At 44.3% G+C, this 72,089-nt stretch overlaps 1 protein-coding gene across 1 annotated transcript; it reads left to right on the top strand.

Annotated features, from left to right (window-relative positions):
* The first annotated feature begins 17,343 nt into the window (after positions 1-17,343).
* LOC126419395 (glycine-rich protein 1-like) lies at positions 17,344-71,017 on the top strand. Its single transcript, XM_050086584.1, has 4 exons — positions 17,344-17,390; positions 25,223-25,332; positions 25,480-26,178; positions 70,884-71,017. The coding sequence occupies exons 1-4, from the start codon at positions 17,344-17,346 to the stop codon at positions 71,015-71,017; spliced, it is 990 nt and encodes a 329-aa protein (XP_049942541.1).
* The last annotated feature ends 1,072 nt before the right edge of the window (positions 71,018-72,089 follow it).

Raw genomic sequence — 72,089 nt, 5'->3', positions numbered from 1 at the left:
CCGCTCAGTCGTCAGATCCACCACAAGCCGTCACCTGTCCTGCTTCACAGAGCAGGAAGGCCTCCGACAACCGAGTTATGTGGTGAGATGTGGACGTCCAAGAATTTATCAACCAGCGTTCTTTAAGAACTTTCCACAGTCGCTCACGACAATTGCACGCACTCAGCCGAGCACCTTCGCTATTACCGAAATGCTAGTCCCAGGCGCCGGATAATAACAATGATTCTCCATTCGTCTCTGGTTCGCTGATATCCTTTCCTTACCGCGTCACGTACCCAGAGTGTCACCAGGCGGCATCCAGTCTCGCTGTGAGCAGTGGTCGTCGGCATATACAGGGTGTTACAAAAAGGTACGGCCAAACTTTCAGGAAACATTCCTCACACACAAAGAAAGAAAATATGTTATGTGGACATGTGTCCGGAAACGCTTACTTTCCATGTTAGAGCTCATTTTATTACTTCTCTTCAAATCACACACCAACAGAACGTACCAGCGTGACTTCAAACACTTTGTTACAGGAAATGTTCAAAATGTCCTCCGTTAGCGAGGATGCATGCATCCACCATCCGTCGCATGGAATCCCTGATGCGCTGATGCAGCCCTGGAGAGTGGCGTATTGTATCACAGCTGTCCACAATACGAGCACGAAGAGTCTCTACATTTGGTACCGGGGTTGCGTCGACAAGAGCTTTCAAATGCCCCCATAAATGAAAGTCAAGAGGGCTAAGGTCAGGAGAGCGTGGAGGCCTTGGAATAGGTCAGCCTCTACCAATCCATCGGTCACCGAATCTGTTGTTGAGAAGCGTACGAACACTTCGACTGAAATGAGCAGGAGCTCCATCGTGCATGAACCACATGTTGTGTCGTACTTGTAAAGGCACATGTTCTAGCAGCACAGGTAGAGTATCCCGTATGAAACCATGATAACGTGCTCCATTGAGCGTAGGTGGAAGAACATGGAGCCCAATCAAGACATCACCAACAATGCCTGCCCAAACGTTCACAGAAACTCTGTGTTGATGACGTGATAGCACAATTGCGTGCGGATTCTCGTCAGCCCTTTTTTTGGTCGTCAGTCTACTGACTGGTTTGATGCGGCCCGCCACGAATTCCTTTCCTGTGCTAACCTCTTCATCTCAGAGTAGCACTTGCAACCTACGTCCTCAATTATTTGCTTGATGTATTCCAGTCTCTGTCTTCCTCTACCCTCTACAGCTCCCTCTAGTACCATGGAAGTCATTCCCTCATGTCTTAACAGATGTCCTATCATCCTGTCCCTTCTCCTTATCAGTGTTTTCCACATGTTCCTTTCCTCTCCGATTCTGCGTAGAACCTCCTCATTCCTTACCTTATCAGTCCACCTAATTTTCAACATTCGTCTATAGCACCACATCTCAAATGCTTCGATTCTCTTCTGTTCCGGTTTTCCCACAGTCCATGTTTCACTACCGTACAATGCTGCACTCCAGACGTACATCCTCAGAAATTTCTTCCTCAAATTAAGTCCGGTATTTGATATTCCGTTCAGCAGATCATTTAATTCTTCTTCACTTTCACTCACGATAGCAATGTCATCAGCGAATCGTAACATTGATATCCTTTCACCTTGTATTTTAATTCCACTCCTGAACCTTTCTTTTATTTCCATCATTGCTTCCTCGATGTACGGACTGAAGAGTAGGGGCGAAAGGCTACAGCCTTGTCTTACACTCTTCTTAATACGAGCACTTCGTTCTTGATCGTCCACTCTTATTATTCACTCTTGGTTGTTGTACATATTGTATATGACCTGTCTCTCCCTATAGCGTACCCCTACTTTTTTCAGAATCTCGAACAGCTTGCAGCATTTTATATTGTCGAACGCTTTTTCCAGGTCGACAAATCCTATGAAAGTGTCTTGATTTTCCTTTAGCCTTGCTTCCATTATTAGCCGTTACGTCAGAATTGCCTCTCTCGTCCCTTTACTTTTCCTAAAGCCAAACTGATCGTCACCTAGCGCATTCTCAATTTTCTTTTCCATTCTTCTGTGTATTATTCTTGTAAGCAGCTTCGATGCATGAGCTGTTAAGCTGATTGTGCGATAATTCTCGCATTTGTCAGCTCTTGCCGTCTTCGGAATTGTGTGGATGATGCTTTTCCGAAAGTCAGATGGTATATCGCCAGACTCATATATTCTACACACCAACGTGAATAGTCGTTTTGTTGCCACTTCCCCCAATGATTTTAGAAATTCTGATGGAATGTTATCTATCCCTTGTGCCTTATTTGACCGTCAGTCCTCCAAAGCTCTTTTAAATTGCTATTCTAATACTGGATCCCCTATCTCTTCTAAATCGACTCCTGTTTCTTCTTCTATCACATCAGACAAATCTTCACCCTCATAGTGGCTTTCAATGTATTCTATCCACCTATCTGCTTTCTCCTCTGCATTTAACAGTGGAATTCCCGTTGCACCCTTAATGTTACCACCGTTGCTTTTAATGTCACCAAAGGTTGTTTTGACTTTCCTGTATGCTGAGTCTGTCCTTCCGACAATCATACCTTTTTCGATGTCTTCACATTTTTCCTGCAGCCATTTCGTCTTAGCTTCCCTGCACTTCCTATTTATTTCATTCCTCAGCGACTTGTATTTCTGTATTCCTGATTTTCCCGGAACATGTTTGTACTTCCTCCTTTCATCAATCAACTGAAGTATTTCTTCTGTTACCCATGGTTTCTTCGCAGCTACCTTCTTTGTACCTATGTTTTCCTTCCCAACTTCTGTGATGCCCTTTTTAGAGATGTCCATTCCTCTTCAACTGTACTGCCTACTGCGCTATTCCTTATTGCTGTATCTACAGCGTTAGAGAACTTCAAACGTATCTCGTCATTCTTCCGTATCCCACTTCTTTGCGTATTGCTTCTTCCTGACTAATGTCTTGAACTTCAGCCTACTCTTCATCACTACTATATTGTGATCTGATTCTATATCTGCTCCCGGGTACGCCTTACAATCCAGTATCTGATTTCGGAATCTCTGTCTGGCCATGATGTAATCTATTTGAAATCTTCCCGTATCTCCCGGTCTTTTCCAAGTATACCTCCTCCTCTTGTGATTCTTGAACAGGATATTCGCTATTACTAGCTGAAACTTGTTACAGAACTCAATTAGTCTTTCACCTCTTTCATTCCTTGTCCCAAGCCCATATTCTCCTGTAACCTTTTCTTCTACTCCTTCCCCTACAACTGCGTTCCAGTCGCCCATGACTATTAGATTTTCGTCCCCCTTTACATACTGCATTACCCTTTCAATATCCTCATACACTTTCTCTATGTGTTCATCTTCAGCTTGCGACGTCGGCATGTATGCCTGAATTATAGTTGTCGGTGTTGGTCTGCTGTCGATTCTGATTAGAACAACCCGGTCACTGAACTGTTCACAGTAACACACCCTCTGCCCTACCCTCCTATTCATAACGAATCCTACACCTGTGGGTGTATCATTTTCTGCTGCTGTTGATATTACCCGATACTCATCTGACCAGAAATCCTTGTCTTCCTTCCACTTCACTTCACTGACCCCTACTATATCTAGATTGAGCCTTTGCATTCCCCTTTTCAGATTTTCTAGTTTCCCTACCACGTTCAAGCTTCTGACATTCCACGTCCCGACTCGTCAGCCTACAAATGTTGATTGTGAAAATTTACAATTTGATCACGTTGGAATGAAGCCTCATCCGTAAAGAGAACATTTGCACTGAAATGCGGATTGACACATTGTTGGATGAACCATTCGCATAAGTGTACCCGTGGAGGCCAATCAGCTGCTGATAGTGCCTACACACGCTGTACACGGTACTGAAACAACTGGTTCTCCCGTAGCACTCTCCATACAGTGACGTGGTCAACGTTACCTTGTACAGCAGCAACTTCTCTGACGCTGACATTAGGGTTATCGTCAACTGCACGAAGAATTGCCTCGTCCATTGCACGTGTCCTCCTCGTTGTAGGTCTTCCCCAGTCGCAAGTCATAGGCTGGAATGTTCCGTGCTCCCTAAGACGCCGATCAATTGCTTCGAACGTCTTCCTGTCGGGACACCTTCGTTCTAGAAATCTGCCTCGATACAAACGTACCGCGCCACGGCTATTGCCCCATGCTAATCCATACATCAAATCGGCATCTGCCAACTCCGCATTTGTAAACATTGCACTGACCGCAAAACCACGTTCGTGATGAACACTAACCTGTTGTGCTACGTACTGATGTGCTTGATGCTAGTACTGTAGAGCAATGAGTCGCATGTCAACACACGCACCGAAGTCAACGTTACCTTCCTTCAATTGGGCCAACTGGCGGTGAATCGAGGAAGTACACTACATACTGACGAAACTAAAATGAGCTCTAACATGGAAATTAAGCATTTCCGGACACATGTCCACATAACATATTTTCTTTATTTGTGTGTGAGGAATGTTTCCTGAAAGTTTGGCCGTACCTTTTTGTAACACCCTGTATAGCCAGAAAGGAGCTACTGCGTCCTAAACTGAGCCAGCCAGTTTGCTCAAAATACATTGAAGAGAAAACTGAATTTGAGACACGATATCCTTCTGAAAACCGAGCACCTAGAAATGTGTCATGTCCTCTCAGTCACTGGACTCTGTTACGAGATGTGTGATGTTCACACTTCCTTCGGGTTGGATTAAGATTTCCTGTGGTTTTCTTAATTCGCTGAATAGGAAATTACGCGAAGAGTGTTGAGTTTTCTCTTTTTTATGTAGCCTAAGTTCGTCGTAAAAAAATTTGTCGTCATAAAATGGGAAACTAATCCTAATTTTTCCAGAGCAGTTGTGAAACCTGTCACGAATGGGGAAAGGAGATCCGTTATGGGCGGAGGTATTACGGAAAGCAGAAGTGGTCCTAGACCACAGTCTTCCGCTGGTTTTTCTCACAACGGAAACCAACTGGTCAATCCGTGAACGCTGTCGTAACACGCCAGCATCCACGTGGGGCAGTACAGCAATGCAGCTGCGGCGCAAGGCCAAGGCCCGAGACTCCCTGTGGAGGATGCCCGCGGTTTCCTCCGGAGACAACAGAAGTGCCTCTCTGGCAGAGTTCATGCAGTTCCTCACCTAACTAAGCTAATGTACCGTACCCTTCTCCATGACGATGCATTCTGTTAGCTTAAGATACCTGTCATTTAAAGACGATCGCCGACCGGAGTGGCCGAGCGGCTCTAGGCGGTACAGTCTGGAACTGCGCGACCGCTACGGTCGCAGGTTCGAATCTTGCCTCGGGCATGGATGTGTGTGATGTCCTTAGGTTAGTTAGGTTTAAGTAGTTCTAAGTTCTAGGGGACTGATGACCTCAGATGTTAAGTCCCATAGCGCTCAGAGCCATTTGAACCATTTTTAAAGACGATCTTTGCCACCTTTGAAATTTTCGATTATTCTCTTTTTTAAAATAGCAATAGCCTCAGTGATAAGCATGAAACCTGTATTAGCATCGCTTTGTGGTATACTGAGTCATTCGATGCGATGATAATCACAAATACAGTATCACGAAGTGTTTTCTTTTTAGTGTGTTCGAACTTGTCTGTCCTGCAATAAAATGCTCTTCCACTTCGGTGTCATGTCCCCGAATACGATCCTCTCGAACGTCATCGGTTACTCCACAGTTTCAAAGAAGGATAGCACTTGTAAAGACCTGATGAGCAGTATGTCCAATGTTCATATGGTTTAACGTTATTTACACGAACGACCCTTCACTATCGTTTCTAACGTTGAAGACATTTATGAAGTGGTATTCCAGCAGTGGCTTCGGTCTATTTGTGCATATAAACGTCATTAAATAATGAAATAATATAGGAGTACATGTTTGACTCCACTACCAGCTGCTGTATAAACTTTCATGAGATATGCTACCGCTTTCGATCTGTGTGGACCATTATGGCACTGAAAAAAAGTCGGTTTAGCATCTAGATTTCTTTTATATTAAACATAGTTGCCCTAATACTGAATAAAATAGACAGCCTTCAGTATTTACATTATATGTCACCAATTACTATACAGACTGATGTTTGCCCATTTAAGTCAATATTCAGGCAATATTATTTAACATATGAGAAGGTAAGACTCTAGAAAGACATTTTGTAGGAAGATGGACCACATAGATCGAAACTAATAGAACATTTCAATGAAGTTTATACAGCAGCTGATGATGTATGTAAACATGTCTTCCATTACACATGTTATTGTTCTGAAGCACCACCTTACAAAAATATTTACTGGAAGAATATAATAGAGAAAGTACAGAAGAAGGCATAAAATCAATCACAAACACAACAAACTATTACGTAGCCAACATATCGCAAATTTATGTATAATAAACAAATGGATTGGTCTTCATGTTTTGGATGGATGAAAGCAATGATTGGATAAATAGCAAAAGAAATAAACAGAAGGGTCATAAGGGTCTAACTACAGAGGGCTTTTAAAACCAAGTTCCTAAATGTTTGAAAAGTGAAGTGTATCATCTTTCACTTAAGGCAATCAACACGAACTTTTAATTTTAAAAAAGGATTACAGAAGTTATGGTTGGTAAGCGACGAATGCAGAGATACACGTTGAAAATTTATACGAGCAACAGAAGACAATGAAATGGATCAGGCAACAAATCAGAATGGAAGACACAACTGGGAGCGTAATAGAAATGAAATACGGATGGGTTGGACATGTGGCCAGGACAAACGATGGTAGACGGACCGATGAAGCTGAAGTCGGCTACACAACATTGCAAAACATGCAGCAGCGGAAAAAAGTCAATAGCTGAAGGCATGATGCACGGAAAATTGTGGAAAAGGCTTTCACTTAACAGTGGTTGCTGTACATAATGGGTCACAGCTCATGCACCCACTTACTCTGGTTCATTCAAGTGCGTCCGTTAATATGATAAATATTTTCACTCCTAGGGCCTGCTCGTTTGAGGAATACTAAAATTTGTTATCCACGTTACACTCGATTAAGTCAAAGTGAGTCCTATGCTTGTTGTTGTTGTTGTGGGCTTCAGTCCTGAGACTGGTTTGATGCAGCTCTCAATGCTACTCAACCTTGTGCAAGCTTCTTCATCTCCCAGTACTTACTGCAACCTACATCCTTCTGAATCTGCTTAGTGTATTCATCTCTTGGTCTCCCTCTACGATTTTTACCCTCCACGCTGCCCTCCAATGCTAAATTTGTGATCCCTTGATGCCTCAGAACATGTCCTACCAACCGGTCCCTTCTTCTAGTCAAGTTGTGCCATAAATTCCTCTTCTCCCCAATTATATTCAGTACCTCCTCATTAACTATGTCATCTACCCATCTAATCTTCAGCATTCTTCTGTAGCACCACATTTCGAAAGCTTCAATTCTCGTCTTGTCCAAACTATTTATCGTCCATGTTTCACTTCCATACATGGCTACACTCCATACAAATACTTTCAGAAACGACTTCCTGACGCTTAAATCTATACTCGATGTTAACAAATTTCTCTTCTTCAGAAACGCTTTCTTTGCCATTGGCAGTCTACATTTTATATCCTCTCTACTTCGACCATCATCAGTTATTTTGCTCCCCAAGTAGCAAAACTCCTTTACTACTTTAGGTGTCTCATTTCCTAATCTAATTCCCTCAGCATAATTCGACTACATTCCATTATCCTCGTATTGCTTTTGTTGATGTTCATCTTATATCCTCTCTTCAAGACACTGTCGATTCCGTTCAACTGCTCTTCCAAGTCCTTTGCTGTCTCTGACAGAGTTACAATGTCATCGGTGAACCTCAAAGTTTTTACTTCTTCTCCATGAATTTTAATACCTACAGAAGAATGCTGAAGATTAGATGGGTAGATCACATAACTAATGAAGAGGTATTGAATAGAACTGGAGAGAAGAGGAGTTTGTGGCACAACTTGACAAGAAGAAGGGATCGGGTGGTAGGACATGTTCTGATGCATCAAGGGATCCCCAATTTAGTATTGGAGGGCAGCGTGGGGGGTAAAAATCGTAGATGGAGACCAAGAGATGAATACACTAATCAGATTCAGAAGGATGTAGGCTTCAGTACGTACTGGGAGATGAAGCAGCTTGCACGGGATAGAGTAACATGGAGAGTTGGAACAAACCAGTCTCAGGACTGAAGACCACAACAAAATTACTGACGCAGGGATAACGTCATAGAACATAAGAAAAAATTATCAGGATATGCACACCAATAGACGAGCGGCACACAGTTGTTCCTCTGTTTATGCTGAGATGTCTCCATGAAGGATCACGCACCCCTGGTAAAACTCTTTCACAAGAACGGTGGCTGTGCACCAGTAGCTTGCAAAGGGTATGAAGAAAGACAATGGTCCGATGTCTGCCAGGGGTCTGGAGAAAATGATTACAAAATTCGAAAGGACACGTTCCCTCGAAGTGAAATGTGGCAGAGGGTGAAAAGTAGCTGATCCGACGTCTGTCCAGAATGTGGCCACAGCGTTGCAGGAGGGGTCGATCGGTGGACTGGCAGACATGCAGCCCACGGGGAATTGCCCGAGCTTAGGAATGGTTCAAATGGCTCTGAGCACTATGGGACTCAACATCTTAGGTCATAAGTCCCCTAGAACTTAGAACTACTTAAACCTAACTAACCTAAGGACATCACACACACCCATTCCCGAGGCAGGATTCGAACCTGCGACCGTAGCAGTCCTGCGGTTCCGGACTGCAGCGCCAGAGCCGCTAGACCACCGCGGCCGGCTGCCCGAGCTTAGGACTTGCCTTGGAACACGGCGCATAAAAACCTGTGAAACATCCTGCATTGCTATCCATACAAAATCGCCCATGTTCTGGAGTTGCTTCCTACTGGCCTGCCAGCAAGACACACGCTGTTTTTGGAATTTCTTGCACAAATGGGAGTAGACAATGAGTAACCATGGAACACTCTGTGGACAGACGAAGCCCAATTCCAACGACATGTCGATACACAGAATAGCAGAATTTGGGTCACGGAAATTCCTCTTGCATATCAACTGGTACTGCTTCATTCTGAAAGGTGACTGTGTACCGCAGGCTGACGTCAACGTTTATCGTAGGGCCGCATTTTTTTCGGGGAAATGAGTCCTGCAGGTACTGTTATCTGTACCATCACTCGTAAACGCTGTGAGAATCTGCTGCGCACCAACGTCATTCCAATCCTTCAACAACGTGGAAGTGTGGGTAGGGTCATTTTTATGCTGGATGGCGCCTCCACACATTTCTAGTGAAACGGCTGCTGCAGAGATATTTCGGAAACGCTAGAATTGTAAGTATCTTAGAGAAGTATCTTATAAAATAGAAGGTATCTTATAATATATAAAGTATCTTAGAAAATAGATTAAGGAAAAACAAACCTACGTTTCTAGCATTTGTAGACTTAGAGAAAGCCTTTGACAATGTTGACTGGAATACTCTCTTCTGAAGGTGGCAGGGGTAAAATACAGGGAGCGAAGGGCTATTTACAATTTGCACAGAAACCAGGTGGCAGTTATAAGAGTCGAGGGACATGAAAGGGTAGCTGTGGTTGGGAAGGGAGTGAGGCAGGGTTGTAGCCTCTCCCCGATGTTATTCAATCTGTATGTTGAGCAAGCAGTAAAGGAAACAAAAGAAAAATTCGGAGTAGGTATTAAAATCCTTGGAGAAGAAATAAAAACTTTGAGGTTCACCGATAACATTGTAATTCTGTCAGAGAGGGCAAAGGATCAGGAAGAGCAGTTGAACGGAATGGACAGTGTCTTCAAAAGAGAATATAAGATGAATATCAACAAAAGCATAACGAGGATAATGGAATGTACTCGAATTAAGTCAGGTGATGCTGAGGGAATTAGATTAGGAAATGAGACACTTAAAGTAGTAAAGGAGTTTTGCTATTTGGGGAGCAAAATAACTGATGATGGTCGAAGTAGAGAGGATATAAAATGTAGACTGGCAATGGCAAGGAAAGCGTTTCTGAAGAAGAGAAATTTGTTAACATCGAGTATAGATTTAAGTGTCAGGAAGGCTTTTCTGAAAGTATTTGTATGGAGTGTAGTCATGTACGGAAGTGAAACATGGACGATAAATAGTTTAGACAAGAAGAGAATAGAAGCTTTCGAAATGTGGTGTTACAGAAGAATGCTGTAGATAGGTAGATCACATAACTAATGAGGAGGTATTGAATAGGGTTGGGGAGAAGAGGAGTTTGTGGCACAGCTTGACTAGAAGAAGGGATCGGTTGGTAGGACATGTTCTGAGGCATCAAGGGATCACCAGTTTAGTACTGGAGGGCAGCGTGGAGGGTAAAAATCGTAGAGGGAGACCAATAGATGAATACACTAAGCAGATTCAGAAGGATGTAAGTTGCAGTAAGTACTGGGAGATGAAGAAGCTTGCACAGGATTGAGTAGCATGGAGAGCTGCATCAAACTAGTCTCAGGACTGAAGACCACAACAACAACAACAACAGAACTGTAAGCTTCATTTCCCTACTGCTAGGTCATCCAGATCATCTGATCTTAATGTGTGTGACTTCTGGCTGTGAGGTCATATGAAAGACGTTGTGTTCACTGCCTCAATTACGAAAGCAGCTGAATTGGTGGCATGCAGGGTGCAACGCATTCTGAACGGGACCCCCAAGACACTCTAATCTGTTGTAAACATGCTCTTTTCTCAATTTGTGGCAGAAAACGGTGGACAGCATATTGAAACACGTCTTGCGCTATTCTCAAGGCAACTAGAAACTGATGTCATTTTGCTTTTTATGAGGTTCTTAGTCCCACGACAGTGAAAAACCCATCCCATGTGGTACGAACTTGCCTTGCTAGATGGGCTGACCTAACTAACAGTGCCTCAATTATTGATTGCCGAACTTGTGTAGTCATTCACATTGAACAGTACGGATGGTGTAAAGTGCAACGGAAACCACAGCGATTCATCTGCCATTAGTAGCCGACCCCATTTATGATGCTACGCTTACAGCGCCATCCATTTGTAAAATTTTCGTTTTCTTTCATGACGTTTCACCATTTGTCAATAATATGTTCTTCATATTTGACGTCATTCCGAGCAGAGGTTCTCCTCCTACAGCTTTTTGAGACTGGAACTTTAATTTTTGAAACCCTGTACATTCAAGATCAGGATGTAATTTGACCCAAGTCTCATGCCGCAGTAGGGCACTTGAGAGTGGTACATTCAATGTCAGTATACGAGGGTTGGAACTTAAATAGTGACAACTATTTATTCATAAACGATACAAAAGAGTTGCATGTTTGCACCTGTTTTGTCCTTCAAAGTGGTCACCAGTGCTATGTAGAACCCGTTTCCAGCGATGTGGAAGGCGTACTATACCGTTAACAGAGCCTGTTCTGTTGATGGTGCGAATGGGGCGGTCTACTGCCTGTCGAATCTCTGGAACAGTTCTGAAGTGATTCCTTCATCTTCGGAATCAAATCAAAGTCACAAGGTCTTAAGTCCGGGGAGTATGGTGGATGTTACAGTACTTCCCAGTCCCATCGACCGAACAGAGCAGCCACAGCTTGCGCTGTATGTGCCCGCCCATTGTCTTGCAAAACGATGGGTGTTTTGCGCAGAAAATGTCGCCGCTTATTTCCCAAAGCCTGTCGCAGGTGATGCTCCAAAAACGAACATTAATACTGTGCATTGAAGGTCTGCCGTATTGCTGTTTCGAAAACATACTGACACCGTTATGTTAGACCGCTCTCTCACAAGTGACTGTTTTTCCCTCGATTGTGCGCACGCTGGTGACGTGGGACGGGCGAGTCCGTTTGTTCGGAGGTTAGGTAGGTGTATCATCAACGTGTGCTATCAGCGACATTAGTAGATTCCATTGCATAGTATCTCCACAACAATATTGCCACTATTTAAGTTCCAACCTAAGTATAACCTGACACTTCAACAATGCATCTTGGGTAATTGTGAGACTAAAAAATGTAAATCACTTGTCCACTGTGATGGTTATATCCTAGATTATGATCCGAGACCAGGTCACCCAGCCATTCCTCTCTCCCTCCCCGAATCCCTTTCTCTCTCTAGACCAATAGAAAGGCTTGCAAAAGCCGGTAAATCCCCCACCCCCACCCCTTTAATTATTAGGGCAACTGCATGAGCCTAATCATTTGTGCTCTATGGGCTTTAGTGAGATAATTAACAGAATCATCATGCTTAAAAAGGCAGTACATAATAGAAAAATGTTGATGCAATACACTTTGACATTACAATGTGTGAGTGTAGCGTGGCTGAATTACTATGGACTAATAATATCATGACATATTCTGCAAAATGGCAGTAAATATTAACATAGTATATGTCGGAAGACAGCTTGACATTACAGTGTGTGACTCGAAGAAGCTGAATTACAATAAATAAATGGCACCATGACATTTTCTGCAGTCATACCAAAGTGTGACTGCATCTTTGCATTATCATTTACAATTGGTTACAATGTTGTCGATTTCTAATACTTTTCAATGCGAGACTAAACATATACAAATAATATTTAAACAAATGCATTGATATCCTATGTTAAATAACTAGTACAACATGATATTTGAAGAAATATATTAATATCCCACACTAAACAAATAGCACGCCACAGCAGATACGTACCAAGTATACATTTCCCTACATTATAAGGGTGAGACATCACTGAAGACTGCCTCTAGTACACCCGTAATTAACGACGGGAGTGTTCGATTGTGTACATTCACAACATATCACTAAACGTACAATGTAAGCAATTACCGCCACCGGTGTTTAAAAAAATGACATTTTAGTGTGTTAAAACACTAACGTCACTATAACACTGCTCATAGCAGACTGGTAAATAACAATGGGAAATCCGAGAATGGAAGTGCCTGCGATCATCTTAATCTGTGCCATGGTAGTCATCAGGAGATCAAAACCAGTTGCATAATGACTTACACGCGACATCTGTATGATGCGAATAGTGGCAACTGCCTCTGAATATGGAAAAGTCTGGCGTCATTCACATGTGTACTACAAGAAATCAGGTAAATTTCGGTTGCACGATAAATCACACAAATCTGAGGACTGTGAGTTCAGGTAAATATTTAGGAATTCCAGTTACAAAAAGCATAAATTGGAACGATCACATAGATAATATTGTGGGGAAGGCAAATCAAAGATTGGGTTTTACTGCAGAGCAGAGCAGGTCTACTAAAGAGGCTGCCTACACTACACTTGTCCGTTCTCTGCTACAGTGCTGCTGTGCGGTATGGGATCCATACCAGATAAAATTGGCGGGGGACATCGAAAAAGCCCAAAGAAAGGCAGTTTGATTTTTACTATCGCCAAACAGGGGAGACAGTGTCATGGACGTGATAAGAAAGTTGGCTGTCAACCATTACAGCAAAGGCTTTTTTTTCATTGTGGAGAGATCTTTTTACGAAATTTCAGTCACCAACTTTCTCCTCAGAATGGGAAAATATTTTATCACCAACCTACACAGGGATAAATGGACATCATAACAAAATAAAAGAAATCAGAGCTCGTACGGTGACATCCAAGCTTTCATTTTTGTCACGCATGGAATGGTAGAGAAACACTACAGTACGAAGGTAGGTGGAAGAACTCTCTGCCAGGCACTTAAGTGGGATTTGCAGAGTTGTCGTATAGACCTAGACGTAGATGTAGATATATTTGTAAGACACACCGCTAAATTTTGCGTTGTAAATAATAACTATCACCATAACCACCCACAATGCGTGGAAATAGGATAGGCAATCACTTCATCTAAAACAAACTAAAAAATGTGAGGTGAAGACCCACACGTAAACTTCTCATGTAAGTCTCCAGACCACTCGGAGCTCATTCTGTCAAACGCTGCCAACTATCTCAGCACTGCTAGAAAGCCGGGAAGTGCCACCAAGGACGTCGGCAACAGCCCACGCAGGTATTTATTTGCAACCGACAGGACCAAACACGCCTTAACCGCCAGCAACTGCCGGAAACATCCCAAGCATAAATGAGATACAGAGAGAGAAGTGGGAAGGGAGAGGGGGAATAGTTGCTCTCTTTGTGCACCTGAGACTGCCAACTGTCCAGATTACTCCCGCCTCCAGCCGAGATAACGCCTACAGGTCGTATCCTGTGACCAGCGATGGGTGAAACAGCCAGCGAACACAGAAGGCAGCAAGTCTTAAAAAACGATCCTCAATACTTTTACACTGAAGCGCCAAAGAAACTGGTATAGGCATGCGTATTCAAATACAGAGATATGTAAACAGGCAGAACACGGCGCTGCGGTCAGCAACGCCTGTTAAGACACCAAGTGTCTGGCGCAGTTGTTTGGTCGGTTACTGCTGACACAATGGCAGGTTATCAAAATTTAAATCAGTTTGAACGTGGTGTTACAGTCGCCGCACGAGCGATGGGACACAGCATCTCCGAGGTAGCGATTTCCCGTACGACCTTTTCACGGGTGTACCATGACTATCAGGAATCCGGTAAAACACCAAATCTCCGACATCGCTGTGGCCGGAAAAAGATCCTGCAAGAATGGGACCAGCGACGACTGAAGAGAATCGTTCAACGTGACGGAAGTGCAATCCCTCATCAAATTGCTACAGATTTCAGTGCTGGGCCATCACCAAGTGTCAGCGTGCCAACCAATCAACGAAACATCATCGATCGGAACCGAAGGTCCACTCGTGTACAACTGGTGACACAAAGCTATACGCCTCGCCTAGGACCGTCAACACCGACATTCGACTGTTGATGACTGGAAACACGTTGCCTCATCGAACAAATCTCGTTTCAAATTGTATCGAGTGGGTGGGCGAGTACGGGTACGGAGACTACCTAATGTATCCATGGACCGTGCCTGTCAGTAGTGTTCTTGGCGCTTCAGTCTGGAACCGCGCGACCGCTACGGTCGCAGGTTCGAATCCTGCCTCGGGCATGAATGTGTGTGATGTCCTGCGGTTAGTTAGGTTTAAGTAGTTCTAAGTTCTAGGGGACTGATGACCACAGCAGTTAAGTCCCACAGTGCTCAGAGCCATTTGAACCATTTGTCAGTAGTGTACTGTTCAAGCTGGTGGAGGCTCGGTAATGGTGTGCGCCGTGTGCAGTTGAAATGACATGGGACCCCTCATACGTCTAGATACGACTCTGACAGGTGACAAGCACGTAAGCATCCTGTCTGATCACCTGCATCCATTCATGTCCATTGTGCATTCCAACGGACTTGGGCAATTCCAGAAGGACAATGCGATACCCCATACGTCCAGAACCGCTACAGAGTGGTTCCAGGAAAATTCTTCTGAGCGTAAACACTTCCACTTCCCACCAGATTCCCCAGTCATGAACCTTTTTGAGCATATCTGCGATGGCTTGTAACGTTCTGTTCAGAAGAGATCTCCCCCCATCGTGCTCTTACGGACTTCTGAACAGCGCAGCAGGATTCATGCTGTAAATTTCCTCCAGCACTACTTGAGACATTAGTCGAGTCCATGCCACGTCGTATTGCGACACTTCTGCGTGCTCGCGGGGACTCTGCACGATATTAGGCATGTGTAACCGTTTCTTCAGAATACTTCCAGTAATGAGTCGTTATGAAAAATCATCACATTACATGTGGATAATCATTCATCGGCGTACTATGGCCTCTTTATTTTCCTAAAACTCATTGGTCTGTTCTTATGAATTCCACATGCTATAAATTCTCCTCCTTGTTGAAGACGAATATACAAACCATGCATGTATTCTTGTCTTCAGTGCTCGAAACGTTTTGGCGTTATTGTATTCATTAATATCTTGGTGTTTACTTTTTTGACACTCTGGTTGACTTAAACTTTATTTATTTCCACAGACCTGCAATTTGTATCATCCTACTGTTAGGTGTATGGGTGTGGTAGTCATACGGCAGTGCTGGCGATATGGATGGGCAGTTTTTTATTTTGTGATGACGTGATATTGTCGGCTTTAAATCATTTACAGACATATATGCCGCCGAGCGTATGTTTGAGCTGACGAATTCGCCCATACCGTCTTCCAATTTAAGTCTTTGTGATTAATCTGGCATGGAGTTTCATCTGAATGTTTCTAGCTACTGTCCTGTTGCATATCTTGCATTTGGATTCTTCTTCAATACAAACGTTGCAGCTTATAAGTCCAGAGATACAGTTGCTTGCATCTATCTGCAACATATATTTTTTGTGCTGTGATACTTCGTGTAGTCGTTAGTAAATCCGATCGACGTACAGGTAGATTCAGTGTATTCTTTAGATTTTTTTCACGGCAATGGCTGAAAGTGTCTAACAGTCTGTTAAACGTAGATATCCTTCTATAGATGGTTTCGTCAGTTAATCCCTGGCTACTTGGAACAACGGATCTTTCCAAACGAACCAACCTACGCATTTTTTATTTGTGCCACATATTTGCTGTCAGTGATATGACTAGTGAAACATACTGCACTTTGGACAGGGCCAGCGTGTTGATGGGTTCAGTCCTCTGAATGATACTGAATTTCCTTCTGCTATTCGCTATCGGAGCACCTTTTACTTTATCTCCCATTTCTTTAGAATTGACGTCAATCAGGTGATATATATTTCTTTCTCAGTTTCACACATAACACTTCCATTTCAACATATTCGGCAAAGGAATGAAGTGTGTGACGTGCACCTTCACTGAGCCACAATAGCTGTGCTTCATTATTGTTCATAGTACTGTGTTTCATTATTGATCATAGTAGCCGGCCGTCCCTCTTTCCCACTGCTACTTGCTGGTCAGCGTCCCTTAATAAATAAATATATCCGAGATTTTCATAACACTTGGGGTTCTGTAAATGATGATAACATCATCAGCCAAGGCTGAGGGTATGGACAAAGATTTTGAAAATATGACGAACAGCATCATCGATAACGCGCAGTTCGTCTAAAACAATGTTGGATTGGGAATTCTTAAGCCGGCCGAAGTGGCCGTGCGGTTAAAGGCGCTGCAGTCTGGAACCGCAAGACCGCTACGGTCGCAGGTTCGAATCCTGCCTCGGGCATGGATGTTTGTGATGTCCTTAGGTTAGTTAGGTTTAACTAGTTCTAAGTTCTAGGGGACTAATGACCTCAGCAGTTGAGTCCCATAGTGCTCAGAGCCATTTTTTTTTTTTTTTTTTTTTTTGGGGACTGCTTTCACAAGATATTTGATATTGGTTTGGCAGCAGTAAATCTGTTGTTGCTTGCGTGAATCTGGAATGCTATAACATGCTCCTCAGGTACTGATGGCTGAGTTTATCGAAAGTTTTTCTCTAAATCCATGTCCAGCAGTCCTAATATTTGTGTCTGATGCTGCCATGAGATGGATGATGTATCTCTTAAGGAACTAATTCCATATATGATGCTTTTGTAGGTGGCTACAAGTCTGTGCCGATTTGAGGATGTCTGGAAAGGCTTTTTTTAATGTTGCCGATATGACATGGGCATGATCGCACGAGCGCCGCATGCGGCCACAAACGTGTAGTAAGCTCGTATGATAGTACGTCACCAGAGGTGACACAACTGTAAGATTTCCACGCAGGACATAAAACAGTTAGTATCGAAAATTGACACGGGCAAAACTGTACAAGGGAAAAGGGGCAAGCGGAAGCGACAAATAATACGTTGCTTGTGTGGAAAAATTTTCCTGAACCGGTCCTGGACATTGGATAGAACTTCCGGTCTCTGTGCATATCAACGTTGTCAGTTATTATTTGTAGTTCCTTTGCTTTGGGAACGAGTACGACTATTCCGGACCTTTTTCAGGGTATAAGTGTCCGCGCTGTAATTTCCCCCTCTCTATCTCCTTGAACTCTTTATTGATGATTAGTCAGAAAGTCTTATGAAATTCATTGGAAGTATCGTCTGCTCTGGGGTTCCTGTGTTTTCACACGATTGCTTTTATGTCTTCTATTTCTTCAGTAATACTTCCTCGTCATTAATTTACATACAGTCTTGTAACACCAGTGCTGTTTTTGTGTCATCAGATGGTTGTGCAGCACCAAAATGACAAGCAAAATACATGTACAGAATCAAATATTCAAAGTATTATATATAATCTTAAAATTATGTATTTGATCCAGGCTCTGTATCATCATACGATAAGTAAATAAATAAGCACCAAAATTTTGCTTTTGAATCTTTTATTTCTTTTAACTGCTTGCTTAGTCTTCCACATTTTACACTTTTGCTTGCTGTTCGTGAGTTAGTAGTTCTAGCTCTTGTATCATTTAGCCTCAAGATAACATTTTTTATTTAGTTTCTAGGTAAGAGTTTTCACGAGATCTTTCCCACCAATCAACCGCATAGTGAAAGAAACGCTTCCAGTTGACCCATGACTGGTAACGATCATCAAACTCTAACTTGCCTGGGTGTCACATAAGCTGACAGGAATAACGTCGTAATTTTGTGTGTAAATTCCATTTACGGTACAGATTCTAACAAGTTTTGATGCTGCTAGTGCCGAAACAAACGTGTACTAAGCTCGTATGCTAGTACGTCACTGACCCACATCTTTCATGTTCAGTCCTCCTATCACGTTTTGTAGTGGACCACAGAAGAGTGCTGCGCCTTTTGAATCTGTCGCCCTTCAAACACAGTTTAAGTATTATCTGTCCCGATATAGAATTTTTGATGGGTGATGTATCACTTTAATAAGGTCTTGGATTGAGGAAGAAAACGTTTACCAAGGTGAAATATTCCGCTTATATGTAATATATATATATTATCAATGTTAACAATATCTTTCTAGTTTATGTGTAGCCATACAGTTAAAACTATAGATAGACAGAGAATAGCTTATGACCTTTTCTCAGTCTTGATCGTCTGGAAGATGCGCTTCTACATCAGTCAACTTCCATGTGCCCTTATTGCCATACCGGCAGACAAATTGTGGAACCAAATCATTAATAGGGAATGGTTTACATCTGCTAAACAGCTGTTTCCTTTCGGTATTATTCATCTCAGTACAGAACTCCTATGTGACTTTAACAAGGTCCTGGATTAGGAGAAATATGTTTTCCCTCATTTACTATAGCATGTATGTATAAGATCTACCTTTATCTCCGTCAGAGTGTGTGTTAAAAATATTGTCTACATTACATCTGTCAGCTCCTTCAAGTAGCATTATGTATGACTGTCAGTCCTCCATTATGGGTAGATTATTGCTGCCTGATATTACATCCCATCAATGCCGAATTTTCCATCTAAAAGCTGCAGCCTTCTATATCGTGTACACCCCCTACAGATTTTGAAATGCAATTTGCTTTTGAAGAAAAGTCAGTACTCCGCGAAAGCAACGTAATCGGATGTGAAACACAGTTTTCCACCAAGAGATAATCTAAAATACGGCTGTCAGTCCCCATGTTTAGTAAAGTATTGCCGTGTAATACTACCTACCACCATTAACAAAATATTCCATTAAAACTACAGCTTATACGCCCTTCCTGATTTTGATACGCAATTTGCTTACAAGGAATACCGAGTACTCCAGCAAGTCAATGGAATCTGAATTGTAACATAGATATTCACATAGTTTACAGGCAAATTATTAAAACTGCAGGTAGACAGTGCTTAGTTTATAACCTCCTCTTGCTCCCGATTGTCTGAAAGCTGTACTTCTACACCAGCCAACTTTTGTGTATTCTTACTAATGCAGAATGCCAGAAGTAGTACAGATAATTTTTTTTAATCGAAAGGAACTAATCCTCAGCCCATTCCCCTTTGCAGCAAGAGTTTATATGTTGCACAATGGTAATCGTTAAACACGAAAACCGAAAGACATCGTCAAGCACTCGCTGGTTGTCAGATAGGCCATGTTACTAGTTGACTCTGGTAAAAATGGCAATGAGCGTTTGGCGTCATTGGCCGGGAGGCCCCTTACGGGGCAGGTCCGGCCGCCTTGGTGCAGGTCTTATCACATTCGGCGCCACATAGGGCGACCTGCGCGCAGGATGGGGATGAAATGATGATGAAGACAACACAACAGCCAGTCCCTGAGCGGAGAAAATCCCCGACACAGCCGGGAATCAAACCCGGGCCCCCTAGGACGGCAGTCCGGCACGCTGGCTGTTCAGCTATCGGGGCGGACAGTTGACTGGTGATTCAGCATTTATGGCCTTGGGTTACTGCAAAGCCATGAAATACGGGCATCATACATGCACACCACATTTTTCGTCATCTTCAATGATCTGCAATTGTATGTTTTAATGTAGAATGCCCAAAACAACAATTGGAGGCCGCTGTTGGAAACACATACGCACAGGCAAAAAAGCGTTATTTGGCTGTGTTTGTTTACAATAGGGTAATGTCAGTTTCTCAAACATTATTAGTATTTCCTTCTATTAAAAACATATATCCTCTGCGAAACCGATAAGTTTAGCCAAAAAATAGAAGGATTTTGTGGCATCCTGGTGATGTATAACATCATAATCGGTATACATTGGAGTCTGTCGACTGAAATCACAGCTTACTGGAAACCGCATGTTAGCAAAATCTTTATCGGAAATCTTCGGGGTAAATTATGTCGTCAAAAAATAGTTTGTTCAAGTGAGAAGAGAGGTGTATCTTACCCTTACTGTTGATGTGGTGGATCTTTTGTGAGTAGTAATATGTGAGCGTTACATGTGTACAAATTATAATTACTGCTTACTTGCTTTTTTATATCTGTTGGGCGGTGATTCTGTTACATTAGGTGGTTCGCAAATGTGGTTTATTTGTTTCCACTTTAAGCGCTTTAGGTGCTCAGAGTACCTTATTCTAAAATTTCTGTCTGTCTTTCACAAGTATAGTGAATGACAATCATTGACATAACTATGTGTGTTTCGCTGAATTAATATGAAGTTTGGCGAAGTGTCTGAAATGTGTGCGCTGGACCGAGACTCGAACTCCAGACCTTTGCCTTTAACGAGCTTGCGCTCTACCGTGTTAACTACTGAAGCACGACTCACAAGTTCTCACAGCTTTACTCCCGCCATTTCCCCTCTACTACTTTCCACTTGCCCGCGAAAGGCAAAGGTACTGAGTTCAAATCTCTGACCGGCACGTAGTTTTAATCTACTAGGAAGTTTCATATCGGAGCACAATGCACTGCAGAGTGAAAACTTCATTGTGTTTGTAATCTTGTATCCTTGGAATCTTACGCGATGGCATGTTTCAATAAAATGTCCTGGTTTACAAGCCGCGTCGCAAGAAATAAAATATTCGGGCTTTCGATAGCTGTCCCTGGCATCGTCATCAGGAGTTAAAATGAAGGATTCAATCAGTATTTTAACTCCTGGTGACGATGGCAGATACAGCTACCAATTCGAAGCCGTGCCACTTCGAATAAAATACTTGAGCCTCCAATAACTGTCTCCGGCAAGGTCATGGAGCATTAAAATGACGGATTCAGGCAGTGAGTTTAGCCCACCTGATGACGGAGGTGTGGACATCTATCGAAACCTCTAGTATAATTCGAAATGACACAGGCGATTTTATTGATGATCGTAATCTTGCTTTTCTGTATCACCACGAATCATCACGAATATGTAATGGGACGTTTCTCTCTTAATCTGATATATTCTTAAGATTTGTCTGGTTATTCCAGTAACTGCAGAAAGAGTGTAGAGTGGTCGCCACGTTCTTTTCGAGGTAGATATAGCTCATTCACATGCAATCGGCATCTTTTTATAGGAAATGTCACAACGCAGCATTCGTGCCCGAACACAGAAAGAGGATCGTGACATCTGTCCTGCTCCTGCTAAAAAATCTAACTTCCTTGATTGAATTTTCTCATGTTGAGAAATCACAAAGAGCGATCTGTTTCACTTGGTTAAAAACTTTCTAAAGCCAAGAACGCATAAATATTTCTTTATTTTCAATAATCGGTTTCGACAGACTTTGCTGTCATCTTCAAGTTTCAAGAAAATTTTTGTTATAAACGTGTTCATTTTGAGTTGTAATCTCACAAAGTTGTCATGGTAGTGGATAGAATGGAACTTATTATAGAAATGTTTGTCATAAACAAAATAATTAAGATCAAAAACCACGTTGTGCGCACGGTCGTGTCTATATTTGTAGCGCTCACAGATGATTGGTGCAACTCGAAATGAACATGTTCTATAAAAAAGTTTTTTAAGATCTGAAGATGAGTGCAAAGTCTGTCGAAACCAGTTGTAAATAAATAAATATTTACGCGATTTTGGCTTTCGATAGTTTACAGTGTGGGGTTAGGCCTCTTAGAGGTTGTCAGGACCAGATCTTTAGCTTACGGCAAATAATGGAGAAGTGTTACGAGTGGAACAGGGAATTGCAAAGTAATACTTCAGAGCTAGATCAGAAATGTAAGAACTATGGTATGAAGATTAGCATCTCCAAAACGAAAGTAATGTCAGTGGGAAAGAGATATAAACGGATTGAGTGCCAAATAGGAGGAACAAAGTTAGAACAGGTGGATGGTTTCAAGTACTTAGGATGCATATTCTCACAGGATGGCAACACAGTGAAAGAACTGGAAGCGAGGTGTAGCAAAGTTAATGCAGTGAGCGCTCAGCTACGATCTACTCTCTTCTGCAAGAAGGAAGTCAGTACCGAGGCTAAGTTATCTGTGCACCATTCCATCTTTCTACCAACTTTGTTGTATGGGAGCGAAAGCTGGGTGGATTCAGGTTACCTTATCAATAAGGTTGAGGTTACGGATATGAAAGTGGGTAGGATGATTGCAGGTACTAGTAGATGGGAACAATGGCAGGAGGGTGTCCACAATGAGGAAATCAAAGAAAAACTGGGAATGAACTCTATAGATGTAGCAGTTAGGGCGAACAGCCTTAGATGGTGGGGTCACATTACACGCATGGGAGAAGCAAGTGAAACGTCCACTTAGAAAAATTTATGAATTACTGTGCTGATAAACCTCTTACATTATTTGATTTTCAAACAGCTGACCAGAACTGAACGTACTCAGACATTTCTCTCTTTACTTGTTCTGATCATGACTAAACTGACACACAATATTTTTAGCGCAACGCAATCTGACTTTCAATAATCCCTACAAAGAATGGCCCTGACTAACAATAACCTATACCTTTCATGAATCACTTACCTCACAAAAATCTTCGTTATTCGAACTACTGCAATACAGCGAGTGCCAATACTGCCAGCTAAATAAAAGATTCTAACTACTGAAGTCACTAACTACTGATAGGCATAGTTAGCAAATGAAAGATTTTGATAAAGAACAAACAACGTTTTTACCTTAATAGTGTTCAAAAGTCATTATATATCAGTTCATGACATCCAGTCTTACAAATTTACTGTCTCTGATGGACACACGTCCAGATCATCGGCTGTCAAAACTCCGTCATCTTTCTCCCCACATCCACCACGGCTGGCGGCTCACCTCAAAACGCGCAACGCTACGAACTGTTTACATCCAACTGCCCAACACAACAATGGCGATTATTCCAACAATGCCAACCAGCCACAAACTGCACACAGGACAGCCAGTGATTTTCATACAGAGCGGTAGGTGACGTTACCAACATAAAAACCTAAATAGGTAATGTCTGAGTACGTTCAGTTCTGCTCAGCTGTTTGAAAATCAAATAATGTGAGTCGGGGTAGACCAAGGAGAAGGTACCTGGATTCGGTTAAGGATGATATTGAAGTAACAGGCTTAACATCAGAAGAGGCACCAATGAATAGGGGATCATGGAGGAATTTTATAAAGGGGACAATTTTTATTTATTTATTTATTTATTGTTCCTTGGGACCAAATGAAGGAGAAATCTCCATGGTCATGGAACGAGTCAATACATGAAATTATAACACGATAGTAGAAACAGATAAAATGAAATATAAAAAACATATTCAGGCGACAAGTCGTAAGTTTAAATAAAGAAAATCAACAATGTAACACTGGAATTTACTTAATTTTTTAGCTCTTCCAGGAGCTCCTCGACAGAATAGAAGGAGTGAGCCATGAGGAAACTCTTCAGTTTAGACTTAAAAGACTTTGGGCTACTGCTAAGATTTTTGAGTTCTTGTGGTAGCTTATTGAAAATGGATGCAGCAGAATACTGCACTCCTTTCTGCACAAGAGTCAAGGAAGTGCATTCCACATATAGATTTGATTTCTGCCTAGTATTAACTGAGTGAAAGCTGCTAACTCTTGGGAATAAGCTAATACTGCTAACAACAAACGACATTAAAGAAAATATATACTGTGAGGGCAATGTCAGAATTCCCAGACTATTGAATAGGGTTCGACAAGAGGTTCTCGAACTTACACCACATATAGCTCGAACAGCCCGTTTTTGAGCCAAAAATATTCTTTTTGAATCAGAAGAATTACCCCAAAAAATAATACCATACCACATAAGCGTATGAAAATATGCGAAGTAGACTACTTTTCGTGTTGAACTGTCACTTATTTCAGATAATGTTCTAATGATAAATAAAACAGCATTTAGTTTCTGAACAAGATCCTGGACATGGGCTTTCCACAACAGCTTACTATCTATCCGAACGCCTAGGAACTTGAACTGTTCCGTCTAGCTTATAATATGCCCATTCTGTCTGATCAAAATATCGGTTCTTGTTGAATTGTAAGTTAGAAACTGTAAAAACTGAGTCTCACTGTGATTTGGCATCAAATTGTTTTCCACAAGCCACGAACTTATTTCATGAACTACATTATTTGATACTGTTTCAATATTACACACAAGATCCTTCACTACCAAGCTGGTGTCATCAGCAACCAGAAATATTTTTGAATCACGTGTAATACTAGAAGGCACATCATTTATATAAATAAGAAACAGCAGTGGCCCCAGCACCGACCCTTGGGGAACGCCCCACTTACCAGTGCCCCATTGCGACTGAACATCACTACCGTATTGCGGAGAATTACCTTCTGCTTTCTGTTCTTAAAGTAAGAGGCGAACCAATTGTAAGCTACTCCCCTTACAATGTTCCAGACTGAACGCTGAAAGGCATAATCAATCTTAAATGATGATCGTTTACACCATCTAACCTCCTTCATACAGTAGATTCTAGCCAAAGATAACGTAACCTCCTCAATCTTGCTAAAGCTGACGAAGCTGTCGGCCGATTTTATTGGACGACCTCTGTCTGGCGACCGTTGTCGGTGCCACAGTGATCGCAGGCTGCCGTGTCGCCGTGTATGTGCTGAAACGATTATTGAAGTGTGGACGGCCCCGCAGCTGTGGGCCGCACTCAACGCTGGGACCACAGGCTGCAGGCGGCGGCTCGCAGCTGGTGGCGGCGCGCGGCGCGGCCTTCGCTCGTGTCCCGACACGCCGTGCATTACGGAGTCGGGCAAAAAGCGCCCAGTCCCGATGCGGCCGCGATTTTCCAGGAGGGGCGGGGCAGCGGCCGGTCGCGTGTGGCTGGTGTGGGACACACAGGCGCAGTAGTAGCGCGGCGCGGCGTAGTAGCATAGCGTAGTACTCCGGAGTAGTAGCGGCCGCGGCCGCCGCGCTGCCGCGGAGTGGGACGAGTGACCGCGGGGGCGGGGGAGGAGGGGGGGGGGGCGCAGCGCCGAGCGCGGCCGACCGCCGCCGAGGCGGGCCGAGCGGCGGCGGCGGCGCGGGGCCGCGGCGGGCCGGTCAGAGCTGGCTGGTCGGGCTGGCGCGCTGCACGACAAGGCGCGCCGCTCTGGCTCGCGACGACTCGGGCGCGACGCTGCTGCCGGCGGGGGCGGAGCCGACGCTGTGGCTGCCGCCTCTGCTGCTGCTGCTGCTGGCCGCCGCGCCCGCCTCCGCGGCGGCGGCGCGCTGCGGGGGCGGCGGCGGCGGCCCGGGGGCGGCCGCGGCGGCCGAGCTGGGGGCGCGCGCGCGCGACGCCTCCGTCGTCGCCGAGGCCACCCTCGTATCGTCCGGCCCCGTCGCCGACGACGGGCGCTACAACGCGACGCTCAAAGTGACGGCGGCGCTCAAGGGCGACGCCGCCTCGGTGCGGCAGCTCCACCTGCGCGTGCCGCTGTGCGCCGGCGGCGGCGGGGGGCGGGCGCCGCGACGCCGCTCCAAGTTCCTCGTGTTCGGCGAGCCGGTGGGCGCCGGCGTCGGGTTGCGACTCGTCGGCGACCCCGTCGCGCTCAACAGGAGGAACCGCGCCGCCTTCGTCAAGGCCGTCAAGGACGCCGTCTGCGCCGCTGACGGTGAGTAACACGCCCGCCTGCCTAGCTGCTGGCGCCGGGTTCGCACCCCGGTACCGCTAATAGTGCGCTGCGAGATTCCGTCGTCAGCGTTACTAAGCGATTCGACGTTACGTCGCTTTTCTACATCGCAGTAGTGATACTCTCCACAACGCCTTCGGAAACACGACGACGAGTGTTTGGCTGTATCCTGTGATGCACCGCGTCCTCCACATTCTACTTAGCGAGTGGAGACTCAGTTAATAGTTCAGCCGTCATTTCCTTGGACTGTCACCAAATACGCTAGCGGGCGCTGGATCTTGTTATTTACAGTAAACCAACAGTATCTGCCGGCGTTGACCTCAGTGATTCATGGTGAAAGAAAAACAGTGTTTCGTCGACGGGAGTACGTTTCGCAGTGGCAGGTGCTCGGATCGCGGGCGCGCCCTCTCGCGCATCCTGCGCAGAGCTCGGCTTCTCGGAAATCTAGGCGAAGCGCCCGTCCTGTGTCTCCAGTGCGTGTGTGGCTGCTGGGTGCGCTTCTGGGAACATCACGTGCTTCTGTTGCGAAGCAGTGCGAACTAGGGGCGCCTCCGACGACGATGCTGCGCCACCAGACACACGAGTGCTGCGGGAGGCGACGGAGGAGTTTTGCGCTCTCTGGTCACCGACTGCTGCATTCGTAAGGCATTAATTGTTGGACCGTAGCCAACGGGCACCTTCGTACACGTCAGTCGCTTTGATCCATTTGCTGCCAAGTTCTTCGCGACAAAACTGTTGAAGGAGCCCCGTATGAAATTGTTCGCCCAAGATGCGTGTACTTTGTGACGGCATGTCTGACATTCCAACTGACTTACCTCCAACAGCTTTCTCTTCTGACTCCGAAACGTTGGCACTCCACTTCGATCGAACGGACGACACACGCAACGTTCATGATTTCAGAAGAGCACCGACAAATAAATGAATTTTATGAAGACAAAGGGCAGGCCAACTTCGCTGGAATTCTTGGCCGCAAGGTTTTCCATTTTACCAGGAGCATTAAAATAAATTTCGATGCTATAAACAGTAAGGTATCGTGACTTTAGCTGCCAATGTTCTTTGGCTATCAGCTCGTCGACAGGAATATTTACAATATTATCTTAATACTACTCTTTCAGGCCTATTACGTATGTAGGTCGCCCAGTGGGATCACACAAAAGCGAATGAAACAATTTAAAAACTATTCCTAACGAGCGATCAACATACTTCAGGAGTTGAGCTTACGTTTCGTGTACTTAATTTTGCCTTTCATCGTAAGATACACTGCAGAGGAAACCGTGACAACAAGTTACTATGAACTGCACACGACAGTATGCCTAAATGTTAGGGAGTCGTTAGTGTGATCAGCTTTTCTCGTATGCGTTTTTCGCTGTAGTCCTCTGCTTTCATATTTTACTCAAACTCTCGGCTGTCAATTTGCCAGAAGATTTCGACAGGTGGTTCGTGGCGGCGCAGTGAATTTCCGGTGAAAGGCGCGCCTGCGACGGGTTGGGACTTGTCATATGATGCCGACGGCGGCTCCCTGCAATGAACGCTTTAAGCTCTACGTGTCATACTTCTCCGTGTGTCCCCGCGATGGAAGTTGAAATGTTTGACCTACTGTACATCGTAATCGCTTCGTGCTCATTTTTCTCTAGGCTCTATTTCTCATTTAGGCGCACGCTAGTGTTAGGGAAAAAAGGGCTTCACTCCAAATCGGTATTTATCCGTGAAAAAGATTCTTCAAACCTCAGTATCAGTACAGAAGCTCGAAAACCCCGACACAACATGCAGAGTTATCTCTTGTATCCTAGAAAGTACTGTCAGCCAGTAATGGGTAGTTTGCGGTGGTCTTGAGTCGATAGAACTTTACTTCTTGATTCGCTCCGATAAAAGATCGATAAGATGAAGGAAGTGTCTGTAATACTAATTGCTATAACGATAAGACTTCAGTGCGCCGCGTACATTATGTAATCCTCGATAAAATTAAATGTGCTGCTTTCATTTCCTAGTCTAGAGTATTTGAGATTTTGTGAGGTAACGTCATCTTGTGGTCCGCTCTGAGTGGTGTCGAGTTCCTCTTTAGCAGTGCACCTGGTCGCTGTTCTTACGATATTGCCAACTGTGAAACTCAAAGCATTTACAGCTGTAAAGTGCACACTCATCTGACCTGAGACAAGGAACGTCATCTTCCCTGGAGATGATGGTGCCTCTAAGAAACGTCGCTGTTGATTATTACAATTATGAAGTGATTACTTCATGGCGTTTTATTGATTTCTTTGGAAATGAGTTCTCTCCTCATAATGAAGGGGTATCGATAGGAAGAGAGACGCTTTATTGGACGTATATCTTAGTCTGTCAACAAACTATAGATATTACTTTCCAGTAAAACAAAAATTACGCATGCGGGAAAGATGCAAGCATTTTTTTCGTTCTTCTAGAGGTACCTTGATAAGTACTCCATTCGCCACGAAGAAGAGCAACGGAGGCGTTGCGTTTTCAAGTTACAATCAAGTGATAGCAGAATGTAGTTGAGGTCGAGGCCATGCCAATCTGAGCTCTAGCTGACAACGGGAAATGTTTCTGCCGTTCGGTTAAGGAAAGCAACGTGGCGAGAAAGAATGACGGAGAATACGGTTTACTCTGCGCCGTAATTAATCTTAATTCTCTGTGAACGGCATCTGCTCGAAAATATATCTGATTTCGTTATAGCATAGTAGTTCCTGAAATTCCATACGAATTTTTAACGATGTAATTGGCTGCTACTTCGAAATCAGTTTGCACTGTTAATCATGAACGAGTATGTGGAATATACCAGTCTCGCACCCTCCTTATGGGGTGATTTCTCTTAGTAAGCAGACAGAGATGTTTCCGTTACTCTATTGAAAATCTTTTTAAAGAGTTAAACTCGCCTTAATATGTTTCATCTCAGCCATAGGATTATATTTACGTGCAGCAAATAACGGAAGCGAACAAACGATGTCAAGGCGCGGTGAACCAGAACTTTCCAGAACGCCGACAAGTGAACTCTGCGCACATGAGACGAAATGGAATTTATGCAGCGTATTAATAAGACAGGCTGGTTTCACACCTAGCAGTAAATAAACTGCAAATCCATATATTTTAACAGTCCTGAATTTATGGGAATAATATTGGGTAAAATTTGTATTTACACACCTAGAAGTTAATTTCATTTTTAATGAATTTCCATGTAAGGTAGCCCCTCTTATTAACACTGAAATCGAATCAGTAAACACATGCCAACTGCTCTTTCCCTATTTCCGAACGGAACGCATCAATAGCTATAATTCACTAGAACGGAATATTAGATTAAAATTGTGTTACATAGAGGCTATAGTTTAACTGATAAAAGATACAGGGCATATTAAGTTATTGCCTCCTTACGGTTAATGCAGTAAATCTCAAATATTTGTCCACGAATGATGCCGTCAAACCAGTCCGTTGAGAGTTGTACAGCTTCTCTTCGTTCATGTTTAACTAAGAATGAAACCGCAAATTGCGATTATGGTTCCAGGTGTGCTGTACAATATTTCAGAACAAATGAAAATTTATGCTGCACTGCAGTACAGCATTCATGTTTAGTTTGAGTGGAAAGTCGTATGTGGGGCCATCTCCCACGACGCTTTCCCATATACCTGCATACGTAAATTTTATTTGTTAATCCATTTATTTACCAAGGTCAGAGGTCTTGAGATCTAACTGTTTACATTTTAAAGGCAGACATATTTATGTGACAATTACATTTCATGAGTGTATATGAAGCATTAAGTACTAGTTATTCATTTGGGTTAGCTGGGTCCTCGTTAAGCACCATCGCATTTGGCAGCGAGATTCACTTTCCTTTGTGTCCAAAATTACTTCATTCATTTTAAGTTGGTTTGTTTGCAATAACAGTATGTCCTACGCGCAGCGTGCCTTGATGTGAATTGTTCGTCTGGTTACATCCCGTTGTTGACACCTTTTTACGGAAGATATCTCTGTCCTAAGCGTCTTGGGGTACGATTCCCAATATCTGGAGGGTTTCTTTTGTGTTTGTAAACTAGGATATTGAAATATTGGATTTTTATTGAAAAAAAAAATCGTTTCAGTCAGCCTATGTACACCTATTCGTTTGAGATGATTATAAAATCGTGCTTCTCAGGTCTGTGAGCTTTCTTCTTTCCATAAACTTTTTGTTCTATTTTTTTTTTAAATTCCGTTCTGTTTCATCGAATTCAGTATATGTGTATTACAATAATTATATTAATTGCGCGGTAGTAACAGTAACACAGCATGAAAGATTGCGAAGAGAAGGAAAGAAGAACAAAGGCAATAAAAAAAGAAAGAAAAGGGAAAATGGAGGCAGGATGTTAACGTGTCTTAGAAAGCGAATAGCATTATCGATACGGAAGGTTCAATGCATAAGGGTCGACTGAAGAGGGACACAAAAAAGAAACCTCAAAATTGGGAAAATATGTAACTTACATTGCGGAGCAAGTCGTTCCTTTAGGCGGGTGCTTACAACAGAAACAATACTTGTGCCACGAAGGACTGACAATAACGCAGAATTTAGTGACCTGGAATTTCGGAAATGTTTTTGGTGTACATATGCCGCCCTTGAGGATATACAGTTTGATAACCGTGCCTTCGTATTATAAGAGTCCGGATACTTTTCAGTAGGTAGGTGTAAAGTTGTCATAGAGTGATGTGTCGATAATCTATGTTACAAAGGAATCTGGCACGACGTCAGGGACCTGGGATTTGTTATTGACTTGACCTTGTGTAAGGTGTTACAATAATAGAAGACTGTTAAACATTAGCATCCAACCATTATTAGGTCGACGTCTCGGGAAAAAGCATTTAGTATTACTGCGAAAAACGCTGTGACGCATTCACCTCACGGCGCATATATGCAGTTTTTTCCCTCTAGTTTGAGAAGCCTTTCGGTATTTCGGAGGTACGGAAAGGGATTTCTGTATTATTTCGATCGTCTTGACAATATGTTGGAGTAGGTGTGAACTGATGTGTCACTGATGCCTGTAGGGATTTGTTTGCAGTTTAGTGGGGTTCACAGTAACTAATATTTTATTCAGCCAGTCATGGAAACCTAAGATATTTCGTAATTGATGTTTACAGTGCGGTTAGAATTTCTAGTTTAGCTGTCAGACAGAACACAGGTGACAGTTACAGATGCTTGCTAACGCATAGGAAAACACTGAATATTGAAGGACACCTGATGTTAAGGCTGTCCGTTGCTTCTTTTACGTCCCTTCATTATATACAACTGGCGCCCAGTAAGATACTATTCAAACAAGAAACTAACAATTCTTTTTTAGTCTGTGTAAAAAATATGTCGTAGGCTTTGCTGAAAACTAGAAGGCTCACTATAGCTGTCTGTTGCAGATTCATGGCTAGTTTCATGTAGTCGACCACTTTTATGAGGGCAGACTAGTCACTAAAAATATTTCAGAAACATAATAATGAGTTTAAAATAGTTATTCGTAAATATTCAGGCAACGGCTCCGGCTCTTAAGCTAGGTATTCAATCGCTTTGAAATTGGTGTATGAAGAGAAAGTGGCATCGTTTCGTAAGAACAATACGATTAAACTTTATTTGGTGGAGGTTTTATTGAGCCACACTGCATTAAAATGGGATTATATTGGTCTTAAGTGAATTATAGATAATATCCTTCATAGCAGGCAGTGCTGCATCGATGATAACTATAGTCTCGCGAATGCTAATATTGTCGTTCCATGCTGTAGTAGAATGACTCCCATTAACTATATATTTTACTGTGTGAGTAGCGTCATGTTTAAAACAGAACTTGTAGGAAGCGTTTTCGTCGACTTCACGTGTTACAAAGAAACCATCGTTTAGATTCTTATGAGAAATACGAATTTATGATATGATCAAAAACTTTCCCCGTTCAAGGATTAGCAATTTATCCAGAAAATACTCTTTCTTTCGTGTTGCCTTATTTAAATAATAGGGGTACAGCGTTACCGGTGGATGGGGGGGGGGGGGGGGGGGTCTTACTGTCTTGGTACAAGGGTAAAATTCTTCTATTGAACAACAACATCATTAACGTACATGTGAGATTTCTGTTTTTTGGGAGCAACAAACCGCCTGCAAGTTGCGTGCCAGTCATGACGTTTGTCGCCAGTCAGAGGAGGGGCAGGCTTTCCACAGATCTCTAAACACACGGCGTGATTATGCAACTCAATAAGTCACTCTACGAATTTCGTAGTGTAGCGGAAGCGTTTGTTCCTTTCGATTTTGTTCATCGTAAATGACATAGGGCATCTGCGACCGTCGTCAGAAATTTTATTAAATCGGCTCCAGTTGCATACGAATGCACATACTGAGACGACCGATTTCCACTCGTGGGTAATTATCAAGTGTTATATCACAACAACAGCCGTGTTGTGGACCACACTGTTCAGGATACATTGCTGAGTAGGCAAATTGTTATTTCTCCAACATACTAGAGAATTTTGTTATCCGCTGGAAGCCTGTGTGTTTGTGTGTGGGCAGGGGGTTCTCTTTTTTTAAGTGCTTGCTCTTTGGGCAGTGAGTGAGTTTAAAACAATACACCGTGACCGGGCAGAACTGGCTCTGATTGGTGGAGCATGGTGCTTAACAACATTGACAGACAGACAGTGTCGAACAATCGTTTACGGTTATAAGCGAAAACAAATTGTTAAGGAGGAAAAGAACGTCACACCCCCAGCTATGAAAGCGTCTTTGTATTTAGATATCAATGCAATTTCAGACCTAATTAGATATCCTACTTCGAGAGGATGACGTATAGCATAGACGCTGTTTCCTGCACTTAAACCTTTTTGTGGAGGAACAATTTCGAAATTTTCGCCCACGACTGCCAATTACTACCCTCCGTGCGTGATGATCACATACTGTAACTTGTTGACACCCCTTCCTAGGGGTGATACTTCCTCAGAGCCAACAGTTTCTCCTTCACTGAGGCGTAAAGCACACACTGAAGCAGCGCATGTTTTGTGTACAGTGATACACTTACAGTAACACAAAAACTGGAATATCTTTTGTAACAAAGAAAGCGACAGCAAACTCCAGCGGTCATACTTCCTGCTAAGCAAAATAAAAGGAAACACTGAGGATGGTATAACAGGACCGAACTTAGTGGGTTTAATAAACAATATGAAACAGTGTTTTGTTCAAGAGGAAATCACCGAATATTTTTTAACGCTTCAGTCTGTTGCAACACACATGTGTATTGCGATCTGATGGTGGTGGTTACTAAATACGAGCTGCCACTTAATACGGAAGCGTTGTCTTTGACCACTCATCTAGAAAATCACTGTAAAATATTTCGTCTTTACACACGTCCCTTTCCTTACTATCACGGTAACGTGAATTTTCAAACTAGGTGCAATATGAACTACTAGAATCATTTGCTTGCCATTAGAGTTTGTCAGCCAATTTCTACAGCCTTGGCGGCAAATGAACTGTTCGGTCGGGCTCAGCCGCGATATACAACGTCGATTTCGCATGCTCAGATGCACCTAGTTGTTCTTGCGGGAGCGCCTATGCAGTCTGCGAAGTGAGCAATGAGCTATTGTGTACAGGTCAGGTCCGCGTCGCAATTGCAGAACCTACGCCCCTGCGGCCAGCGAACGAGAACGAGAAATAAGGCAATCGGACCAGGATCTTATATCTCATGACGTCGCATTGTTCCGCCCGTTTAGACGCAAGCTTTTGACGCGGACCCCATATTTCCTTTAGCAGAATCACTCCGGAGGTCACCGTGAATGCGTCGCAGCTCTCGCAGGCTGCGTGAATACAAAGCTGTTGCAATGTGGGCCTATCTAACGTTTATTCAAATATGCGAGCTCCCATGAATAATCAGTTTTCGTACTTATCCATATTTCTGACCTCTGAGCTCGTGATTTTATCTGGAGGTGATAATCCATGTTTTCTGTTGAGCTTTTGAGACTGTGTCGTCGCGCTACTATAATACATAATTTTAAAGAAAAACTTTGCGTAATGTCTGTTTATTCCTTGCTTTCAAGCCAAAAATTACGATAACAACCACGACAATACCACAGAGTAACAATACCTACGCAGCAACCGTAGCGGACCTCACATTTATTTACTAACGACGGGGAAATGATGCTCATTTGTAGATGCTGTGGATGCAAACCCAAATTCGTCGGAGAACAACATACTTCTAAGAGGTAAATACCACAAACTTCTTATTACAGTTATCCTGCTGCTAAGAGGCGATTAGGTGATGGTTGGAAGCATGAAGTCATAGGGATAGTTTGTGTGACTGTATGGCCATGAAGTCTCGATCCATTCCTCCCTCTTCCGCCCCCCGAAAAGTGATACATTCACGTAACACGAATTCATGTTTATGACACGCGTAAAGCTGAAATACTAAACACCTTTTTCCAAAGCTGTTTCACAGAGGAAGATCGCACTGCAGTTCCTTCTCTAAATCCTCGCACTAACGAAAAAATGGCTGACGTCGAAATAAGTGTCCAAGGAATAGAAAAGCAACTGAAATCACTCAACAGAGGAAAGTCCACTGGACCTGATGGGATACCAATTCGATTCTATACAGAGTACGCGAAAGAACTTGCCCCCCTTCTAACAGCCGTGTACCGCAAGTCTCTAGAGGAACGGAAGGTTCCAAATGATTGGAAAAGAGCACAGGTAGTCCCCGTTTTCAAGAAGGGTCGTCGAGCAGATGCGCAAAACTATACGCCTATATCTCGGACATCTGTTGTAGAATTTCACAACATGTTTTTTGCTCGCGCATCATGTCATTTCTGGAAACCCGGAATCTACTCTGTAGGAATCAACATGGATTCCGGAAACAGCGATCGTGTGAGACGCAACTCGCTTTATTTGCTCATGACACCCAGAAAATATTAGATACAGTCTCCCAGGTAGATGCCATTTTCCATGACTTCCGGAAGGCGTTCGATACAGTTCCGCACTGTCACCTGATAAAGAAAGAGCCTACGGAATATCAGACCAGCTGTGTGGCTGGATTGAAGAGTTTTTGGCAAACAGAACAGAGCATGTTTTCTCAATGGAGAGACATCTACAGACGTTAAAGTAACCACTGGCGTGCCACAGAGGAGTGTTATGGGACCATTGCTTTTCACAATATATATAAATGAGCTAGTAAGTAGTGTCGGGAGTTCCATGCCGCTTTTCGCGGATGATGCTGTAGTGCTCAGAGAAGTTGCAGCATTAGAAAATTGCAGCGAAATGCGGGAAGATCTGCAGCGGATAGGCACTTGGTGCAGGGAGTGGCAACTGACCCTTAACATAGAACAATGTAATGTATTGCGAACATGTAGAAAGAAGGATCCTTTATTGTATGATTATATGGTAGCGGAACAAACACTGGTAGCAGTTACTTCTGTAAAATATCTGGGAGTATGCGTGCGGAACGATTTGAAGTGGAATGATCATATAAAACTAATTGTTAGTACGGCGGGTGCCAGGTTGAGATTCATTGGGAGAGTCCTTAGAAAATGTAGTTCATCAACAAAGGAGGTGGCTTACAAAACGCTCGTTCAACCTATACTTGAGTATTGCTCATCAGTGTGGGATCCGTACCAGGTCGGTTTGACAGAGGAGATGGAGAAGATCCAAAGAAGAGCAGCGCGTTTCGTCACAGGGTTATTTGGTAAGCGTGATAGCGTTACGGAAATGCTTAGCAAACTCAAGTGGCAGACTTTGCAAGAGAGACGCTCTGCATCGCGGTATAGCTTGCTGTCCAGGTTTCGAGAGGGTGCGTTTCTGGATGAGGTATCGAATATGTTGCTTCCCCCTACTTATACCTCCCGAGGAGATCACGAATGTAAAATTAGAGAGATTCGAGCGCGCGCGGAGGCTTTCCGGCAGTCGTTCTTCCCGCGAACCATTCGCGGCTGGAACAGGAAAAGGAGGTAATGACAGTGGCACGTAAAGTGCCCTCCGCCACACACAGTTGGGTGTCCAAACTATTTATCGTCCATGTTTCACTTCCATACATGGCTGCACTCCATACAAATACTTTCAGAAACAACTTCCTGACACTTGAATCTATACTCGATTTTAACAAATTTCTCTTCTTCAGAAATCCTTTCCTTGCCATTGCCAGTCTACATTTTATATCCTCTCTACTTCTACCGCTCCCCAAATAGCAGAACTCCTTTACTACTTTAAGTGTCTCATTTCCTAATCTAATTCCCTCAGCATCACCCGACTCAATTCGACCACATTCCATTATCCTCGTTTTGCTTTTGTTAATGTTCGTCTTATATACTTCTTTCAAGACACTGTCCATTCCGTTCAACTGCTCTTCCAAGTCCTTTGCTGTCTCAGAATTACAATGTCATCGGCGAACCTCAAAGTTTTTATTTCTTCTCCATGGATTTTAATACCTATTCCTTTACTGGTTGCTCAATATACAGATTGAATAACATGGGGGAGAGGCTACAACCCCATCTCACTCCCTTCCCAACCACTGCTTCCCTTTCATGTCCCTCGACTCTTATAACTGCCATCTGGTTTCTGTACAAATTGTAAATAGCCTTTCACTCCCTGTATTTTACCTCTGCCACCTTCAGAATTTGAAAGAGAGTATTCCAGTCAACATTCTCTAAAGCTCATATTACATCGTAAAACGCTGCTAGCTCAGTTGTGTAATCTTTGTCCTCCAATTTGTGATGCTCCTGATGGTGCTACACATTTTTCTTTAGTGTTAAACTTTCATAATCGTTGACTTTGGCACGTCTAATTGGTTTTTTACACAACAAGTTGAAGCAGTCAGAATTCTTTCGATTGTTAATTCGCTGTATAGCCTCACGTCGTCGCCATGTGCATTATGCATCCACAAAGTTTCCAGTTATAATAATTGCGAAAGGGTTGTGCACGAACTGACATCTCGATTATAACCCTTAAATGTTCGATGGGGCAGGCCGCGGTGGTCTCGCGGTTCTAGGCGCGCAGTCCGGAACCGCGCGGCTGCTACGGTCGCAGGTTCGAATCCTGCCTCGGGCATGGATGTGTGTGATGTCCTTAGGTTAGTTAGGTTTAAGTAGTTCTAAGTTCTAGGCGACTGATGACCACAGATGTTAAGTCCCATAGTGCTCAGAGCCATTTTTTTTTTTTTTGTAACCCAATGTTTGCTTGCTCTTGCGGTATTGGATTTTGAAATTTTCGAGCGAACTACTGGTGCACCTCTAGACAAGAGAAATGACGCAATCCGACACTTACAACACCCACACGTTCTTATTCAGGAAAAAAAAACAGACCCACGTTACCAAGAACATGGATTATACTGACGTGACAGAAGAATGGAATAGCGATATGAGCATGTACAGATGGCGGTAGTATCGCGTACACAAGGTATAAAAGAGCAGTGCATTGGTGGAGCTGGCAATTGTACTCAAGTGATTCATGTGAAAAGTTTTCCAGTGTGATTATGGTCGCACAACGGAAATCAACAGACTTTGAACGCTGAATCGTAGTTGGAGTTCCACACATGGGACACTTGATTTCGGGAAGGGTTAGAGAATTCAATATTCCAAGATCCATAGAGTCAAGAGTGTGCCGAGAATATCACATTTCAGACATTACCTCTCATCACGGACAAAGCAGTGGCGGACGGGCCTCACTTAACGACCGAGAGAAGTGGCGTTTCCGCAGAGTTCAGACAGGTAACACTGGGTGAAGTGACAAAAAAAATAAATGTGGGACGTACAACGAATGTATCCGTTAGGAAACTGCGGTGAAATTTGACGTTAATGGGCTATGCCAGAAGACGATCGACTCGAGTCCCTTTGCTAAAAGCATGACATCACCTGCAGCGACTTTCTTGGGTTCGAGATTATATCGGTTGGAACCTGGGCGACTGGAAAATCGTCTCCTCGTCAGCTGAGTCCAGATTTCAGTTGGTAAGAGCCGGTGGATAGGATTCGAGGGTGGTGCAGAGCCCACGAAGCCATTGACCCATATTGTAAACAAGGCACTGTGCAAGCTGGTGCTGACTACACGATGGTGTGGGCCGTGTTTACATGGAATGGACAGGGTCCTCTGGTTCAGCAGAACCGATCGTTGACTGGAAATAGTTGTGTTCGGCTACTTGGATACAATTTTCAGCCATTCGTGGACTTCATGTGCACAAGCAATGATGGAATTTTTTCGTTGATGACAATTCGCCATGTTACCGGGCCACAGTAGTTCGCGGTTGGTTTATAAAACATTCTGTACAATTCGAGCAAATGATTTTGCCACTCAGATCGCCCGACAGGAATCCCATCGAACATTTAAGGGACACAATAAGTGGTCAGTTCGTGCCCAAAATCCTGCAGCGGTAACACTGACGCAATGATGATCGGCTGTAGAGGCAGTATGGCTTAGTATTTCTGCAGGGGACTTCCGACGACTTGTTAATCCCATGCCACGTCGATTTGCAACACTATGCTGGAAAAAAGAAGGTACGACACGATATCAGGAGGTATCGCATGACTTTTTCCACCTCAGTGTGTGACGACGTATTACGTAAAAGCATTCATTATTATTTGAAAATTGATCGAAATTCTATGACCGTCCTATATTTATGAGACGACCGGTAGGTAAATTCAGTAATGTGAGGTATACTGCCAATCAATCCACTGAATGTATATACTTTTCGAGCAACGTTCCTATCCAATAACATTTAAACATGAAAGTCTGAATCATTTCCTTTGTACTATTCAATTTTGCAAATCATTGTCCCTACTTTACAGTAGTCACCAAATTTCTACGACAGGGGTGAATGATTACGTGCGCTTAATATTTTAGTTTCGCAAAGGAGTTGCAAAGATTAAATGGACTTCACCAAAAAGTAAAAACGGAATAATTTAGTACCTGAAAATATTTCAAAGTCTCATAAATCGCTACTTTGCTCCAGTACACAGCCTAAAAAATAGTGCTGGATATTCCTTCTTTTCGCACAAAAATAGGGAAAACATCGGCATTTAGCGATGTACTGACGTTCAAAATCCGCGGGGCGTTTTCCGACAAACCTTACGACGTACCATAGTCTACGGCTGTTGGTGTAGCTTGGAGCGACTTCTGAAAGCGACGTCATTGCTACAGGTTCTAGCGGCCTTACACGGTACACACGACTAAGGATTCAACTGATGTTTTGCATTTTGTTAATTTGGGCTGAATGCCAAAATTCTGTATAACTCAGAGGGTCGTAATGTAAATGGAAGCCACTCGTGGGACGACTGGTCTGTTTGAACAAAAACCACTTTCATAATGCATTTATTAAACCCGACTTAGGGGAAGAGAAAAGTGCTAAAAACAAGAAAAAAATTACTAATATAAAAAATTGAACAGAATGTCATGCTGGTGTGTATCGGTCGACTGCATTTGATCTGGGAAACACGAATCTGAAATCAGGTACTGCTAGCGCGGTGCGTGATGTGAGGAAAACGATCGGAAGTATTCTCTCTGATCTTTTAACTAACTTGTTTCAATTAAAACATCATCCTATATGGGAAACTTGGCCGTGCTTCGAATAAGCTGACTCATTTGTTTCAAAAGATGCTTGTAAAAAAGTGTCTGAAACCAAGAGATGCAATACTTTCTTAACAGACGATTAACTCCTGGATTTTGGCTTTTCACAAAGCGTTTTATTTCACTCCAAATAAAATACGCTTATCAAGACCAGCCACAGTATGACAACTGCTGGAGGAATGGCAATAAGGCTAGAAAGGAAATTTCGAGTAACTTCATGTTACGGTCGAAAGTGTATGTTACGTTACGTCACAACACACTGTTAATACGAGGAGATTTAGGTTGAAGAAACAAACAGCTTTCGGTCAGCAAACAATAGACCAAAGATATGACGATTACCTGCTGTCAACCTTTGAACAGGCAGCGAATTCAAGAGAGTTACATCAGACAGTTGTCCTCTAGTTTTTTTCAGAATTTTCTTGCGCAACGTTGTTAAGACCTGTGATTGAAGCTCTTAAGTTGTCGCGCACTGTGTGCACTCGCGGTGCCGAAAACGTCCAGTGACGACCGTCCACACGTTCTTTTCCCCGCGGCGTTAGGCACGAGGGAAATTAATTTATTTTCCATATCGCCACTGGTGGTGAAACGTGTGTTTCGTATGTGGTACTGGTACGAAATAGTAATTCGTGATGCGGTTTCATTCCGGCTTAACTAAGTCAGAAAAATTAAAACAAATGTAGCATCAAAAGCAAATTGTGGAATAAGTATTCTATGACCAAAAGGTTATCTCTTTGATTGATCTTATGGAATTTGGAAAAGAAGAACATTACATCGGAAATACAAAACACATTCTAAAAGGAGCCGCGGCAGACGTCTAGTCATTCCTCTTCTAGTCCTAATCTCACACCCTGTGAGTGCCATTTCTTCCGACCTCTCAAAAACTATGAGGACACATTCTCCATATTCTAGCAAGTTCTGTTCCTCAGCGTACTAGGAACAGTTGCAGAAAATGTGTTCCAAAATGGAAATAACGCGGTTACGAAGCAGTGTCAATATATTGCCTTGTTCTGTGTGGGAGGGTCGTGACATAGATGTTAGGCTGCACCCGTTTGTTATGGCCTATAAGTCTGTTTATCACTACTATTTCCAAATTATGGCTCTTACTAGCAAGAAACTTTGTAAAGGCGAGATGTGCTGTCGAGTTGTTTCTAGTATTTCTAACCTTTTCCACTGTTTATACAGTTCAAGGATTTACAGCAAATACACTCCTGGAAATGGAAAAAAGAACACATTGACACCGGTGTGTCAGACCCACCATACTTGCTCCGGACACTGCGAGAGGGCTGTACAAGCAATGATCACACGCACGGCACAGCGGACACACCAGGAACCGCGGTGTTGGCCGTCGAATGGCGCTAGCTGCGCAGCATTTGTGCACCGCCGCCGTCAGTGTCAGCCAGTTTGCCGTGGCATACGGAGCTCCATCGCAGTCTTTAACACTGGTAGCATGCCGCGACAGCGTGGACGTGAACCGTATGTGCAGTTGACGGACTTTGAGCGAGGGCGTATAGTGGGCATGCGGGAGGCCGGGTGGACGTACCGCCGAATTGCTCAACACGTGGGGCGTGAGGTCTCCACAGTACATCGATGTTGTCGCCAGTGGTCGGCGGAAGGTGCACGTGCCCGTCGACCTGGGACTGGACCGCAGCGACGCACGGATGCACGCCAAGACCGTAGGATCCTACGCAGTGCCGTAGGGGAACGCACCGCCACTTCCCAGCAAATTAGGGACACTGTTGCTCCTGGGGTATCGGCGAGGACCATTCGCAACCGTCTCCATGAAGCTGGGCTACGGTCCCGCACACCGTTAGGCCGTCTTCCGCTCACGCCCCAACATCGTGCAGCCCGCCTCCAGTGGTGTCGCGACAGGCGTGAATGGAGGGACGAATGGAGACGTGTCGTCTTCAGCGATGAGAGTCGCTTCTGCCTTGGTGCCAATGATGGTCGTATGCGTGTTTGGCGCCGTGCAGGTGAGCGCCACAATCAGGACTGCATACGATGGAGGCACACAGGGCCAACACCCGGCATCATGGTGTGGGGAGCGATCTCCTACACTGGCCGTACACCACTGGTGATCGTCGAGGGGACACTGAATAGTGCACGGTACATCCAAACCGTCATCGAACCCATCGTTCTACCATTCCTAAACTGGCAAGGGAACTTGCTGTTCCAACAGGACAATGCACGTCCACATGTATCCCGTGCCACCCAACGTGCTCTAGAAGGTGTAAGTCAACTACCCTGGCCAGCAAGATCTCCGGATCTGTCCCCCATTGAGCATGTTTGGGACTGGATGAAGCGTCGTCTCAGGCGGTCTGCACGTCCAGCACGAACGCTGGTCCAACTGAGGTGCCAGGTGGAAATGGCATGGCAAGCCGTTCCACAGGACTACATCCAGCATCTCTACGATCGTCTCCATGGGAGAATAGCAGCCTGCATTGCTGCGAAAGGTGGATATACACTGTACTAGTGCCGACATTGTGCATGTTCTGTTGCCTGTGTCTATGTGCCTGTGGTTCTGTCAGTGTGATCATGTGATGTATCTGACCCCAGGAATGTGTCAATAAAGTTTCCCCTTCCTGGGACAATGAATTCACGGTGTTCTTATTTCAATTTCCAGGAGTGTATTATCCTCCCAGCACTGTTTTGCGTAATGAATATTTAGGGACTGTGTGGAATTGTCGTAGAATATTATTCTACGTAACAACAATGAATGAATGTGTACAAGGAAAGTAGACTTCGTGATAAATGGGAATGCAGGCTTTCTCGGCGAATTGCCTTCATGAAGCCGGCCGTGGTGGCCAAGCGGTTCTTGGCGCTATAGTCTGGAACCGCGCGACCGCTACGGTCGCAGGTTCGAATCCTGCCTCGGGCATGGATGTGTGTGATGTCCTTAGGTTTAAGTAGTTCTAAGTTCTAGGGGACTGATGACCTCAGAAGTTAAGTCCCATAGTGCTCAGAGCCATTTGAACCATTTTTTGCCTTCATGAAATATTTGCCTGAAGACGAAGCCTAGGAAACTCGTCGAAACGTTGCGACAACAGTACGCCACGACTCGGCTGATAACACGAAGAGATTTTATCAAAATTCTGATATTTGTCACAACCACATGCTGATACTGTTGATTTAAAATATTGATGTGATGTACAATATGATTTTTCAAAATGGACTTGTACAGAGTCGGCTGTCTGATAAGAATAACTCTTTTTACTGTAAGACTATCATCGTTATGATCTGCTATACGGGAATTGAGAAGTGCTCCAGTCCAGTGAGACTTCGAAAACCGATGTCGCTAATTCGAATATCACATTTGAGATAAAGACCCAGTTTCGCGTTTCGGATCGTCTCGCATCGACGGCACCAGAGACGTGAATAAAAACACTTGCTAATTGTTCTCGGAAAAAATTTTCGGCTTCCGCTTGTTTCCAACTGTCTCGTACCATGAACAATCGCACAACGGCCTACACTTGCTATACGAAAAGGAAAGTTTGCATTGAAAGATGTAGTCAACGAAACTCATATTGGATTATGCATAGTTTATACTTACATTAACATATGTCAGATTCTTTCACTGTTGGTTGTAAAAGTAGAAGTAAAGATACCTTAATGAGGTTATTGTTTCTAGCGAATAAGGACGGAAGCAGTGGACTATGATGCTTAATCGGGAAGATGAAAATCAAGCATGCAAATAGTTCCTATTTTTATGAATTAAGTATCTTGTTTTGTGATATGGCGTTAGTATTGTCACCAACAATATTTCATAAAATTTAATTTTATCTATTGTTAAAATGCGTGCTAGTGTTGCAGTGTAGAATTTTTATGCTGCTAGCAGGACAAAAAAAATTCTGTATTCGTATTTCCAAACGTTTCTATTGCCAGACAGTCGTTATATTGTGACGTTACGAATACATAGGTCACTAAAATCGTTCTTTATTATTACATAACGAGTTGCAGCTGATAGGTAACTAACACCTCCTATTTTGTCATATATAGGCATTGTTGGAGACCGTGGCTGTTATATAAAGTGAATTGTTGATGGTGTACAGCAACCAGCCATAAATTGGTTTCAGGTTACTTTATTCAAAAAGTACCGTTACTACGGTAAAACTACTGTCACATCGTAATTAACATTTTATTTTCAGTATATTGACATCATTTACCGTCTTATTAAAAGAGTGACAGTTATAAGACGGTCTATAACTACGTAATATGGGCGTCGCATCAATCTAGACGGATTTGAAAATGGCGGTAAAGCCAAAAACAGTTTGTCGTGAATAAAGATTACTTATTATAAGCAGCTATTTGGTGCATCTGCACTGACTAGTTTCTCATTAATTATTCTATCTACACATCTACCTCTTCCGAATTCTTCAGAAGCACCACATTTGAACAGCTTCCAATCTTTCTTGCTTGAACTCCTTATGGTCCAAGTCTCACTGCAGAAAGAGGCTCCCCTCCTGAGAAATACTTTCAGGAAAACCTGAGACACAAATTTAAGTTTGATGTAAACAGATTTCTCTTTTCCGCAAACGTTTTACTTGTTGCTGCCCATCGGTATTTTATAGCCACATCTACTTCGGCCACCATCGCTTATTTACCTGTCCAAATATAAAATAACCTAATCAGTTACTTCCAGTGTCTCATTTTCTAATCTAATTTCCTTGGCATCGCCTGATTTATTTGCGCTACATGTGAGTACCCTTGGTTTACTTTTGCTGATGTCCATCTTATAGCCTCTTCTCAGGACATATACAAAGAGTTAGGTGTGTAAGTCCAGATATTTCTAGGTTGGTTAGCACCTCCAAGTACGCAAGGCACAAATGCTTATTTTCCTCAGGGCTGCAGGCCAGGTATCGAAGAGTGGACGCATAGACGCAGAACAGATAGTGCATATAGACAGGCATCGCGCACTTCGTGGCACAATTACGACCACGCAGAAAACGTCAGGTAGTAAATTATATGGTGTGTTTGCGGGAAGACTGTTAGACGCAGAGGAAAAACAGGTTAACAAAAAAATGGTTCAAATGGCTCTGAGCATTATGGGACTTAACATCAGCGGTCTTCAGTCCCCTAGAACTTAGAACTACTTAAACCTAACTAACATAAGGACATCACATACATCCATGCCCGAGGCAGAATTCGAACCTGCGACCGTAGTAGCAGGGCGGTTCTGGACTGAAGCGCCTAGAACCGCTCGGCCACCGCGGCCGGCCACTGTCACCAGCCATAGCTAACTTTTTCATGGAAGATTTCGAAGAACGAGCGTTGAACAGTGCTCCCTTACGTCCATCCTGTTTCTTCAGGTATGTTGAAGATAATTTGGCCACATGGCAATGAGGCACTGCATCAGTTTGTTGATCATTTGAATGGTATACGCCAGAACATAAGACTTACAGTGGAGGTGGAGAAGGATGGGAAGTTATCCTTCTTAGATATGCTGGTGGAGCGAAAAATCAGATGGACGTCTCGGACATTCTGTGTACAGAAAACTGACGCAAACAGATTTATATCTAAACGCAAGTAGTTTTCACCACCCAGCCCAGAAGAGAGCTATGCTGAATACCTTGGTACACAGAGCAAAAACTATTTCGGACAAGGATCATCTCGGCTCCGAGATTAACCATCTGACGACGGTATTCAGAAAAAAATGGATATTCTGATCGTGATATCAGATGTATTCTGGCGAAGAAACCTAGGACGCACGCTGTTCGAACAGATCAAGAGGACCAACACATCGCGCGGCTACCATTCTGCCGTGCAACGACCAGCAAGATCGGTAGAGTCCTGAGCCGGCAGGGAGACAGACCAGTCTTCCGGCCACCCAGGAAGATTAAGGGGATGTTGCGACCCGTGAAAGATAATCTCGGCCTGAGACTACCGGGAAGAGACTACCGGGAATTTACAGCATTCCTTGCGAGCGTGGGAAAAATTGTGTGGGCCAGTCCATAAGAACTGTTGGCGATCGCTGTGTGGAGTATCAGCGTCACCTGCAATACAGGTATCTAGAAAAATCAGCGGTGGCTGAGCACAGTTTGTTAAATAAACATAAGGTTTTATTCGATGAAACAAGAATACTTGCTCAAACTTCAAACTGTTGGGACTCTGTCATCAGGGAAGCTGTTGAAATTAGATTATGCAAAAATAATCCGGATATGCACTCAGCAATGCATGGAAGCGCGCAGTTGATAAAGAAAGAGCGCAGAGGGAGACTTGTTACATTCCTCGCAGTTCTCCGCCTGTTGCGATGGATGGCGCTGCAAGCAACGCTGGATAAAGCGCGGCCGGCCGGGGTGGCCGAGCGGTTCTAGGCGCTACAGTCTGGGACCGCGCGACCGCTACGGTCGCAGGTTCGAATCCTGCCTCGAGCATGGATGTGTGTGACGTTCTTAGGTTAGTTAGGTTTAAGTAGTTCTAAGTTCTAGGGGACTGATGACCTCAGAAGTTGAGTCCCATAGTGCTCAGAGCCATTTGAACCATTTGATAAAGCGCGCAAACAAAATCTATGGACATAGAGGCCGCCACCTCCGTACGCGCCGTTTTCACTGTGACGTCATCCAGCCAATGAAAAGCCGTCCACTGCTTATAAAAGCGGAAGCCTGACCGGCCCACGACTGTCAGTTTTACTTCTGGCGAAGGTGACGGAGGTAGTCATCGAAAGCTCGGGACTTTATCCGAATTTGACGCTGCAAGTAAACAGAACTTTATCTGCAATATTATGCCCTACTAACTCGTTTGACGTTTCTGCGAACATCCCGTCTGTAACCCACTGCATGCGGAAACATTTCTGTACGTAACAAGTTTGTTTGTGTGGCCATCCTCCGCAGCAAGCATATAAATACTTGTTTTGCAAATCAAACTGCCGTTTCCTGTTGCTATTTATTTTATTTAATCCGTACGCGTTTCGCCTTCTACTGTTTTAAGGCATCATTAGTGGTATCTATAATGATACAGTTTTGTTAGTTATAGATTACCAAACAGTTCACTTCGCGATTTTTTGTAAAAAAAGTAATCGATTTGCTGATCTGCATTTCCTCATATCTGGTCTGGAGGTCGCACTACCACTTTTATCAATGTTCTATATTCACCTCTTCATGTTTTCGCCATCGACACACTGTTCAGCATGTTTCTCACTCTTTTCTGTGGTGAACTATCGTTCTTCTGTCACTCGATACAACTATTTCGTCGTACACTTCCTGCTGAATGACCAAGTACACATGCCAAGCAATTCATTATTTACACTAATAGATAAAATAATAGAATAATGTTCGCAAAAAGTGTAAATATAAAAATAGTGTTCAGTGCAGTAATAATAGAACCCAACTTCTTTACACCCACTCAGACGACTGAAACGAAAAGTTAAAACAGTTGTCACCAAAGTTTCAGCCACTCGCTAACAGGTAGTAGAACCACCCCACCCCTACCAAAAAAAGACGATGGAATACGTAATGGAATCGCAATATTTACGCTGTGACAAGAAGTGTACGACGAAATAGTTTTTTTTTCTTTCCTTTACTGTATTTTGATTCCCCCCGAAGGGGGGGGGGGGCGGGGCGTGCTGGCAACAGCTTATTACGCTGCTCTGCAGCCTAAAGACTTTTTAAAATGTAAGGAGAAGTTAAGAAACAATAAAAGCAGGTGATAAAACGGGGACTTAAATTGTAAAACGGCGGAAAATTGGGGAAAGTTAAAACATAAAGCAAAGGGTTGGCAAAGCGACAGTCTGGTTTCTGTTCACAAGAGATATCAAATCACACCCAGCGACAGTATGATGGCCGTTCGCAAGTCTTCGGAAAAGACACACAACACTACGAAATAGTTGTATCGAGTGACAGAAGAACGATAGTCCACCACAAAAAAGAGTGAGAAACATGCTGAGAAGTGTGTGGATGGCAAAAACACGAAGAGGTGAATATACACTACTCACCATTAAAATTGCTACACCACGAAGATGACGTGATACAGACGCGAAATTTAACCGACAGGAAGAAGATGCTGTGATATGCAAATGATTAGCTTTTCAGAGCTTTCACACAAGATTAGCGCCGGTGGCGACGCCTACAACGTGCTGACAAGAGGACAATTTCCAAGCGATTTCTCATACACAAACAGCAGTTGACCGGCGTTGCCTGGTGAAACGTTGTTGTGATGCCTCGCGTAAGGAGGAGATATGAGTACCATCACGTTTCCGACTTTGATAAAGGTCGCATTGTAGCCTATCGCGATTGCAGTTTATCGTATCGCGACATTGCTGCTCCCGTTGGCCGAGATCCGATGACTGTTAGCGGAATATCGAATCGGTGGGTTCAGTAGGGAAAATCGGAACGCCTTGCTGGATCCCAACGGCCTCGAATCACTAACAGTCGAGATGACAGGCATCTTATCCGCATGGCTGTAACGGATCGTGCAGCCACGTCTCCATCCCTGAGTCAACAGATGGCGACATTTGCAACACAACAACCATCTGCACGAACAGTTCGACGACGTTTGAAGCAGCATGGACTATCAGCTAGGAGACCTTGACGCTGCATCACAGAAAGGAGCGCCTGCGATGGTGTACTCAACGACGAACCTGGGTGCACGAATGGCAAAACGTCATTTTTTCGGATGAATCCAGGTTCTGTTTACAGCATTATGATGGTCGCAACCACGTTTGGCGACATCGCGGTGAACGCACATTGGAAGCGTGTATTCGTCATCGCCATACTGGCGTATCACCCGGCGTGATGGTATGGGGTGCCACTGATTACACGTCTCGGTCACCTCTTGTTCGCATTGACGGCACTTTGAACAGTGGACTTTACATTTCAGATGTGTTACGACCCGTGGCTCTACCCTTCATTCGATCCCTGCGAAAGCCTACATTTCAGCAGGATAATGCACGACCGCATGTTTCAGGTCCTATACGGGCCTCTCTGGATACAGAAAATGTTCGACTGCTGCCCTGGCCAGCACATTCTCCAAATCTCTCGCCAATGGAAAACCTCTGGTCAATAGTGGCCGACCAACTTGCTCATCACAATCTACTCTTGATGAACTGTGTTATCGTGTTGAAGCTGCATGGGCAGCTGTACCTGTACTCGCCATCCAAGCTCTGTTTGACTTAATTCCATGGCGTATCAAGGCCGTTACTACAGCCGGAGGTGATTGTTCTGGGTACAGATTTCTCAGGATCTATGCACCCAAATTGCGTGTAAATGTAATTACATGCCAGTTCTAGTATAATATATTTGTCCAATGAATACCCGTTTATCATCTGAATTTGTTCTTGGTGTAGCAGTTTTCATGGCCGGTAGTGTAGAACAGTGATAAAAGTGATAGTGCGTCCTCCAGACCAGATGTGAGGGAACGCAGATCAGCAAACCGCAAGTAATTACATTTTTTTTACAAAAAATCGCGAAGTGAACTGTTTGATAATCTATAACTAACAAAACTGTATCATTATAGATACCACTGATTATGCCTTAAAACAGTAGAAGGCGAAACGCTTATGGATTAAATAAAGTAAATAGGAGCAGGAAAAGGCAGATCGATTTGCAAAACAAGTATTTCCGTACGTCATTCTTGCATTCGAGGCGCCAGATTTGCACCTGGCGGCCGAAATTGGAACTAATTTTTTTTTTTTTTTTCCGGCGTAAATCGTTTCCGCATCGATGCACTAGAATATCTACCGAGTTTGGCAGCAGTGCGATAACAATTGCAGCCGACAGTGGACGTCTGCGAATAGGTGAGTCGAAGTGCGGCCCCCCGGTACGCGAAGTGGTGCGCTGAGAGAGTGGCGGGCGGGCGCGGCACGTGTGGGCGACCACGGCCCGCCGCCGCCGCCGCCCGCGCGTCCTTCGCGCTCGGCTGACACGAGCGACGCCCTCTGCCGCCGCAGAGCGCACCAGAGTTCAGCGCCGCGGCCAATGTCAGCGCCGGCGGGACGCGGTGTGACGCCAGCGGGCGAGGCGGCGACCGGCGCGGCCCGAGGCGACACCGACTCAAAGGAAGGCCTCGGCGCTTGTTGGTGACGTCACGTCAGCTAGGCACGGCGAACGCCAGGTCTGTCGCGCGCGGAAACGCCTGCCCGTGCTTGTCACTATAAATCTCTTATTTTTGGACAAAATGTTTGGTACTGTTCTGGATTCTGCAGTTTTATATAGATGAAAGATTTTCTTACTATCGTAAAGCTACAAATGAAGATCATAGTTCTGTATTACTGAATCCTGTCGAAACAAACGTAGATCAATATGAGAAGATGCTTTGCCCCATTGCAAGCTTCGGAAATTTTACATTCAAGTAACTATATTTACTTGATCCATTTTGCTATCGAAACTTAGCCCAACCCCCTTACAATTCACTCGTTTCTATTATTTATTTATTTATTTTCGTTTGACATCGTCAGTGGAAATGTGAACTAATTTATATGTGTAAATGTCCAACTGTTGCCAGGCATTAGATTACAGTCGTTTTCAACGAAAGGAATTCTAAACAGGAAACAAAATAGCTTCATACATCGAAAATACTGCTGAGCTTAAACTTTTCTAAACATGCACATTAGAAAAGATAATTATTCCCCTCTTGCAACTGAAAGGAGAAACTTTATAAGAAAAAAAGTTTTATTTGATAAAACAAGTATCTCTCTTTTGCCTCTTCTTCTGCCCCCCACCCCCTCCCCCAACGTGTACAATCGCAAGATATTTCATTAACATTCAGTGCTCCTCACCTCATAGTCAACCAAGATACCTAAAGAAGAGCACCAATATGTTCACAGTTGCTTGTAAAAGCAACCCAGTACAAACGTAACTTCCTCATATTTACAAATAAGGTAAAGAAGCACGAATTCTGTTGCTGCTGGACCATGAAGTTGTTTTTGTATGTCATTCCTTAAAACAGTTAAGAAGTGTAATGAATTGCACAATTAATTGATTGCAGAAATCTCTCAGAACAATGTGTGTTGGTCAACTACCGCCAATAGTTTCACATTTTCCTGTCAGAGAGGGGGGACACCACCATTATGAGTATGCCTGCAACAGACCTGGCGTTCGCCGTGCCTAGCTGACGTGACGTCACGAACAAGCGCCGACTCCTTCCTTTTAGTCGGTGTTGCCCGAGGCTGGCACCGCCAGACTGCGCCGCCGACTTCTACATCTACATCTACATCCATACTCCGCAAGCCACCTGACGGTGTGTGGCGGAGGGTACCTTGAGTACCTCTATCGGTTCTCCCTTCTATTCCAGTCTCGTATTGTTCGTGGAAAGAAGGATTGTCGGTATGCCTCTGTGTGGGCTCTAATCTCTCTGATTTTATCCTCATGGTCTCTTCGCGAGATATACGTAGGATGGAGCAATATACTGCTTGACTCTTCGGTGAAGGTATGTTCTCGGAACTTTGACAAAAGCCCGTACCGAGCTACTGAGCGTCTCTCCTGCAGAGTCTTCCACTGGAGTTTATCTATCATCTCCGTAACGCTTTCGCGATTACTAAATGATCCTTTAACGAAGCTCGCTGCTCTCCGTTGGATCTTCTCTATATCTTCTATCAACCCTATCTGGTACGGATCCCACACTGCTGAGCAGTATTCAAGCAGTGGGCGAACAAGCGTACTGTAACCTACTTCCTTTGTTTTCGGATTGCATTTCCTTAGGATTCTTCCAATGAATCTCAGTCTGGCATCTGCTTTACCAACGATCAACATTATATGGTCATTCCATTTTAAATCACTCCTAATGCGTACTCCCAGATAATTTATGGTATTAACTGCTTCCAGTTGCTGACCTGCTATATTGTAGCTAAATGATAAAGGATCTATCTTTCTGTGTATTCGCAGCACATTACACTTGTCTACATTGAGATTCAATTGTCATTCCCTGCACCATGCGTCAATTCGCTGCAGATTCTCCTGCACTTCAGTACAATTTTCCATTGTTACAACCTCTCGATACACCAAAGCATCATCTGCAAAAAGCCTCAGTGAACTTCCGATGTCATCCACAAGGTCATTTATGTTTTGTGAATAGCAACGGTCCTATGACACTCCCCTGCGGCACACCTGAAATCACTCTTACTTCGGAAGACTTCTCTCCATTGAGAATGACATGCTGCGTCCTGTTATCTAGGAACTCCTCAATCCAATCACACAATTGGTCTGATAGTCCATATGCTCTTACTTTGTTCATTAAACGACTGTGGGGAACTGTATCGAACGCCTTGCGGAAGTGAAGAAACACGGCATCTACCTGTGAACCCGTGTCTATGGCCCTCTGAGTCTCGTGGACGAATAGCGCGAGCTGCGTTTCACATGACCGTCTTTTTCGAAACCCATGCTGATTCCTACAGCGATTTCGATTGGAATGATCATATAAAATTAATTGTTGGTAAGGCGGGTACCAGGTTGAGATTCATTGGGAGAGTCCTTAGAAAATGTAGTCCATCAACAAAGGAGGTGGCTTACAAAACACTGGTTCTACCTATACTTGTGTATTGCTCATCAGTGTGGGATCCGTACCAGATCGGGTTGATGGAGGAGGTAGAGAAGATCCAAAGGTGAGCGGCGCGTTTCGTCACAGGGTTATTTGGTAACCGTGATAGCGTTACGGAGATGTTTAGCAAACTCAAGTGGCAGACTGTGCAAGAGAGGCGCTCTGCATCGGGGTGTAGCTTGCTGTCCAGGTTTCGAGAGGGTGCGTTTCTGGATGAGGTATCGAATATATTGCTTCCCCCTACTTATACCTCCCGAGGAGACCACAAATGTGAAATTAGACAGATTTTGAGCGCGCACGGAGGCTTTCTGGCAGTCGTTTTTCCCGCGAACCATACGCGACTGGAACAGGAAAGGGAGGTAATGACAGTGGCACGTAATGTGCCCTCCGCCACACACCGTGGGGTGGCTTGCGGGGTATAAATGTAGATGTAGATAGATGTTATAGACAATGTATTTACTTTAATAGTGTTCGAAAGTCATAATATATATATCAGATCATGACATCCAGTCTTACAAATTTCGTTTTTCTGACGGACACAAGTCCAGATCGTCCGCTCGCAAAACTCTACCATCTTTCTTCGCACATCCACCACTGCTGGCGGCTCACATCCAACCGCGCAACGCTACGCGCTGTTAACATCCAACTGCCCAACACTACAATAGCGAATATTCCAACAATGCCAACCAGCAACAGACTGCACACAGCACAGCCAGTGATTTTCATACAGAGCGCTACGTGACGTTACCAACATGAAAACCTAAACAGCCTACTTACACCCTATTTAGCGTAAACATGTCCAACGTATTCCAGGCATTCTAAGCGAGGTATTAGTCGACTACAATATTATTTCATCTTGCAGTGAGGGAGCTTCGGTCAGCTAATCGTGAGTTTTCATCGAGATATTTCACCAAGACACCATGAATCACTTCACAGATTACGCACAGCTGTCTTGAAACCGCTCACAACCCGAAGCGTTTTGCTCAGTCACCGCTGTACTTGTTTACCGTAACGTCACCGCGTGTTTCCGACAAGTGCACTAATATCGCTGTAGGGTGTAGTACGTGCAGGAATCTGCCTTCCGCGGCCCCTCGTGTCACGCCCTGGCCGTGTTTACACTCGCGACCGTGCTGTGCCTGATCAACACGCAACGGTAGAGCTGCCTCTTCAAGTAAATTCTCCTGGGTCAATGATCAGACACATGTCTCAAGAAATGTGGTTGTTGTTTTACTCAGAAGTCGCAGGAATGGAATCTGAAATGTCGAACCACGTCGTCGGGCGTGAATCTTACGATTTTTATACCTCGAATTGTAACAAGATAAAGATGGAATGCTAGACTGCATTGTGCCTCAGAATGCTAACTGCTCTGAGGTGCGATAAATCACGAAGTCTGCACGGTAGTGAAAACTATAATCCTCAATTTTCAGTTAAGATACGATTTGAACAAGCTCCTCTCTGAAGCCAGTTCTGCCCGCCGTATCCTGTTACGATGACACCAGGCGAAGAGACCGCTGTAGGAGAGCTGTATGTTGGGTGACGATTGCCCGTGCTAAAATGCTGCACAATGCAATGGAATGTTTCGCAGTGCACAGCAAGAATAATCGAACTTCGTATAGCAAATAATTTACTCTGGAAAGTCTAAGAGAAAGGATGCGAATATGCGCACGATAGTACGCCAAATGCACATGATCGTCACATCACCAAACTTTCGCTTCCCAGCGTAATTAAGATGCTGAACGTGTAAGGAACTCGGACAGACAATTACTGATATTTCAGATACATTTCAATAAATAGTAAGTCATTTTAGCTCAACAGCAGAATTACACTATTGGCCATTAAAACTCCTACACCAAGAAGAAATGCAGATGATAAACGGGTTTTCATTGGACAAATATATTATACTAGAACTGACATGTGATTACATTTTCACTCAATTTGGGTGCATAGATCCTGAGAAATCAGTACCCAGAACAACCATCTCTGGCCGTAATAACGGCCTTGATACGCCTGGGCATTGAGTCAAACAGAGCTTGGATGGCGTGTACAGGTACAGCTGCCCATGCAGCTTCAACACGATACCACAGTTCATCAAGAGTAGTGACTGGTGTATTGTGACGAGCCAGTTGCTCGGCCACCATTGACCAGACGTTCTCAATTGGCGAGAGATCGGGAGAATGTGCAGGCCAGGGCAGCAGTCGAACATTTTCTGTATCCAGAAAGGCCCGTACAGGACCTGCAACATGTTGTCGAGCAGCAATGTCGCGGTACGATAAACCGCAACCGCGTTGTCTACAAGCCGACCTTCATCAAAGGTGGAAACGTGATGGTACGCATTTCTCCTTCTTACATGAGGCATTACAACAACATTTCACCAGGCAAAGCCGGTCAACTGCTATTTGTGTATTAGAAATCGGTTGGAAACTTTCCTAATGTCAGCACGTTGTAGGTGTCGCCACCGGCGCCAACCTTGTGTGAATGCTCTGAAGAGCTAATCATTTGCATATAACAGTATCTTCTTCCTGTCGGTTAAATTTCGCGTCTGTAGCACGCCATCTTCGTGGTGTAGCAATTTTAATGGCCAGTAGTGTATTAGGTACTGTTCCGCAGAGTCCAACTTTCTGTAATTTTATTCTTGTTGCCCTTACGTGAAATACAAATTAGATGATGTAGTTTTTCTGTACACTTTAGACGATGTAGTTTTTCTCTAACTGGGACGCGGGTTCTGCGAGGTTTCACAGCAAGGCTCTGCGCCACCTTGCCGCGCCCTTCACGCAGCCCACTTTACCGGATTTGCGGAGCGTTTCCTTGACACCTTCGTTTTTCCATCAAACTACCTGGTCTTCACAAACCCATAGTAGAAGCTGCCAGCGTTCTATGTAGTTCTAACCTTCTCCGTTTACGTGTTTTATTTTTCAAGTTTGCATTTTTTGAGTCGCCTATAGATCTTAATTTTTTTAGTTTTGTTACCTGGACCATTTGTTTCAATTATACGGCAAATATAAATGTACTTCAACCAGCAAGTAGTTATCATTCTGTTTCTTAGTTATCACTGTACGTCTTCAACTATATGGCAGCCAAGTTTTGTAAGCCGATATTTTGTTAAACTATTTAGTGGCACAGAGTGACATACAGCTAGCAAACTGCCAGCATGTTGATTACTATCTAAATATCTCCAGATATTTTCTACGTGATTGAGATGAGTTGATTTAGCGAGCCAGTCTAAGTACGATACGGCGCCTCAGTGTTCTTGAAACCAGGTATGGTACGCGTCCAATCCTGTGAAAACGGCCGCTGTCATTTTGAGAGGCAGGAGTGCCCAGTGGCTGAAGATAGAGAAGAAACGGCAACAACTGGCCACCGGGAGCTTTGAAATAAACGTCCTGTTTCATGTTCATGGTAACGCAAATGTATGACCCCAGGTTACTGTACGAGAAACATCCCCAAAACATTACAAAATCAGCGTTGGCCAGAACTACACTCTCAAGATACCGCAGACAGAGTGCCTCATTGGGCGGCTGGTGCACTGAATTCCTTGCATTTTTTTTTTTTAAAAAAAAGAGCCCAAATCGCGACTCGTCGGACTATACTGCCCACTGACAGTCAGCTACTGTCTAGTTTCTGAGCTCTTTGACACACTCAAGAAGAGAAGCTTCGTATGCTGCTTTAAGCAATGGAATTTTGCAAAGCACCCGAATTTAAATGGTTATTGCGGGCAGTTGCTTTCGCAATGTTCGATCAGAAACTGCATTCATGACGGCAGCAACTTCTGTTGTGTTTGGAACTGATTTCCATTGACTCGTCTCCGACCACTTTAACGACCAGTCTTCTTAAGCGTTGTCACACTGCTTGACAATTGCAAAGGCACAGAGATATTGTTGGACAGGAATAACAACAGACAGTGATGGACGACATACGAAATAGAGTTGGAATGGTGTGTTTATAACGAAGAATGGTACAGACTGCACCACAGATAACGGACAGAAATATGGTAGATCTTTGACACAGATCAGACTGCCAACACAGAGATCTTTATCGGACTCTCATAAAGAATATGTCCTTCTTGGGCACTGGCGCAAATTTTGCACCTGATGTTCATGTTGGCTGCCGTACTGTTACGGAGCCCTTGGGGGTATTCTTCCACTCTTCTCTGAAGGCGGTTTTCAGTTCTTGCACGGCTCAGGGAGGAGGATGTTTGTTGAGAAACACGTCCGGCAACAGCATCCCAGGCATGCTCTATAGGGTTTACATCTCTGGAGTACGTATGCCATTGCATACGTTCAAGATCTTCATTTTTCAGTATGTCCGACACCTCAACGATCCTTTGTGGACGGGCGCTGTCGTCCATAAACAGAAAATCGCGAACTACTGCACCTCTAAACAGCCGAATATGCTCGAGAATAATCTCCCTGTAATATCGCTGTGCTGTAGCGGTACCTTGTGCAAAGATACTATAGACCTATAGACCTATATCTCTAACGTCGATCAGCTGTAGAATTTTGGAACACGTATTATGTTCGAGTATAATAACTTTTCTGGAGACTAGAAATCTACTCTGTAGGAATCAGCATGGGTTTCGAAAAAGACGATCGTGTGAAACCCAGCTCGCGCTATTCACCCACGAGACTCAGAGAGGCATAGACACGAGTTCCCAGGTGTTTCTTGACTTTCGCAAGGCGTTCGATACAGTTCCCCACAGTTTTTTAATGAACAAAGTAAGAGCATATGGACTATCAGATCAATTGTGTGATTGGATTGAAGAGTTCCTAGGTAACAGAACGCAGCATGTCTTTCTCATTGGAGAGAAGTCTTCCGAAGTAAGAGTGATTTCAGGTGTGCCGCAGGGGAGTGTCGTAGGACCATTACTATTCACAATATATATAAATGACCTTGTGGATGACATCGGAAGTTCACTGAGGCTTTTTGCGGATGATGCTGTGGTATATCGAAAGGTTGTAACAATGGAAAATTGTACTGAAGGATCAGCAGCGAATTGACGCATGGTGCAGGGAATGACTATTGAATCTCAGTGTAGACAAGTGTAATGTGCTGGTAATACATAGAAAGAAAGATCCATTATCATTTAGCTACAATATAGCAGGTCAACAACTGGAAGCAGTTAATTCTATAAATTATCTGGAAGTAGGCATTTGGAGTGATTTAAAAAGGAATGACCATATAAAATTAATCGTCGGTAAAGCAGATGCCAGACTGAGATTCATTGGAAGAATCCTAAGGAAATGCAATCCGAAAACAAAGGAAGTAGTTTACAGTACACTTGTTCGCCCACTGCTTGAATACTGCTCACCGGTGTGGGATCCGTACCAGATAGGGTTGATAGAAGAGATAGAGAAGATCCAACGGAGAGCAGCGCGCTTCGTTACAGGATCATTTAGTAATCGTGAAAGCGTTACGGAGATGATAGATAAACTCCAGTGGAAGACTCTGCAGGAGAGACGCTCAGTAGCTCGGTACGGTCTTTTGTTGAAGTTTCGAGAACATACCTTCACCGAGGAGTCAAGCAGTATATTGCACCCTCCTACGTATATCTCGCGAAGAGACCATGAGGATAAAATCAAAGAGATTAGAGCCCACACAGAAGCATACCGACAATCTTTCTTTCCACGAACAATACGAGACTGGAATGGAAGGGAGAACCGATAGAGGTACTCAAAGTACCCTCCGCCACACACCGTCAGGTGGCTTGCGGTCGTCGGCCGTTGTGCACAATGCCTGTCCACATCGTAACCCCTAGGCCATACCGATGACGTTCATGAACATTCCGTGGTGTGCAGCGTGTTCCCCCCTCTCTCTTCACAATAACTGGCGCCAGAATCACTTGCCACAGTGAAGCGAGATTTGTCGGAGAACATTACTCTGGACCAATGTGGGCGACCCCAACCGACATGCTCCATACACTGACGAACGCTTTCCCGACGATGGCGTGGTAGTAGTGGGATGCATTTAACAGGCTTCTGGTCATACAAACCAGCCTCATTTAATCGCCGCGAAATCGTTCTGGCAGGGACACGTGTAACAGTGCCGGCAGTGACCTTCCTGCGAGTAGGAGCGAGACGTTTGTGCCGCTTCGCCACTACGCCTACGCATCGACCCTCTTGCGGTGTGGAGGTACTTCTGCAACTACTACCACTATTTCGCATAGCATTTGCACCTTCAGCGACCTTTTTAATCGAGAAACGACACTCTTAGACACACCCATTACAGCACTACGACCAGCTTCGAGCCGTCCAACTGCTCGTCAACGATCGCAAGCACTCAAATCATGTCTCGCAGACATGTTGCCGTACCACCTGGAATGTCGCGTTAATCGGTCCCACAACAACCTCGGTCAAACACTGTGCTGCAGGGACTGTCCAGTCCATACAGAGCGTTCGTACGCAGTCTTTGCTGCTGCCAACACGTTCCGTCCTCGACATTTCCTTTTACCATAAACGGTGTCCACCCCGTTAGCTGAGTGGTCAGCGTGACGGATTGCCGTCTTACGGGTCCGGGTTAGATTCCCGGCTGGGTCGGAGATTTTCTCCGCTCAGGGACTGGGTGTTGTGTTGTCTTCATCATCATTTCATCCCCATCCGGCGTGCTGGTCGCCCAATGTGGCGTCGAATGTAATAAGACCTGCACCAAGGCGGACCTGCCCCGCAAGGGGCCTCTCGGCCAATGACGCCAAACGATAATTTTCATTACCATCAACGGTCGAGTATTCCATAGCAGCTGTCGGTTGTTCTGTTGCAGTTGGCAGTTTTTCCTTGGCAAGAGTCACTTGTTCGTTAGCAATTGTCAAGCAATGTACATGACTGCGAACAGTACGCGATTCCTTGTAGGACACTCCATAGCCCGCGCAGATACATCAACAAATCGAGCAACTTCATTAGAGGTATAGTCATCAGCACGTCCAAACACGATGGCTCTTTTCTGTGCCATTCGTCACGCCTTCTCGTTCAAAAAATGGCTCTGAGCACTATGGGACTTAACATCTATGGTCATCAGTCCCCTGGAACTTAGAACTACTTAAACCTAACTAACCTAAGGACAGCACACAACACCCAGCCATCACGAGGCAGAGAAAATCCCTGACCCCGCCGGGAATCGAACCCGGGAACCCGGGCGTGGGAAGCGAGAACGCTACCGCACGACCACGAGATGCGGGCACGCCTTCTCGTCCACCCATGTTAATGCGTCGGTTCCACACAGCCGGCTAGCACATACGCACTACGTTACTGCCACGGCTTACGTTCGCGATCACGGGTCAAGTGACTCTCTGGCACCAGTCGTACGCCATCTACTGTGCTATACGGCAACCAGCGAGCTCGCTCTATCAATGGGGTGACTAGGATTTTGGGCGGTAAGTTCCCGCCTGCCGGTCAGAACCACACCCCTGTATTCAGCCATGCTGTGCGACTTTAGAATCCAGAAACATCACCCCATCTACCGTTACAAGAAGTCGGCCTAGCAGGCGCATTGTCGACGAGCCCGCCGTGGTCTTGGCCGAGCATGACGCCTCGAAAACCGCCGACTGCGGCTCTGGCCAGGCCGATTCCAGGGTGAGCCACCAGGGTAAAAGTGGGTGTGACGGCCGCGTGGCGTGATTCAGCCGGCGCTCTGGGAACCACGGGGACACTGCCAGCAGGCTTTTGAGTTCCCGTGCCGCTGTCGTCGCTCCCTGAAGCTCGCGCGTGTAGCACCCCAGCGTCTGTTTTTTTCACTTTCCAGGAGGACGCGGAAGTCCCGTAACCTGATTTACGAGGAACTTCGCTCAGTGGAGGAGGAGCGAAAATAAGCGAACACGCACCTCGGGTAATCCGTTGTTATTCCACTGTTTCCGAGAAAACGACCATCAAAGTTTTCAATGTCATTTGGATCCCCTTTAGCACGTGGTATACTCCGCCCAAATGGTGGTCTGGTGGTTAGCATCGCGTCGTCTCACTTTTGCATCCAGTATATGAAACCTGATTCAATATTTTAAACATAGCTGCACAACAGCAACGGTTTCACGTAAAAAATTATAAACAGCCGACCAGTTGCAAATGGATAAAGAAATTCTTTACCAAGGTTTCGACAAATATAAATTTGTCTTCTACAGAAGGTAACAATTTTACATTAGTAAGGACTAATGTACCATCGCCATTTTTACAACTGTCGGCATAGATCCATGTGTCAAAAATAAAATGTAGCCCTAGAAGACAAATTTATATTTGTCGAAACCTAGGTAAAGAATTTCTTTATCCTTTGCAACTGGTGGGCTGTTTATAATTTTATTACGAAACCTGATTATTATCTGCCTTTATTTTATTTTATATTTTTCAATGATTTACTAATGTCCGTAGAAGGTTACTACACCAATGTTTCTTATAAAGTTTGGGGATTGTAAATTTACAAGTGCGTTGTACAGTAAGTGTCATACATTTATTATACACCTGTGGATTACCATCTTTTCATATTGTATTATTCTTATACTTCATTCTTATACCAGTTTGTAATTCTTAGACTTTATTCTTATGTTTATTCTTCAGGAAGATTTGGTGCACTCCCTTGGACGAACCGTCAATTAGGGCGGTTCCCAAGCAACAACTCAAGTACACATGTTATTCCAAAAACGTTATCGTGGAAGTAGGGGCCAGGAGGTGCTGGTGAAATAACACATACTGCTAAGGTTATGTTTTTATTTTAAAAGGCTTTCTCAATAATAATTTTTTAAGTCTGGCATCTAAAAAAAATTTTCAAAAACAATTTCGAATAGCTGACAAATTTTCTTTATGAAAACAACTTCCCAATAGTAAGATTTTAACTTTATATATATATATATATATATATATATATATATATATATATATATAAGACAACAATAAAAAAACTCTTTTAAATAGCTGGCAAATATTCTCTATGTAAAGGATGTTGCAAGGTATGACGTTAACAACTTCCCAATAATAAGATTTTAAACTTGTTATATCTATAAGAGAACAATTCCTTAAAAAAAAAAAGAAAAAAACACCTTGAAGTAGCTAGTCTGTACCAAAGCTAAAATAGTTGTCTCTCCCCAGTTAAGTCAAACCTTCACATTAAAGGCAGTTCCCAAAAAATTTTTCCTTAGCTCGGTGAGGGAGTGACACATGCAAAGGGGTTCAGATCACAATAGGCGGAATAGTTATCGGTGGTCTACAGGGCCACAGCAGATCAGCCCCAAAATGTCCATTACAAGCCACCACCTCCCCGAGCTACCCAAAACCAGAAGATGTAGCAAGGGTGGTGCCTGCACAGACTCCGAACCACAGAGACACGAGACACTGACCCTAAATCACCCAATTGAGGTGTGAATGAAAACGGCCCGACCAAGAAGCAATTACCACATTCCCGCGGACAGGCAAACGAAAACTGTGGTGGAAGACCCCAACAAAACCACTGGTGAAGAAACGCATACACTTCACTAGAACTTGAAAAACCTCCAAACAGTATTCAGCTTCTCACACTCCACCACAGCGCCGGGAATACGTTGCACTTCCAAATGCTCTTCAGAGCCCACCGCTGCCAGTGGTTTCAACCGCCGATAAGAAGACATACGGTCTCACGCGCTGATCTCCTGCACCACGGCTTCTAAGCTTCATAAGCCACGTACATGCGGGTAAGGCAGACCTAGCCCCTGACAGCCAAGAGGTCGGCCAAAGCACGTGGCGAGCACTTGACGACCCCCAACAACAGGGCCCCGCTCGCGCCACCACCTCTCTCGGTCACCGCCCCGTACGTATTCCCCGATTGTCACGCTACCGTACACTTGCTCCACCTCCCGCCCGAGGGCGGTAGCGATCCAAACAGCGCGCCAAACCGAAAGCGCCACCGCAAACACTAGACGCGAAGCGAAAGCACTCCGCCTGGCGCGCTTTTCGAAGAGCCGGACACAACGACGGCTCAATACCGATTGTAGAAACGTTAAACACAGAAATTCCGAACACCAAGAGCATCGCGCGATGGCAGGTTTGCCACAGCGACTTTTCGTCGTATAAATCTCACTCAGGTAAGAAACGTCGTTGACATTGCTGAAGATTTCAGGCGTTGGCAATAATTTCACGACAAACCGCGCGTAGGTGATCACTTATCCAAAAACTGGCGTTTTCCATTGATTATGTATCAAATGGGTCAAATGGCTCTGAGCAGTTTGGAGCTTAACTTCTAAGGTCATCAGCCCCCTAGAACGTAAAACTACTTAAACCTAACTAACCTAAGGACATCACACACATCCATGCCTGAGGCAGGATTCGAACCTGCGACCGCAGCGGTCGCGCGGCTCCAGACTATAGCGCCTAGAACCGCTCGGCCACCCCAGCCGGCCGATTATGAATCAAGATACACTACAGGACTGTCACCAAAAACAGTTTCAAATAAGTTTTTCATTCGTTTATTTTTTTTTTCCTTTTAGACAGTCATACAATTAGTAGACAAAAAAGGAAAAGTTGTTTTCAGTCCATGTAGGAAAACATTCGTGTAGCAATTTTCTACGCACACACGTAGATACTAGTAAATGGAAGACAAAATGAAAATAGCAATCGGGTTTCGAAAACGGGGCACAAAGTTGTGAAGCCACTGCGCCCCCGCGTAGATTGGACCGTTTACTCGCTAATGATGATAATGAGGTCCCACAATCGAGGCGCGTAGGGGACGAAACGTAAGACCCGCACCGCTGACTAGGCCAGGTCCTAGCGGAGGTGGTTTGCCATTGTCTTCCTCCGACAGTAACGGTGATGAACGATGACGATGAAGACGACACAACACCCAGTCATTTCGAGGCAGGGAAAATCCCTGACTCCACCGGGAATCGAACCCGGGGTCCCGAGCGCTGGAAGCGAGAACGCTACCACAAGACCACGAACTGCAGACCTTACTCGCTAAAAGGCACCTAAAAACCTCGAAACCTTTTGACTGTTGTTTTCTCAGAAACAGCCGAGATTTCAATTTACCAGATATAGACTGGGACACTCAGATGTTTAGGGCGGGTGGTAGGGACAGAGCATCGAGTGACATTATACTGAGTGCACTATCCGAAAATTACCTCGAGCAATTGAACAGAGAACCGACTCGTGGAGATAACATCTTGGACCTACGGATAACAAACAGACCCGAACTTTTCGACTCTCTAGGTGCAGGACAGGGAATCAGTGACCATAAGGCCGTTGCAGCATCCCTGAATATGGAAGTTAATAGGAATATAAAAAAAGGGAGGAAGGTTTATCTGTTTGGCAAGAGTAATAGAAGGCAGATTTCACACTACCTAACAGATCAAAACGAAAATTTCTGTTCCGGCACTGACAATGTTGAGTGTTTATGGAAAAAGTTCAAGGCAATCGTAAAACGCGTTTTAGACAGGTACTCTGGACCTACAATACTATTACGACGTTGTGGTGTTGTGACATTAGGTAAACCAGTATTAGATATTGTATTTATTTGAACATAAAAGTTTAATTACTACAACAGTTCGTCGACGAAATGAATTTTGAATGTACGTTTAGTTATCGCTACCTTCACCTGGGGCATCATGTGTCTAATATCGTTTTCGCTATACCTGGCTTGTATCAACATCTATATAATTACGCTCCGCCTCAGATGTTATACAGAATGTCTTAGTTACGCACTGTTATGGCGGGACGGGTAACTATTATCGAGTACTGCACTACACTTCATAGAGACGCAGATACATGACACTGTTTTTCAACAGAGTCATCAAGTCTCTATAAACGACGGTCGGAGCGCTCTAGGGCTTTTTTTATTTTATTTTATTATATTTTTTTATTTGTGGTATGTTCCTATGGGACCAAACTGCTGAGGTCATCGTTCCCTAGGCTTATACACTTAATCTAACTTAAAGTAACTTACTCTAAGGATAACACAAACACTCCCATGCCTAAGGGAGGACTCGAACCTCCGACGCGGGCAGCAGGGCGAACCGTGGCAAGGCGCCTGAGACGGCGCTGCGAGCGCTCTATGAGTCATTCATTTCCTCGGCGACAGAAATTCACTCCTCGGTGACAGAACCATCCGAGAAACACTGTGTGATTGTTGTCATTGTTGGAAAAAATATTTCCCCAGATGTTCTTGCAGTTTGCCGAAAAGAGGGAAATCGCATGAGTCAAAATCTGGACTTCTCGATCAGCATTACTCCAATCTGCGGCCTTGGTCAAATCACTGACACGAATTCGCTACGTCTGGACGCGTCGTTGCGTTTGGTACCTATTCCGCTAGATTTTCACGGTGAATCTGTGTGCAACTGAGACGTTTGCCGGCAAGAGAAGTAGTGTAACGCGTACTTCAACTTTGGAGTACGTTTCGAGTTGCCGCACCAGTGCATTAGCGCACTTCGATGCACCTGTAAGACGTGGCCGGCCGCGGTGGTCTAGCGGTTCTAGGCGCTCAGTCCGGAACCGCGCGACTGCTACGGTCGCAGGTTCGAATCCTGCCTCGGGCATGGATGTGTGTGATGTCCTTAGGTTAGTTAGGTTTGAGTAGTTCTAAGTTCTAGGGGACTGATGACCACAGACGTTAAGTCCCATAGTGCTCAGAGCCATTTGAACCATTTGTAAGACGTGCCACAGAAGAACTGTGTCTGCAGGAAACTCTCTTGTTCTGTAGTGGCCTTGGTGTGGGACTGCAGGTAACTTGCTTTCTGAAGCCCCAGCGTAGTGTCGAGTATGCCACATATCACTGTCGATGGTAATTCTTAAAAAAGACAATGTGCAGTTGAAACGAATTTTTGTTCTTTCCTCAGATATACTTCCATTATAAGACGTGAGGCATGACACAATTCTGTGGATGCTGAAACAAGCCGGGCACGGTTTGAGTAAAACAACACGCACAGTGCCAAGATAACGCTACTGAAAACTAAACGTCCATTCGAAAATCATCCCGTGGACAAATTTTTGTAGAAATTTAACTTTCATAGGTAAAAAAACATAATTTCTCATACTGCTTTGCTTAATGTCGTTCAGTGTTCGCACAAAACTGCAATGTCTTAAGTGTCATAGATAAAGTGAAGTGCACACTAAGAGTATCGAATGAAAATGCTACTTTCCTACGTCCCGGTGCTCTTAAAATGTTTATATAACAAACGGACTGTATTTGCAGAATGTCCTACTTTCTGTTACGTCTAAAAAGTTCGTACGGTAAAAGAGAAATAACGAGGAGAACACGGCAAGTGCCATTTGCGAGAAACTCAATCAGTGGAACAGGGGTCAAAATAAGCGAAAATGTGTCTACATCTACATCTACATCTACATTTATACTCCGCAAGCCACCCAACGGTGTGTGGTGGAGGGCACTGTGCCACTGTCATTACCTCCCTTTCCTGTTCCAGTCGCGTATGGTTCGCGGGAAGAACGACTGTCTGAAAGCCTCCGTGCGCGCTCGAATCTCTCTAATTTTACATTCGTCATCTCCTCGGGAGGTATAAATAGGGGGAAGCAATATATTCGATACCTCATCCAGAAACGCACCCTCTCGAAACCTGGACAGCAAGCTACACCGCGATGAAGAGCGCCTCTCTTGCAGAGTCTGCCACTTGAGTTTGCTAAACATCTCCGTAACGCTATCACGCTTACCAAATAACCCTGTGACGAAACGCGCCGCTCTTCATTGGATCTTCCCTATCTCCTCCGTCAACCCGATCTGGTACGGCTCCCACACTGATGAGCAATACTCAAGTATAGGTCGAACGAGTGTTTTGTAAGCCACCTCCTTTGTTGATGGACTACATTTTCTAAGGACTCTCTCAATGAATCTCAACCTGGTACCCGCCTTACCACCAATTAATTTTATACGATCATTCCAGTCGCTTTCAGTTTTCTATCAGTACCGCCATCAGACCGTATCACGTTCTGCCACATCTCGAAAAAATCAGAACTTCATTGTATACATAAATGCATACTAGGTACGCCGGCCGTTGTGACCGAGCGGTTCTAGGCACTTCAGACTGGAACCGCGCTGCTGCTACGGTCGCAGGTTCCAATTCTGCCTTGGGGATGGATGTGTGTGATGTCCTTAGGTTAGTTAGGCTTAAGTAGTTCTAAGTCTAGGAGACTGATGACCTCAGATGTTAAGTCCCATAGAGCTCAGAGCCATTTGAACCATTTTTGCATATTAAGTAATTAAATGCGATTGGGATAAATTCCGGGAGAAGCAGAAATAAATAAATAAAATCAACATTCATATTGTTGTGTCACTGATATTTTTCAACAAAAAAAAATTTGTGAAATCTTATGGGACTTAACTGCTAAGGTGATCAGTCCCTAAGCTTACACACTACTTAACCTAAATTATCCTAAGGACAAACAAACACACACATGCCCGAGGGAGGTCTCGAACCTCCACCGGGACCAGCCATTTTTCAACAAAATTGTGTTTCTGCACAGTCATGTTGTACCTATATTTATCACATCAATACACAGTAAGTTGAGAATTGAGAACATATCGAATTCTAGAAACATATCTTGAGATTCAGGCGGGCTGTAAATTTAAACAATATTAACGACTCTGTCAATATGTTCGTTGAATGTGAGTTCGTAAATTATGTTTTCGTTCAATCCTATGAACAAAAACAGCGCAGTCGTTTTCAGTTTTCGTTGAGAGAGTGCTGAACGCAGAACTCTGTCTGGTAGAGGGCAAGGGAGTTTCCCTGGAAGCTGTTAGTAGCCATCCGAAGTTAAGTGGCGGTGGGAAAACACTTTAATACAGAGTAACACCACTTGTCAACTTGCTGTGTCATCGTCTAGAATACACGCGCCGCTCTTCAACAGCCGCGGGCAGTTTGTGTGCTCCTCAGCCGAAAATCTGTGTCCACATCGCAAGATGTTTCGTGTGAAAAGCCACAGCTGGTAAGACACACAGCCGCAGCAACTATATAATACTTGTTTCTCTACAAAACAAGGGTGGAGCGGCGAGCCGGCGCCAGAAGAAGACATTGTCTACAGTCAATTACACACTAACTGGTGTTCACTACGTTTTTAGTCTTCTTCTCTTTTGCTGTTATGGATATCCTCTGCACCCGGCTAGAAGAAAAAATTTATTTCGTTACTGTCTTACCCTAGAAGAAGCATGACAAGATCCTGCTCTGCCTCATTGAGGATGGACTTCACGGAATTCGACAGCGGCAGCGTCGAACCTACGTTTTGTCGTTTCGAGAAATTGCCGTGCATGTCCGTCTGGATTCCACGACTATCATGTGAATATCTACATCTACATGATTACTCTGCAATTCACATTTAAGTGCTTGGCAGAGGGTTCATGAAACCACAATCATACTATCTCTCTACCATTCCACTCCCGAACAGCGCGCGGGAAAAACGAACACCTAAACCTTTCTGTTCGAGCTCTGATTTCTGTTATTTTATTTTGATGATCATTCCTACCTATGTAGGTTGGGCTCAACAAAATATTTTCGCATTCGGAAGAGAAAATAGATCTCGCCGCGACGAAAACCGTCTTTGCTTTAATGACTTCCATCCCAACTCGCGTATCTTATCTGCCACACTCTCTCCCCTATTACGTGATAATACAAAACGAGGTGCCCTTTTTTGCACCCTTTCGATGTCCTCCGTCAATCCCACCTAGTAAGGATCCCACACCGCGCAGCAATATTCTGAGGACGAGTGTAAGCTGTCTCTTTAGTGGACTTGTTGCATCTTTTAAGTGTCCTGCCAATGCAACGCAACCTTTGGCTCGCCTTCCCCACAGTATTATCTATGTGGTCTTTCCAACTGAAGTTGTTCGTTATTTTAACACCCAGGAACTTGGTTGAATTGACAGCCTTGAGAATTGTACTATTTGTCGAGTAATCGAATTCCAATGGATTTCTTTTGGAGTTTGTCGGGACCAGGAGGGCCACACCCAATGCCACGCAGGATCTGAACGGCCCTACGCGACTAGTTTGTAGGATGTGACGTCCGCCAGTTATGCAAAACACCGTTTTTTTTTTCAGTACCCTAACACGTTTCAGCACCACTGTGCCATCATCAGTGGGTTTCCGTTTTACTCATTCTGTAATGTGAACATTTTTATTAAATTATTACAAAATTATGTGGATGCTTAGTTCATACAATAGTTCGTTTCTTCTTGTTAATACCTTTACACTTGGTATGCATGATTTTTTCCAGATCACTTTTGTATTATTTACTACAGGTAGCTTGTCATCTGCAATGCAATGCAGATGACAAGCTACTTGTAGTAAATAATATACAAGTGATCCGGAAAAATGTATAGACATTTCTCAAACAGTTATCGCCAAATACAGAAAAAATACGTCACTTTTTGTAGGCTGCAGTCGAAAGTTCACAGAAATTACTATGTTGTGCTTCAAGCATGTCACCTCAGAAACAAGAAGTTCGAAGGATGATGATCAAATGTAGCGTACTGTGCGTAAGTAGGCGTGAAAGCCACATATTGTGCGATAACAGACAAGCACTGCAAGTAGACACCTCCATTAAATATCTGGGAGTATGCACACAGGGCGATTCAAAGTGGAACGACCACACAAACCTAATCGTAAGCAAGCTAGAAGCCACCGTGAGAGGCAGTGGATGAATCTTCAGTAAGTTGTAACTGCCCAAGACCGTTTCATTCTTCTAAACTCAATTGTTCGATACCGGATTCTTAGGAAATTAATCGCCCAATACTGCTTTTGGTCGAATTTCCGCGATCTTCATTCTTTGTTCAAAAATTCAGCTTTTTCGCTACTTCCGTTAACGTTCCAGTGCCCGTTTTACAAATTATGATAGTATTTTAGAATGATTTGCTAAAAAACAGTTTGACTCCAGAAAGATAATCATCCTGATACTGGTCACGATCAATTTAAATAAAAATAAACGGAATGGTATTGTATAAAGTAAGGTACGTTTTAATGCAACAAACTAGTGGATGAAATCAGAATTTCATCAATATTGTGAAAAACACGAAGAATGTTTTACTGAAAATAATCAGATACATACTCCGACTTGACAGTTCTTTGGAGTTGTTATTCGCGCCTCTACTGCATAGATTAAGTTGAAATTTTGTTTTGAAAAGAAAAGGAGGTCGGACGTATTGCTTCGAAATTGTTTGTTAACTACTGTCATAATATCTGATATCAAGAGCCAGTTTATATGGAATTGTATTTGAAGGTGATGTCAAATATTGCAGGTGTTGAAACAAAGATTTCACAATAAATGATGGTGTTAAAATGGGCCGGCCAGAGTGGCCGAGCGGTTCTAAGCGCTTCAGTCTGGAACCGCCCGACCGCTACGGTCGTAGGTTCGAATCCTGCCTGGGGCATGGATGTGTGTGATGTCCTTAGGTTAGTTAGGTTTAAGTAGTTCTAAGTTCTAGGGGACTGATGACCTCAGATGTTCAGTCCCATAGTGCTCAGAGCCATTTGAACCATTTTTTTTCAGAACGGCGTGTGTACCGCGAGCGGCGTTCCAAGCAGAGAATCGTCATTGAGTTTCTTTTTGGCACAAAACGAGAGCAGCGCAGATATTCATAAGCACTTGGAGAATGGCTACGGAGACCTGGCAGCGAACAAAAGCACGGTGAGTCGTTGGGCGAGGCGTCTGCCATCACCGCAACGATGTCGCACTACCCTGTCCCATCTTCCGCGTATCGGTCGGCCGCACACACCCTCGGAAAATTGAAGGAACGACTTCAGTCTGGTGGTTGCCACAAAAATGCAAACAAATTTCTCCTGCTCCATGACAGCGCAAGGCCTCGCACAAGTCTGCGTGCCCGAGAGGAGCTCAGAAAACTTCATTGCACTGTTCTTCCTCATCCACCCTACAGCCCGGATCTCGCACCTTACATCTATTGGAGCCGATGAAGGACGCATTCCGCAAGAAGCAGTAAGTGGATGATGGGGAGGTTACTGATTCAGTAAGACGTTCCCTACGACCAGTAAGGTGGCGTAAGACCGTCACTTTGAACGACGATTATGTTAAAACACGGGGTTTAGTAGCCAAAAGAGTGCGGAATGCTATGGTGTATTACAACCGTGAAAAGACCGATGTGCTTTTAAAAAAAGAGACATGTTGGAATACTTATTGAACGCTATCCAAGCACCGCTGCCGACGAAGCGAAGTGACTGAGGTACAGACATGTACACGTCCTAAAACCATTATTACACGACACACCTAAGGTGTACACGTTAGGTGTAGCCGACCTGCCACCTAGCCGCAGAACAGGTGAAGCTACGATTTTAGCAGACGGTTCATCCACCGGACAGAAACAGGGGCGGTTCTACTCTGCCGTGTGTCCGCGCGTGCGTGGTAAAGGCGGTTTTTCCGCGCATGCGCAGAACGCAGCATTTTCACCGGCATTTCTGCTTGTTATTGTTTTTACGCGTAGTCAGCAGACGAGAAATCCTACAGCTATCCTATACGTTTTTCACCGAGTAATTTTTTTTAATGAATACAGTAACAAAATAAATGAGGATTCTCTTTTTTTAAAATTGACGTTTAGAAAAGCTGCACATACAATGATATCTCCTTATTGCAGAAGGTGTCGCCACGTTGTAGGTGTCGCCACCGGCGCCAACCTTGTGTGAATGCTCTGAAAAGCTAATCATTTGCGTACCAGAGCATCTTCTTCCTGTCGGTCAAATTTCGCGTCTGCAGCACGTCATCTTCGTGATGTAACAATTTTAATGGCCAGTAGTGTATGGTGGGTGTGTCGTGTAATGCAGCATTCAAGCAGACACACAGTTCGTTCGCCGAAGTGAGACAGAGCCAGCAGGCAGATGTAACTCGCGTGCGGCGAATGTGGTCAAACACCGACTACTCGAACAAGTGTAACAAGCGCGCAGAGCCGGCGTGCTGACAGAACTGCGTGCGCTTTGGCGGAACGATAGCCAGCTGTGGCGCGCGGCTAACATTTTTCTCGGAATACTATTCCCGGGAGCGGAGTGAGGGCTAATTCTGTGACATAATGAGTAAGCAGGCCGGGCAGCGGTGGCTGCGAGCGCGGAGGGGCCCTGGCGGGGGCGACGACTGCCGCGGCAGCTCACCCACCTGCGGGGACGAGGCGCCTGCCTTGCGCCCGGCCCGAGCTGCAGGTTAGGAGGACGGCTGGCGCCAGAAGTGCGGGAGTGTCGCAGTCGAGCTGCGACTGATGCTCGGAGGTCAAGTGGAATCAGTGGAGTCCTAGGCGGAATCTGTCGATCAGTTGTCCAATTAAAAGTCTATAACGCAGCATTTAGGTTTATACACGGTCCACTCACATTATGTTAGACATCAGCGTGCAGTAACCACTGACAGGCGGTACGTGGCAGCACTAGCAGTGGAGGATACATAAATTGTGTCGGAGAGACGGGGACAACTGTGCAGTTGAAACTTCCTGGCAGATTAAAACTGTGTGCCGGTCCGAGACTCGAACTCGGGACCTTTGCCTTTCGCGGGCAAGTGCTCTACCAACTGAGCTGCCCAAGCACGACTTACGACCCGTTTGGAAGGTAGGAGACGAGGTACTGGCGGAATTAAGGCTCTGAGGACGGGTCGTGAGTCGTGCTTGGGTAGGTGAGTTGGTAGAGCACTTGCCCGGGAAAGGCAAAGGTCTCGAGTTCGAGTCTCCATCCGGCACACAGTTTTAATCTGCCACGGCAATTTCATATCAGTGCACACTCCACTACAGAGTGAAAATTTCAATCTGGAAACATCCTGCAGGCTGTGGCTAAGTCAGGTCTCCGAAATATCCTTTCTTCCAGTAGTGCTAGTTCTGCGAAGTATGCAGGAGAGCTTCTGCGAAGTTTGGAACGTAGGAGGCGAGGTACTGGCGGAATTAAGGCTGTGAGGACGGGTCGTGAGTCGTGCTTGGGTAGTTCAGTTGGTAGAGCACTTGCCCGCGAAAGGCAAAGGTCCCGAGTTCGAGTCTCCATCCGGCACACAGTTTTAAT

This window comes from Schistocerca serialis, chromosome 9 (genome assembly GCF_023864345.2).
Source record: "Schistocerca serialis cubense isolate TAMUIC-IGC-003099 chromosome 9, iqSchSeri2.2, whole genome shotgun sequence".
Taxonomy (NCBI): domain Eukaryota; kingdom Metazoa; phylum Arthropoda; class Insecta; order Orthoptera; family Acrididae; genus Schistocerca; species Schistocerca serialis.
The sequence above is the reverse complement of the archived record's forward strand: the minus strand, read 5'-3'. Positions and strand labels throughout refer to the sequence as shown.

What these genes read in the sequence shown, in the direction of transcription:
- LOC126419395 (XM_050086584.1), top strand. Translation starts at nt 17,344, where the DNA reads ATGGATGATGTATCTCTTAAGGAACTAATTCCATATATGATGCTTTT. An exon ending in GACACGCCGTGCATTACGGA is followed by an intron (nt 25,333 to 25,479) that starts GTCGGGCAAAAA and finishes ACTCCGGAGTAG; the next exon opens with TAGCGGCCGCGGCCGCCGCG. An exon ending in CGCCGTCTGCGCCGCTGACG is followed by an intron (nt 26,179 to 70,883) that starts GTGAGTAACACG and finishes CGTGTAATGCAG; the next exon opens with CATTCAAGCAGACACACAGT.